Source organism: Pleurodeles waltl, chromosome 8, assembly GCF_031143425.1.
Source record: "Pleurodeles waltl isolate 20211129_DDA chromosome 8, aPleWal1.hap1.20221129, whole genome shotgun sequence".
Lineage (NCBI taxonomy): Eukaryota > Metazoa > Chordata > Amphibia > Caudata > Salamandridae > Pleurodeles > Pleurodeles waltl.
In genome coordinates this window covers 409874595-409946683 of record NC_090447.1, presented here as the reverse complement: position 1 = coordinate 409946683, position 72089 = coordinate 409874595, and positions in this window count along the sequence as shown.

Sequence of the window (72089 nt, the reverse complement as noted above, 5' to 3'; positions counted from 1 at the left end):
CTGCATAAGTTTGTAGTCTGTAATTCAAGTCCTGTGTCCCTACTGGGAAGAGACTTATTGTGTAAGACGAAATGCTCGATTACCTGTTCCAATGATTGAATAGAGGTGCAAACAAACAGTGATGATGAAGAGGATGACAGTCAGTTTTCTGAGTTAGAGACAGAAACCGCGAATGAGGATTACCCTCTGATAACCTTATTCCCGATGCTTACAGTGACTGACTTACAAGCTGAGTTACAGGGAACAGTGACAGAGAAAGTGTGGGATTTGACAGGAAAGGAAGTGGGGTTGATAACACCAGTCAAAGTACAAGTGAAGCCAAATGCAGTGTTTTCCCAGGTGCCGCAGTACCACATGGCACAAGATGTCCTTATTCAGGTGTCGCAAATAATTGCAGATTTTGTAAAGCAAGGTGTTCTGAAAGAGGTGTTGAGCAGCCCATGTAATTCACCAATAATGGGTCTGAAAAAGCCTTGTGGGAAGGTTCGAAATGGGCAGGACTTGAGGAAAATAAACAAGATTGTGGTAAAATGTTGCCCTATAGTGCCAAACCTACCAGTGATTATGTTCCAGGTTCCGTGTGATGCAGAATGGTTCACCGTGGTAGACTTGTCACAAGCTTTCTTTTCGATGCCTCTTCATGAGGACAGCCAGTTATTATTCAGTTTCAAATTCCTGGACAAGGTGTACAGTTGGTGCAGAATTCCTCAAGGGTTTTCTGAGTCACCGTCCATCTTCAATCAGATATTGAAGAAGGATTTGGAGTCACTGGAACTGCCTTTCAGTTTGACTCTGGTGCAGTACATTGACGACTTGCTGATTGCATCCACGACAAAAGATGACTGCAGGTATGACACAATTGCCTTACTGAATCATTTGGGAAAAAACTGAGATAATGTGTCCCGAAAGAAGTTGTAGTACTGTCAAAAAGACGTGAAGTACTTAGGACACTTGATTGAGAGAGGGTCCAGGAGAATATCGAAGGAAAGGGTGACAGCTATTTTGCAAATGAACCCCCCGACAACAAAGAGAGATGTCAGGATGTTTTTGGGAAAGGTGGGTTACTGTCGCCAGTGGATACCCAACTTCTCAATTATCTCAAAACCATTGATAAAGCTGACAGGCAAGGAAACTAAGGATGAACCGTATACCATAACACTGTCCAAGGAAGAGCTTGAGTCATTCATGGAATTGAGAGAGTGCATGTGCAGGGCACCAGCTTTAGGTATGCCTGATTACACAAACCCTTTTCTACTGTTTTGTCATGAACGTGATGCTTGTTCTTTGTCTGTCTTCACACAGGTCCATGGAGGTGCAAACCGCCCTGTATCGTATTTATCAGCTACCTTGGACCCCCTGGCAACAGCCTTACTGGGTTGTTTGCGCGCAGTTGCAGCAGTTGGTCAAAGCCTCACACAGTGTGAAGGCATAGTGATGGGACATCCCTTAACAGTAATGGTTCCACATTCAGTTGAAATTCTGTTGACCCGAACTAAAACTCAGCACATGACAAATGCCCGACTTACGAGATATGAGACAATTATTTTGGGGTCTCTAATGTCTCATTAAAACGGTGTACTGTATTGAACCTGGCAACTCTATTTCCTGTTGAAAGAACCAAGATTAATAATGAAGAGGAAGTGGAGCATGATTGTCTTGAGGTAACAGCACTATGTACCATGCCCCGACCTGACATTCAAGATACACAGTTAAAAGAAAATGACTGCATTATGTTTGTTGATGGATCCTGTTTGAGAGACTCAGTCGGAATACTGAGAGCCGGTTATGCTGTATGTACAATAGCTGGTATCATTGAAGCTTCCTGGCTCGAGAGAGTGTATTCCGCACAAGTGGCAGAGCCCTTTCTAAGGCATGCCATGCAGCTGAAAATCTGAAAGTCACTATCTATACAGACAGCAGATACAGATTCAGATTTGTACATGATTTTGGCCAATTGTGGTCACAGAGAGGTTTCATGACCTCTTCTGGTTCTCCAGTGAAAAATGGCGAACAGATTAAGCATTTCTTACATGCGATTCAGTTACCTCTTGAAATTGCCGTGGTGAAATGCAATGATCATGTTAAATCACAAGACTTTGGGGGTCATTCTGACCCTGGCGGCCGGTGACCGCCAGGGTCACCGACCACGGGAGCACCGCCAACAGGCTGGCGGTGCTCCCTCGAGCATTCTGACCGCGGCGGTTCAGCCGCGGTCAGAAACGGAAAGTCGGCGGTCTCCCGCCGACTTTCCGCTGCTCGGGGGAATCCTCTATGGTGGCGGAGCGCGCTCCGCCGCCATGGGGATTCTGACACCCCCTACCGCCATCCTGTTCCTGGCGGGTCTCCCGCCAGGAACAGGATGGCGGTAGGGGGTGCCGCGGGGCCCCTGGCAAAGCAGACACTGAAATACGCGACGGGTGCAACTGCACCCGTCGCACCTTCCCACTACGCCGGCTCCATTCGGAGCCGGCGTCCTCGTGGGAAGGTAGATTTGCCCTGGGCTGGCGGGCGGCCTTTTGGCGGCCGCCCGCCAGCCCAGGGCAAATCTCAAAATACCCTCAGCGGTCTTGTGACCGCGGAGCGGTATTTTGTCGGGGGAACATTGGCGGGCGGCCTCCGCCGCCCGCCAATGTTAGAATCACCCCCTTTGTGTCAGTGGGAAACGGCCATGCAGATCAAGTCGCAAGGTTTTGCGCTTTGAACTGTACATTGTTCAAGGACCAGTGGGAATTGTTACCGCAAACTGAAAATGAAACATGCCTGAACTTTGCATTGAGGGTGGTTGATACACTAGATGAGCTCAAATCACTACAGGGTCGTGCTAGCAGAGAGGAGAAACGCTCTTGGCAGAGAATGCAATATGTACATGGAGCTGACGACTTATGGGTCTCAGAGGAGGGGAAACTGATTTTGCCCAACAGTCTTTTGTCACAATTTGCAAGGCTTTATCATGGACAGGCACATCTTGGGAGAGATGCAAGGAGCAGGTCATTCAAGATTGACTGGTTTAACCCGAAATTCAGACAAGCCGCAGAGGTGACCTGTCACAGGTGCATCCTCTGTCAACAGAATGCAAATGGATTTTATTGAGATGCCTGTTTGTGGAGGATTGAGGTACGTGTTGGTGATTGTGTGTGTTTTCAGCCATTGGATTGAAGCTTATCCCACACGTAGAAATGACAGTCTCACAGTTGCAAAGCTATTGCTTAGAGAACTAATATCCCAGGTTCGGTTTTCCAGTCTCTTTAGAATCAGATAGGGGCAGACACTTCGACAATGAGGTGATTAAGCTCTTGTGTGCGGCATTAGACATTAAACAGAAGCTGCATTGTAGCTATCGTCCTGAAGCATCAGGACTAGTAGAACAAATGAATGGTACCTTGAAGTCGAGAATGGCAAAGATGTGCGCAGCTACCAATATGAAATGGCCAGATGCATTACCCTTAGTGCTGATGTCAATGAGAAACACCCCTGATAAGAAGACAGGACTATCACCCCATGAGATCCTTATGGGCAGAGCTATGAGGCTACCCGCAGTACCCGCAAATGCTCTTGTGAATATCACGGATGATATGGTGTTGGACTACTGCAAAGGTTTGGCTGATGTGGTTAGCTCTTTTTCCCACCAGGTGGAAGCCAACACATTGCCACTGATCAGTGATCCAGGTCACACCCTGCAAACCAGTGACTGGGAGGTTGTCAAGAAGCACGGGAGAAAGTCGTGTTTGGAGCCGCGCTGGAAGGGGCCATATCAAGTAGTACTGACAACAACCACTGCTGTGAAATGTGCAGGCGTTCCAAACTGGATACATGCTAGTCACACAAAGCAGGTAATGCGTCCAACTGATGAGGAACTTGAAGTTTCCAACTCAACAAATCCAGAGAAGGAAGTCTCAGGGCCAGAAAATAGCCAAGGGGGAACTGAGACTACAGGAGAGCCCACTGAGAACAGCCTAGTCCCTCAAACAGTAAACGAGTTTGAGAGGGGTGACAATGAGCCAATCTCAGTAGAGGCAGCAGGAGAACTAAATCAAGGAGAGGTTCTACCAGAAGTAGATGGATACGGGTTAGAGCTTGAACCTGTTACAGACCCAGAAGAAGAAGAAGAAGGGGAATTAGTAGAGAGAGCACACTGGCATCCCCTGAACCAGTTGCAGGTCCGTCAAGAGAAAACACCATAGCACAAGAGGAGGGTGCTGTTCAGCGTCCTGAAAGGACAAGCAGGAAGAAGACGCATAAAGTTGATAACTGGCCAGAGAAGCAGGCTGCAAAAGAAAAGGTTGTGCCAGGGGAAACAATAGCAGAAGAAATTGATACATCCCGAGTAGAGGATTTAAGTGAAGGAGAATTGCAAAATGAACGCAGGTTGAAAAGAAAGAGAACTGCAAATAGAAGGTACGCAGGTCCTGAATGGGAATATGCAACGACATCTGAATGGCAACAAGAATTCTTAGCGTTCTGTTTTGATCGGGAAGTACCAGGCCAATACTACGGTACCTGAAATCAATCAGAGAAAGAGACTGTGTTAAAACTGAAATTGAAAAGGAAACTAGATAGCTGAAAAGCTGAGAAAGGGACTTATAAATTACAGGATGTGACACTGATAACCTGAATTGACTTTGAAACCCGATTATGACAAGCTGCTAACCTGATTGGAAAAAGGGTCCTGGGGTGAGTGAAACGCTGTAAATACACGCAGAGAGAAAAAGAGAGACATTACATCAAGCAAAAAAAAAAAGAGCTTAAATTGTCCTCAAGTTGATTGTTTTGCTTTGAGTTATTTTGCTATCTGATTCTTTACAGACCATGGCTTATAATAGAGGTAGTAACAAAAAGAGTAAAGTGTGTGGTTGTTTATCCTTATATTAGGTATTGTGTGTGCAATAATAATTGTAGGTGTGATTGTGGGAATGCCGTGGTTGGATGAGAAAGTGACTAACAATGCTTCAAAACCGGAGACTACAACACTAACACCGTGGGAAAAGTTTGAGCAAGATACAAAACACTTGCATGAGGGAACTAACTCAAAAGGGGAACTCTCCACTAATGTCTTCTATCTTGCTGAATGAGTATGTTGAAACCATGGATGCGAGAAACTGTTATGTGTGCACAAAGATTCCTTCATCAGAACAAGAAGGGGTCACCTATCATAGTCTTCCTCTAACATACGGGATAAGCTGCAGTTTGCTACTAACAAGATTCTATAATCAGGAGCATGTGCAATATTTTTACTCAAATTTGGATGTGGTGTTTTCTTTTGTGCCTGTGATTGAATTTCTGAACAAATTAGCTAAGGAGCATAGTATAAAATTAGTTAGAGGTTTCTTTGAGCCGACACATACATTTGGGACACCTTATGCACACCGCAACAATCTGACTTGCTTATTAACACCTGCAGAGAAAAGCTTCTAAGATCACACTGATGAATGACGCAAAGCTTTAAAAGAGCGACTAGAAAAGGGGTTAGAGAAACGCACATATCCAAATGATTATGCTTACACTGCAATAAAGACGCAAGGCAAATTAGCTATAGATGCATTACATGGAGGAAGGCTTTGTATATATAGGCCGAAATCTGAACATGACACTTTATTTGTGGGAATGAGTGGATGCAGACGTGTTTTTGTTTCAGAGTAAGTAGACATTCATGTTAAGTGGACAGGACCCAGCGATCCCTGGGATCTATTATATCTGTGGACTTAATGCTTATTACCATCTCCCTAAGGGATGGTATGGGACAAGCTATTTGGGAATAGTTTTCCCAAAGATTTACCAGATTGATGACTTAAAACAAATACCTAAAGCGTCTGAATTATAACATGCTAGACAAAAACGAGAGACAGCGGTTGCTGTCGTTGCTGACATATTTGGAGCCATAATTCCTTCAGTAGGAGTTATGTTAAACTCCATAACGATTCGAAAGTTGTCTACTATGGTGGATAACATGCTGACAAATTTTACAGGGGCTATACTCCTGATGGATACTGAACTTGCTGCGGAAAGAGCTATGACTCTATAAAATCAGCTTGCTTTAGACATTCTTTTAGCCAAAGAGCGGCGGAGTCTGCAAGATGCTCAACCAGCGGCATTGTTGCTCATATATACCAGATAATAGTAAAATGATTAGAAGTATGCTTACTAATCTAACTAAAGATAGTGCAGATTTAAAGGATTTGAAGGAACCTGGAGTATGGGAGAACGTGGGAAAAGGAATTGCCAGAGTAGGGAGCTGGTTTAGCAACATTTGGAATGGGGTTCTTGCAAAAATACTAGGGAATCTATTAATTGTTCAGGCCTGTTTATTAGGTTTATGGGGAGCATGCAAAATTAATGACAAAATTAGAAGAAATTGGACAAAGAGAAATAAAAAGAATGAAGAAAGCGAAAGGGAGAAAATGTTTAATGAAATTCGGGAGAGCTCACATAAGGGACAAGATGTTGAAATGCGCATTATGCGCAAGGTAAAAAATTAAAAGGGAAAGGTCAAAAAGGAAAGGTTTGTGTGATGACGAACGTCATCAGAGGAGGGTCTGAGAGAGCGTAGCTTATATAATCCATATTAACATGAAATGTTTATGAATTATTGTGTGATAATGCCGCATAGAAACTGTAATACTAAATTTTGCTTAAACGTGCACTTGAAATGTGACCACGGGGAGTGGCCATCAATATGTACGTAGACTAATAATGATGACTAAAATGTTTATAAAATGTTATATTGAATAAGTTCTATACTAATTATTAATCACTATGTTATTGAATTTGTGCTGAAATCCTTGTAGGCCTTAAGTTAGCATGAGCCGAAGCTTAGCTGCTTGGCCCTCATATTAAATATATTTTTCCTATCTTGCAGTGTGCTGACTCGCAAAATGACATGACCCCTTGTTTTCTTCAAACTAGAAGCTGAATGTAACCATAGTAGATCCGTTATCACAAATGTTTCATTGCTTGTAGGGTGATAATAGACAAAATGCAACAGTGTATATTAATGTAATGTACAAGGTCATTTAAACCGGTGAAGACAATGGAGCTACTGACCAAAAGATGTGCAAAGAATCACAGAAAGATTAAATCGTACCGGACGTGCTACCTCTGAAGATGTCAATCATGTGGACCAATGAAGTGTCTGTAAAATAATATGGGGTGAAAGATTAATGACCTAATGCATTTTCTGATAGGTTAAAGATAGTGGGGTAGAACAAATGTCCAATAGAATTTTAGGGGAATATACAACGAAAAAGGGATAAAAACCCATGACACAGGGAGCCATTTAGAATTAGGCAGGGAATGCTATTGATTTTATCCAGAAACTTTGTCACTCTGTTTGGTGACTTATTGGTTTGTTTGATTTGACCATTTTACACTTTATCTCCTTATGAGGGAAGTTCCCATTTTGCCCCGGAGCTGAGTTCTGACTGATGGCGATTTGACTGATGTCCTGGAGACGAAGACTGAGCCTGAGTGCTGACCTAAACCTTGGAGGGTAACTATGACAATACAATTGTGATTTGTCTGTTTGCTTTTCCTTTCTAGGTACCAACTGCTTGCTTTTGACAGAGACCATAGTTAGATGTTTTCCAAATTGGTGTTCTAAATTGTTTTGCATGAAGCCCAACATGCCAATGCTAATTAGCGGTTAGGACAGTTGTTCACTAAACTGACTCAAATAGACAAACGACCGAATCTATGCTTTGTTGAACTGACACATTATTGACACTTTGCTAAATTGATCTATGTTCACGCCGTGTTATGTTTTGATGTTTGTGATTCCCGCCTTAATGAAATCTTATCAAAGTTGCCATATTGTGACTATGCTATTGTGTTTCTTGGTTTTGAGATTAACACATCTGCTCTTAGAATTGTAATTATTAGGGAATAAAACTCATACAATTCTACTAAGCTGGTGTGATTATTCATGGCTGCAAGATCATGGTAGAGTCTTGAATTGATTACTGACTTTAACTAAAGTGAAATGTATTTTTGTGATGAATATTGATGACATTATTGACGTATTGATTGACATATTGATTAACTATCTCGTCCTAAGGTGTCTCTCAACTGGGTCAAAAGATTCATTGGACTAAAACGAGTCCTGATGTGTAATAAATTATTATAAAGGGACGCGTTATCATTGTGTATGTGTCATAATATGGTGAACGGATAGTCGCCACCGTGGTGGTAAGTTGGCGGCCGTCAGTATGGCAGTAAGCGGGATTTACCGCCAGTGTCATAATGACGGCCCATATCTGGTCTTTTTCCTTGGGCAAGAATTCATCTGGGCAAAGGTACTCATAAACCTTCATCATGCATTGGCTGCAGTATCAGTGGAAATCTTAATGCAGGCTTGTAGATCTCCATTGTATTAGATCCACTGCCTGCAGAGGCACCACTGCATTGCCCCCATGTGCCAGCATGCAAAGTGACCAATAGAATGTGGGAGGCTAGCAGACAAAACTGGTGTAAGAGCATCAGAGCCTGTTATTATCGCTTCAGTATGAAACATCAGAATCATAGCTTTAATTACTTGAGTCCTCTGGGATGGAGAATAGTCTAACTCAATGTGATGTCTAGTATTTCCCCTTTGAACAGGATGCACTGAGAGGGCACCAAATGAGATTTGGGCTTGTTGATCAAAAAGCCCATGTTAAACAACAAAGTTGTTGCCTGTAGGCGGCAAGACACTATCTAGGCATAATTGAACTTGATGAACCAATTGACGAGATAAGGGAATATCAATATTCCCGATCTTCTGAGATGAGCTGCAACTATGGCCATCACCTTCGAAAAGACTTGCAGAAGTGAGACCAAATGGAAGGACTGCAAGCTGGCAATGTTTGGACCCAACTGTAAACCTAAGATAATTTTTGTGAGACTGCAGGATAGACATGTAGAAATAGGCATCTTGCAGATCGACAGATACCGCCTAGTCTTCTGCTTTTAGCATCAGCAGAACCTGAGTTAAGGAAAGCATTTTTAACATTTCCTCTTGGGGAAGTACCACTGTTCTGGGAGGAATGGCGGTGAAGATTGTTGGAAGGGTAGGGCATGCCCCCTTTCCATAATTTGCAAAACCCAAAGATCTGAAGTACAAATCCACCATACTTTTGGAAAAGAGGATACCCGTCCCCTAGCTGGTAGTGTTTGTTCCAACAAGGCAAAACTTGCTCTGATTCCCGGTTGTGGCTGGGGAAGAAGAGGATGAGGCGGGAGAAGGGGAAGGATGGGGTCGGACACTTTGCTTTTCTCTGCCATGTCCTCGGTATTTCCTGTAGACATGGTTCATTTGCTGCTGCTGTTGTTGTTGAGCAGAGTATTGCTGATGATCTCAAAAGGAGAAGCCTCTACTATATTCTTAAAAAGTTCTTAAATTGACAGAAATCCCTTCGGTTAAGTTTGTAAACCAAGGGGTCTAGAAATGGCATTGCTGTCCTTGAATCTCTCTAGTGTTGAGTCCACCTTATTACCTAGGAGACAAGATCCATCAAACGGTAAGTCAAAGAGTGTTGTCCGGACATCCTGATAGAAGTCTGAATTGCACAACCAGGCATATGTTCTTTGATAAAGTCCCTATAGTTCTAGTCACTGATTCTGCTGCATTAAGGCCGGGTCATATGATCTGCTTTGAAGCTGCCTACCGGTCATATATGAGCTCTTTGAAATGGTCCTGAAGCTTGTTCAATGGATTGGGAATGGCAGCCTGATACTATAAGCTGCAAACACCTTAATGGTGTATCGTTCCATCTGTTTAGAGTCTTGGTCAGATGGTGTAGATGGAAAAGAGACAGGAGTCATTTTTCTGGAGCAAGAAGCAAGTACAACCAGGATTTCTGTTGAAGGATGTGTCAACAAGAAATCTGAGCCACCAGATGCAGGCTTCTAATGGTGAGCTATTTGTCGCAATACAGTGGTCGATGTTGTACACTTTTCCCAAAGAGCTAACAAAGGCTCAGTGAGGACCTCATTAAAGGAAGAAGTGGTTCTGCAAAGCGAGAGGCGGAGTGCACCACTGCTGTCATTTTTAAAGTAATTATTGTGCTTATTATTGGATGTCTGTTTCAGCAAGGTGTAGTGTAACTCAGTGTTCCGTCTTAGTCCGTCATCCTACGAGTAGCGGAGTTATATTCCTGTTGGTGCATGTCAGGCTCCATAAATGCGCTCTGGTGAACTCAAATGAGATTTGCATTCAGCTTGCATGATTTCCAGTTGCCAGGGTGCCTTTCTGAGTCATTTTGTGATGACAGAGACCATGAGCTTCTGCTGCTGCTTCTTGAGCAGAGAAGAAACTACATCATCTCGAAAATAGCTTTTTGAGTTGATATTCTACTCAAATGGATGATTCAGGTTTTTAAAATGCAAAAAATATTTTTTTAAACTTTTGTTTCACAGGAAGGAAGTGCTCCAAAGAATACAACTTCCTCCTTCTGTCCATAATGCTCCTCCCAGTGCTTTGTCCAACTCCTGACCACTTTTTCATTTGGATTTCAAGGTGAAAGTATCATTCTCTTTGTCTGCAATTGCTGCTGCATATATACTATCGGATTTTAAGGACTTTGTTCTTGTGGCATCACAACAAGTTAAAAAACTTTTGGATAATAGTATTATTTGAAAGAGAGGCAGGCACCAGTATTTTTATTTGCAATTTTATTCAGTTTTAAATTTGATTGTAGTTGTAGTGTGTGGTCTGAAGTTGCAGTAGGGGCCTATTTTTTCTGCATTGAAAATCTTAATTTTTAAAGGGGAAAAAAGTTGCACAAATAAGTACATTTTCTCCATGTTTAATACATTTGCACTATTAATTTATTTTACCATGTGAACTAGTCTACCCATATACCATCCTGACAGAGGGCCTGATTACAACTTTGGAGGAGGTGTTAATCCGTCCCAAAAGTGACGGCTATACCACCAGCCGTATTACGAGTTCCATAGGATATAATGGACTCGTAATACGGCTGGTGGTATATCCGTCACTTTTGGGACGGAGTAACACCTTCCTCCAAAGTTGTAATCAGGCCCAGAGTCATTGGGCATATGAAAAAACTGTTTCTATGACATATGTTGTTTTAAAACATCAATGATTTAGGTCAGTGATGGCATTGGATTAAATGAAAAATCTTTTCACTTGTATTTCAAATTTTGTTTTGCAAAAAGTGTATTTTGGTGGAGTAATATCATGTCTTGGGAGCATGTGTGTTATTAAAACTTTTATAGCTGTCTTAATTTTAATTTTTGTCATTGCCAAATTAATGGTAGTGTTTTCTTCATTGCTTACCATGCCTCCTTTGTCTAGCTAGTGTGTGAGTGTGTTTGTGTGTGTGTGTGTGTGTGGGCACGCATGCTCACATCGCATGTGTTCTCGTTGTCCGTGCCTCCTTGCTTGCTGTTGTTTGACCATGTGGCCTGTGGCTATTTTGAACAGCCAGTCAGTGTGCTCTTGCGATAGGCCTGATGGGTTCTTTCCTGTCCATGGCCCACTAAAGGGTTGTTATTGTTTGACGATGAGGCCGGCAGCCATTTTGTATATTCAGCCAGTGTGTTTTTGCCATAGGCCTACATGTGTTCTTTATTCATCATCCCTTTTTGCTTGTTGTTGTTGTCTGACTATGTGGCCTGAGGCCATTTTGTGTAGCCAGTCAGTATGCTTTTGCCATAGGGCTGCATGTGTTCTTTGTTGTCTCTACCTCCTTGCTTGTTGTTGTTTCACCATTTGTCTGGCAGCCATTTTCAGACAGCTACCTAGTGTATTGATCCTTTTTTCCAAATTTCAGAGTCATTTTCCAAGGACGTTGATAGAAGATGCTATGCCTTTTTTGTTCATTGTTTCCCTTTTTTCTCTAATATCCATTTAATGTGCTTGAGGGTCATTGTACTATATGTATGAACAGTATTTATATAAAATCATTTGCATTTGTTTCCTTTTTTGCGCTGTACCTATTGCAGCAGACTCCAATGCTGATGGTTAGCACACCACCGCTGTCCTAACAGTGACACCTTGCCAAGCCTATTTAGATCACATAGTTGTGCTGGCAGTGTGTCAGCGGCGGGCCCATGTTGTCAGGAGTATGTCGGGGGACCCATGCAGTGTAGTACCATGGCTATGGTCATTGGTTGGATGCTAGTAGCTTACACCCGTTGCAAATTGGACAATTGCAAAACACACTATAAAACACAATCCAGTTCAGACCATCATCCTTTGCCAGTCCACTACAGAAGACCAGACAGACAGCTAAATCCACAACATAGGTGGCAGGTTTTTTTATTCTGTTTACCTCTTCTAATATCTTTTTTGTTCAATCTAATTTTCTTACAGTTCCCTTCATTTTTTAGAGCAATTGTTTTGTTTAGATATATTTCACAATGGCAGGGAAAAGAATTCCCCATTTTACAGGAAGTTCATTGTCTGTCATTGTTGGAAATTGCCCTTTCTGCTGGATTATCTCCAAACATTTTGCCTTTCTGCTCCTATTTTTCTGACCCTCATTCTGTTGGCTTTAGGACTCTGGGTACTTTGCTATTGCCCAGAGTTCTCTCCCCTAAAACTTAATATAATTGGATTACATCTAATTGGCTTATTTGATTTACTTGTAGGTCTCTTTTAAAGTGGTATACCATATACCCAGGGTCTGTAAATTAAATGCTACTAGTGGGCCTGCAGCGCTGATTGCACCACCCACAGAAGTAGCCTTTCAAACCTGTCTCAGGCCTGCCACTGCAGGGCCTGTGTATGCAGTTTACTGCCACACTGACATGACAAGTCAAACTACTTGCCAAGGCCCAATCTCCATTTTTATTACACCTACATCACCCCTAAGGCAAGCCGTTGACAGCCCTGTAAAAGACAGCCCTGTAAAAGGTACTACATATATTTTTATGTGTTACATGTTCTAGCAATGACAAGCAGTCTTTTTCATGTTTCACTGCTGTTAGTGCGGCTCCTCTCATAGGTCTGCATTAGGAATTCCCTTATATATGTGTAAGTGGTAATTTTTGATCTGTATGGAGTAGTGTGAGCATTTTTGGTATATTTTGACTGGTAGTAAGAAATCCTGCTTACTGGTGTGGGTAAATTTTACATCATTATTTTAGAAATGTCACTATTAGAAAGTGGGCATTTCTCTGTGCTTACAACTCTCGTGCTTTGCAGCGTGACTCAAATCCACATCTAGGGCAGGGTGACAGCTCCACTTTGTGCATACTCTCCAGATAGCCATACATCAGGGATGGTTATGTGTGACAGAGTTACATCTGCATACTGATAGTCTTCCTGGGCTCTGAGAGAGGGAGCCTGGCACACTAAATACTTGTATAGGCTGTGCCCTGCACTCACACCAAGTACTCATTTACCCACTACTGATGTCTGGAGCCAGGGTAGAAGAGAAGGGAATTTATTAGAACTGGTCAGATCTGGCTGGAACCTACTCCCACCTTCTGGAAGTTGGGCATTTTGAGTATAAGTAGAGGGGCTGTAACCATATGTTTTAGAGCATTTTTGGACGGGAGACCGAACCTCTGTCAGAAGGACTATTGGAATGCACAAAGGACTCATTTAGACTGCTCTTCTGTTTGTTGCCCTGCTGCCTGGTGACTGCTGGGTAGCACAAAGGACTCATCAGGGTTGCTTTCTTCTCTGTTGCCCTGCTGCCAGCTGCTCCCTGACCCTGTTATAATTAGACCCTTGCACCTTGCCAGGTGGAACTTCTTTTTCTGATATCTACTGAGCTGTATGGGCCTGCTGACTGCTGGGCTGCAGGAGGGTCTACCACTCCGTGCAGTGATCTTGATGACCTGGCCTATCTGTGTTGTGCCCACCTACACGTGTTCTCCCCACTATCCTTAACAGTGCTTGGTGGTGCCCTCTCCCAGTGGTGATGGGAGTGTGGGAGGGGCATTGCCTGTGTCCCAGAGCTGCTAAGCACACCTTTCAAGCAGGGGACCTAGTGATGTCACCCCGTCAGATTCATTTGTGTGTGCCTCCTCCATTCTTTGGATCTACCTAGGGGATATTGATTCTACCATCGCCTTCTGAAGGATTCACCTCCCCAACCAACGCAACCAGCAATTACCGTAATCTTACTGACAATGCTTTGGTGCCCTATATTCTTTCCTAAAGCACGTGTTGATTACTACTATACCAAAACCTGTTCCCTGATATTACCCCAATACCTGTGGTTGGTCAGTTGATATTATTTTGACAGCAAAAGTACTTATTAGGTAGATTATGAACTACTTCGCAACACTTGCCTGGTAACTGTGACAACAGATGGTGATTTATGATGATCATTGGTGATCTATAAAGCTATGTTCCTAACCCAATTACCACATCTCCTATCCTGATATCATAATTTTTATCCCATTGTGCGTTTACATTATCTGGATAACAAGTATTATCTTTCAGTAATTGTATGTTAGGCACAATACTGATGATCTAAGTCATTCTTGACCTATGCCGTATATTTACAATATAGAAAACCTATTTTTATATATAATCATGCGTGGAGTCTCTTGTGTGGTGTATTTATTAATTCATTGTTGTGAGTGTGTTGTGCAAATGCTTTATACATGACCTATGGAGATAAGCCTGCATGTTCTGTGCCACGTTACCAGGGGGTGAGCACAGGCTATCTTTGGTGTTTAACTCACTCACGCTAGACTAGAGTGGTGGGTTCCGCCTGGCTGAGGTGCATACCCTAGCTAACCAGGAACCCCATTTCTAACAGTCATAGAGGATGAAATCATTAGAGTAGAGCCACAATTGTTTGGAGCATAAGTACAAAATACTACCATTTCCTAGAAAAGGCAAATGTGGACCAGAATAGTTAACATGGTGAATGCATTAGCCAACAACATGCATACACAGGAGGAGATTAGGAAGAGGTGGAAAGGTTCGTTCACTGGCCTCCAAGTGTCACCTGGAGGCCCAGCGGAGTTGTGGTGGTTCTTCTCTCTCCCTACTACAACACTTTCCCCGGGAGGAAAAGGCCTTGCAAATCCTCCATCCTGAAGGCTTGACTGGAATCCTTGGTAGACCACATACTGGTAAGTCTGACCTATGTATGTCTCTCCAATCACCAATGGCGTCCTGCTCTTAATGTAGATGTTTAGAATGGTGTAACAACATTAGCAGCACAGATCTATCTAATTTTGACTAAACAAAATCTGTTGGGTGCAGTTCTCCTTCTCACATAATGCTATATGGATAGTCAGATTGTTTGTAGTTCTCCATGGATAATCCCTTGCATGGGATAATCCCCTGCATGGGAACCATTACAGTCTGTCAAAGTATGGTGTTATGCTTACAAAAACAGGTCCAAAAAGACATCCATTTTCTAGGAAAGTATGGTGTTCCTAAGTTGTATTTTCTCCTAGTCACATTATGTCCATATATGCGCACCAGTTGTAAACATGTTTTCATCTCTAAGATAGTCTTTAAAAGTGATATATGTAACTCATTTCTCAAACAAGTATTGCCCATGGTGTCAACAGATGACTACAACTACCATGAGGATAAGTTATTGGATCTGAAAAACAATAGTGGAATGTAATGTTGTTACACTGTTCTTTACTTTCATATGCACACACATTAAAAAAAAAATTGTGTTTGTCAGTCACAATGCCATGTTATGGATTAAAATATCACTTCTTGTGCATCTCAATGATGTTAACACCTTCTCATAGCTGCATTGAATTGATGTAAATTCTTACATTATTCATTGTCTGTTGAATGCAAGATATCCAAAAATGTTTTGTGGCATGCTGAACAGAATTGTGTTTGACTTCAAACTGTATTTGGCTCTACTACTATGTTTCCATCCACCATTATAGACTCTTCTTTGTTTATTTCCTCTTATTTTATTTCACCTCACACTTGTTTTTGTCATCAGAATAAATGCCATGGACACAGAGGACTCTTTTTTTATTATTCGTGGCGTTTCCTTTGTCATGCCCATCTTCCACTACCATATTGGGAAAACTGTAGAACCTCCATTTAGGAAAACAAATGTTGCAATTACAAAGAGGAACATTGTCAAAAAATGTATTGAACATGCAAATGTTACAAACAGGTCCTTGTGGAAATGGAGTCTGGGTTAAAAAAACACTCCCCATTATCTGTGACATTTAGGGTTATATGCTCCACTACCTTAATGAAGGAAAGGGAACATGCAATGGGAACAAATTAAATAAGCAAACTATTAAACTAAATTACTAAAATCGCTATTTCCGAATCGCAAAAGGCCTTCATGATACATCTGGCCCTTGGTTCCTTTTTAGTAATGGTGGTGTTGTGCTTGGAGTTGACAGAATGATGTAGCTAGGACATATATAGATTATTCCATTTCCCCATGCACCCCCTGCCTACCATAGGTGCACACCAGCATTAATCTTTTAGGGAAGATTCAATTTTCCACACACCTGCCTGCCATAGGCACACACCAGCATTCTTTTTTTAATGATTATTCTATTTTCCCCTGCACCCCCTGCCTGTCATAGGAACACAACAGAATTAATTTTCTAAGGATTATTCTATTTCCCCCTGCGCCCCCTGCATGCCACAGGGGCACACCAGGATTCTTTTTAAAGGATCATTCCATTTTCCTCTGCACCTCCTGCCTGCCATAGGTTCACACAAGCATTCATTTTTTAATGATTATTAAATTTCCCTGTGTCCCCTGCCTTTCACATGTGCACACCAGCATTCAGGACAATTCTATTTTCCTCTGCTCCCCCTGCCCGCTATAGGGGTACACCAACATTCATTTTTAAGGATTGTTCCATTTCCCCTGCACCCCCTGCATGCCACAGTTGCATGCCAGCATTAATTTCCTAAGGATTATTCGATTTTCCCTGCACCCCTCTGCCTGCTAAAGGTGTCTCCTGTATGTTGTTATCCTGATTAAAATATTATGTTATGGTGTTCATTGAAACTGACACACTATTCTTGTTAATTGTTTGGGATAACCTCACTCAATTTTATTGTCTGTACTATGAATAATTCAAACTGGAAAAATGCCATGCTTCACTAAATGTTTTTCTTGATTATTTACATTTAGGGGCATGAGACATCACCCACAGTACTGCCAACAGAAAAGCTGGCACAAAGTGACACCACACCACCTCAGTTGTTTTTGTACTGCTTTTTTGCAGCCAAGTGTCAACTGACAGAGCTTGAAGATGGCCTCAAAGAAAAGCATACCTGCCAAGAAAGTGGCAGAGGAGAAAAAGAAGCAGATTGCCACCTCGGGTTTGCTGCCCTCCTCCTTTTTCAGGAAACCTTGTGTGCCTGCCGCACCATCCTTCGGGCAGCAAGCTAGAAGAAGCACTCCCGTATAAATGACAGCATCACCCCAACCAAAGCCTAGGGCCATGTTTGTCAGAGAAGCAGCCACTGCAATCATGGTGATGAGTGGTGGGTCTGATATAGATTTGTCCCAGTCATAAAATAGTACCCAATCATCACAGGAAACTGTGGACATCCAGCAATTGCTCTTCCTGAAGTAGCAGCAAAGCAGGAGGTTGAGCTTCCTGCAGAGAATTATGTACCTCTTCTTGAACCATTGGCTCCTTGACCTCCAGCAAGAAAAAGAAAGGGCACTCCACCATCTTCTCCAATCTCCCCCTTCTGGTGATCTGGACATGGATTGGACCCTGGCTGAGTCTTAGAATCGCCATGAAAGACAAGGGAAAATAACAGTTCCTTAAAGCCTCAGGTGGATGAGGACGAGCAAGTCACTGTTAATATGGAAGCTGTCTCAGAGGACACTAAGGCCCATATTTATACTTTTTTAGAGCCGCATTTGCGCTGCTTTTTAATGCAAAAGCGGTGCAAACTTACAAAATCCAACTGTATTTTAGAAGTTTGTGCCGCTTTTGTGTAAAACAAATTACACAAATGTGACGCTAAAAAAGTATAAATATGGGCCAAAGATCCCCACACCCATTCAGACATCTCAGAGGGATATTGCACTGGTTTCACCACCACCACTGCCAGCTTCAATGTCTGTAAGGCCCTTGCTGAGACTTCTTCCACCACTACTTCTGTATAAGTAGGTAGTGACACACCCACCTACCTCAAGTTCTTTGGCATTAGCAATGGAGCACTGAAAAAGTTCTCTTCCCCAGTTTGGGACTTCTTTATAATTAGCAAGCAGGAGGATAACATTGCAATATGCCCCATTTGCCACAATTATTTTTGTTGCGGTAAGCCTGGTTCATACTGTGGTACTGGAGACCAAACAACCCATATGAAAAAACATCACACAATCCAGTAGGAGGAATCCTTAAAAAATAGCTGCTGGTGGGTGATAGGAGTTGATGAGGAAAAACAGGATGCCAGCTACAGACCAAGCAGGTGTGTCCCCAGCAGTGTGCCAGCATCACCCACATCAGCAACCTCCAAATGGCAAAAAACTCAGATGTAGACATCACCACATACAGTGATGATTTCCCCAACGTGTCCTTTGAGTCTACCACCTTCTAGTTCTCTCCAGGAGCAGGTGCATGAGTGACACCACACAAAAAAATAAAAATCCAAGCTACTATTATGGGCATGCTTAGGCAGGATGGGCCCTGTGAATGTAATCACTCAATGGCACATTTTTACAACAGAAAGCTGGTTAAAATGTTAAAGCTGGACCTCCTCCCATTTCGTTTTGTGAAAGGAGTGGGATTTTTAGAATTTGTGCAGTCATCTGACCAAAATGGAAGGTTCCCAGTCAGACTTATTTTGCCAGAGTTAGGCCCATATTTATACTTTTTGACGCACAACTGTGCCAACGCAGTTGTGCGTCAAATATTTTAACGCCGGCTAACGCCATTCCAAAGCGCCATGCGGGCGCCGTATTTATTGAATGACGTTAGCCGGCGCTGTGGACTGGTGTGCGTCAAAAAAAATGACTCACACCAGGCAGCGCCGGCGTAGGGGAAAATGGAGCTTGGGCGTCAAAAAATGGGGCAAGTCAGGCTGAGGCAAAATCTTGGCCTCAACCCGATTTGCTCCATTTTTTTCGATGCCCAACCCCCATTGAAATGACTCCTGTCTTAGCAAAGACAGGAGTCATGCCCCCTTGCCCAATGACCATGCCCAGGACATATGTCCCCTGGGCATGGTCATTGGGCATAGTGGCATGTAGGGGGGCACAAATCAGGCCCCCCTATGCCACAAAAAAAATACGAAAAAAAATACCTACCTGCACTTACCTTTCTTTCCCTGGGATGGGTCCCTCCATCCTTGGGTGTCCTCCTGGGGTGGGCAAGGGTGGCAGGCGTGTCCCTGGGGGAATGGGAGGGCACCTCTGGGCTCCTTCTGAGCCCACAGGTCCCTTAACGCCTGCCCTGACCCAGGCGTTAAAAAACGGCGCCCATCAGGCTGGGCGCCGTTTTTTAAGGCCTGCCCCCTCCTGTGCGTCAAAATGACGTCACAGTATAAATATGGGGCACAGGCCTTCAAGTCATTTTTTAGAAGGGAACGCCTACCTTGCATATAATTAACGCAAGGCTGGTTCACCCTTCTAAAAAATGGCGCACATGGTGGAACTTTGACGCCCGCTGCGTCAGACGTCAAAGTATAAATATGGGGCAGTGTTTGCGCCGAATGTGCGTCAAAAATTTTATGCACATTCAGCGCAAACAGAGTATAAATATGCCCCTTACTGTTCTAGCACTCCATTATGATGTGCTATAATTGATTGGACGAGCTTCGCAGCAGAGTGCTGTTCACACTATCCACCTCACATCAGGCATATGGACCAGTTGTCAAGCAACTGATTACATAATTACATTTGTATCACTGTACACTGTATCTGTTTAGGGGGGGGTTAGGCAAGAGCTATCTGCAGGTCTCTGTCAGGAGCCTATTTTTATTGCCCCCAACCTCACTGCATTAATATGGTCACTCTTGCAATCATACATGCCATGTACAAAGGCAGAAGTAAAGTTAGGTTTGTGTAAAAATAAGCCTTCAGTCATTGCTCAACCAGAGCTCTTTTGTGCTTGTCAGTATGTATTATGTGTTCAAAGCTATATTCACTGGTGTTCCCATATTCTTTTTGTACACATTATGGTTTTTCACCATTTTATTTCATACTGTTTCATCATAAAGTTATTGTATACACTAGTAAAATGCCTGACTTGTGCATAGGTTTGTGAAACTGCTGTGTAATGCCAGGTGTAAGCTCTGACTCAGACTACAATGAGAGCAGAATACTGAATGCACATGGAAGCCTCCTGCTGAGAAGCTGCAAGCATTCAAGGAACTGTGTGATGAATGCATGTGGAGGCCTGTTAGAGAGCTCTTGGGCGTGGCCGGCAGTTCACTATTTAATCAGCACCCGATGCATGAGACATGCTTTGCATCAAGACTTTTCAATGCCGATAGCGGTTTCCCACCCGCAGCTCAAAAGACATTCCTGAGTTACCGATCCCGCCCACTTCATCACAGCATCTCTTCTTTGGCAGCAACTCATAAAAAGAACACAAAGGCCCATATTTATACTTTTTAACACAAACCAGCGTTAGTGCAGATTTGCGTAAAAAAGTATAGCTCCGGCTAGCGCCATTCCAGGACGCCAGCCGGGCGCCATATTTATGGAATGGCACAAGCCGGTGCTAAGGCTCAGTTAATGTCAAAATACAGGATGCTAACCGGGTAGGGGAGGCATAGGGACAACTAGAGGTTGTGCGTGGAAGAATGGCACTAGTCAGGTTAGAGTCAAAATAATGACTAACCTGACTAGCGCCATTGTTAGATGCACAACCCCCTTGGACATGACTCCTGTGTCAGTATAGACAAGAGTCATGTCCCCCAGCCCAATGGCCATGCCCAGGGGACTTATGGCCATTGGGCACAGTTCCATGTAGGGGGGCCCAAGTTAGGCCCCCCATGACACTTTAGAAAAAAAAAACTTACCTCTACTTACCTGGGATGGGGTCCCCCATCCTTCGCTGTCCCTCTGGTGTGAGTGGGGGTGTCTCTGGGGCCTAGGGACGGCATCTCTGGGCTTATTCCATGGTGTTCCACCATGGAAATAGGCCCACAGGTCCCCTCACGCCTGCCCTGACCTAGGCGTTAAATAATGGCACTAAGCAAGCTTAGCTCCATTATTGAGGCCCGCCATCCTCCCATAAGTGATTTTTGCACGGGAAGATAAATAAGGCGCATGGGCCTTTGAGTCATTTTTGGCCGGGAAACGCCTACCTTGCAACTCATTGACGCAAGGTAGTTTTCTACAGGCAAAAAATTACTTTAACTCCAATATTTTGGCGCTAGACATGTTTAGCGCCAAAATATAAATGTGGAGTTAAGTTCGCGCCAGATTTGCGTAAAAACAAATGACACAAATCCGGCACAAACAAAGTATGAATATGCCCCAAAGTGCTTCAACATTGCAGCAAGCGGCAAAGCACATCCACTCACATTGTGCAATGAAAACTGCAAAAGCACCATTTACCTTGCCACGATCTGTTTCCAGACCACATTATCCTCATAGTTACCTGCAATGAATAAAGAACATGAAAAATAAGGTATATGATAAACGGTCTTTTTTTCTGAGCAAGCAAAGAGAAAAAACTTGTTTGAACATTGTTATTTCGAATGTGCTGTTGTGCAATTTTGAATCCGCAGTAATTCTGGTTTCTAAGAAGAATAAAGGACATAAAACAAAGGACATGATCTGATTTAAAAGCAGAGCTTCATGTTGTGCACTGGACTATCAGGGACCTGGGGTCAGTGGCAGTGGGCACACGGTTCAGGAGACAGAGGCACAGGACAACAGGGATGCTGGGAGGACTGCTGTGCGACAGGGGGAGAACAGGCCCAGGGACCCGACTCTCCAGGAGGCACTCACCGTGATCCTGGGAGCATTCCACCATTCCCAGGAGACGATGGGCCAGAAATTGGACAAGTTGCAGGAGAACATGAGGCTGCAGGAGGGACAGTATCTGGGGATCAGGGAGGACTTGAAGGACATAAAAACCACCCTGGTCTCCATTGCAGGGGTGCTGGCAGACATGGCCAACATTATGAGGGAGGCAGTGGCACCCCACCGGGCCTCTGCCACTAGGCAAACATATGAACAGCCCTCCACCTCTGCTGCCGCTAGTGGACAGGAGACCCCGCAACAGGACCAACAGGTCATCAGCAGCCCTCCCCCTGCAGAAGGTGAACTACCCCGCAAACATTCCCTGTGATCCAGGCAGAAGCCAGAGACTATTGCCAAGACCCCTGCCAGGAAATAAGACTCTACTGATTGTCACCCTTGTGTCCCATTCTGTCACCCTGTCCACCTTGAACTGCTATTGCTGTCCTTCCTGTGCCACCTTGGACAATGCACCTGTGATACAAATAGACTGGACTCCAACCTGGACTTTCCTCCATCATCCCCCCAGCCCATTGAACATCCCCGCTACCTCTTAGCACTGAAATAAACACCCTTTGGAGTATGTCAAATGATTTAAGTATGTATTTGTTTAACAAGGTTGAAACATTGAAAATCAACTGTACAGAAATGTATACATAGGAATGACCTGTAGATGGCTGCTGTCAACACAACAGGAGCGATAGTAGGGCACAATTATCTGCAAATAGATATGCCAAAGGCTACAGTGAGTGGCCATAGAAGTGGGAAAATCAGCCTGCCTGTGACAATGTCAGACCCAAAACTGTCAATTAAATGTGAAGTTACACTGTCTTACCTGTGTGTCATTGGAAGTATTGACGAATTATTGCACTTCTGTTGTCCTCATCCTCATCTTCTGCTTCCTCATCTTCACTGTCCACAGGGTCCACTGCTGCCACACGGCCATCTCCATCCTCATTATCCTGCAGAAAAGGCACCTGGCGATGTAAGGCACGGTTGTGCAACATACAGCATGCTACGATGATCTGGCAGACCTTCTTGGGTGAGTTGCACAGAGAACCACCTGTCAGATGGAGGCAACGAAACCTAGCCTTCAGGAGGCCGAATGTCCTCTCTATGATTCTTCTTGTTCACCCATGTGCCTCATTGTAACAGTCCTCTGCCTTTGTCCTGGGATTCCTCACAGGGGTCAACACCCATGAGAGTTTGGGGTAACCAGAGTCACCTGCAAATATGGAGGGACAACTGTTAGCCACACACTCACCTTTAGGGCCCACACTATACCCATACACCAACATCCACTGGGTGGGAACCAGGGCTCACCTATTAGCCATACCCTGTGCCTCTGGAGTTGAGCCATCACATATGGGATGCTGCTATTCCTCAGGATAAAGGCATCATGCACAGACCCAGTATACTTTGCATTGACGTGTGAGATGTACTGGTCTGCCAGGCGTACTATCAGCACATTCATAGAGTGAAAGCTCTTTGGCCCGTATTTATACTCCATTTGCGCCGAATTAGCGTCGTTTTTTTCGACGCAAATTCGGCGCAAAACTAACGCCATATTTATACTTTGGCGTTAGACGCGTCTAGCGCCAAAGTATGGGCAAATAGCGTCATTTTTTTGCGTGAACGCCTTCCTTGCGTTAATGAGATGCAAGGAAGGCGTTCCCGTCTAAAAAAATGACGGCGACGCAAATGCGTCGTATTTATACTCCCGGGCAAAAATCACGCCCGGGAGTGGGCGGGTCAAAAAACCCCGCTTTTGCACCACTTTTTAACGCCTGGGTCAGGGTAGGCGTTAAGGGGCCTGTGGGCTCAAAATGAGCCCACGGGTGCCCTCCCCTGCCCCCAGGGACCCCCCTGCCACCCTTGCCCACCCCAGGAGGACACCCAAGGATGGAGGGACCCATCCCAGGGACATTCAGGTAAGTTCATGTAAGTATAATTTTTTATATTTTTTAATTTTTTTGGGTGGCATAGGGGGGCCTTATTTGTGCCCCCCTACATGCCACTATGCCCAATGACCATGCCCAGGGGACATAAGTCCCCTGGGCATGGCCATTGGGCAAGGGGGCATGACTCCTGTCTTTACTAAGACAGGAGTCATTTAAATGGCGTCTGGGCGTCAAAAAAAATGGCGCAAATCGGGTTGAGGCGATTTTTTTGCCTCAACCTGACTTGCCCCATTTTAAGACGCCCTAACGCCATTTTCCCCCTACGCCGGCGCTGCCTGGTCTACGTGGTTTTTTTCCACGCACACCAGGCAGCGCCGGTCTGCTAGCGCCGGCTAACGCAATTCCATAAATACGGCGCCCGCATGGCGCTTCAGAATGGCGTTAGACGGCGCTAAAATTTTTGACGCTAAACTGCGTTAGCGCAGTTTAGCGTCAAAAAGTATAAATATGGGCCTTTGTTTTCTGAACACCTGTTCATTTCTCCGGGGGGGGGAACAAATGCAATATGTGCACCATCAGTAGCCCCAATAATGTTAGGGATATATCCCATTGCAAAGAAATCAGCTTTCACTGGGGCCAAATCCTCCACCTGGGGGAAGACGATGTAGATGCACATGTGTTTGATCAGGGCAGACAACACTCTGGTCAACACTATTGAAAACATTGGCTGTGACATTCCTGCTGCCAGGCCCACTGTCACTTGGAAGAACCAGTTACCAAGAAATGGAGCACTGATAGCACTTACACAAGAGGGGGAATCTCGGTGGGGTGATGGATAGCAGATATCAGGTCAGGCTCTAATTAGGCACACAGCTCTGTGACTGTGGCCCTTTCCAGTCTATAGGTGAGGATAATGTGCCTGTCCTCCATTGTTGCCAAGTCCACCAGGGGCCTGTACACGGGAGATGTCTCCATCTCCTATTCATCCGCAGCGGTTGCAATCTAGGGGGCAAAACGGTGAGCAGCTGGTCAGTATCCCATATTTCCAAACACTACACTTCATTTCATGTTGTGACTGCAACAGTATATTGTTGGATAGGCCCAAACGGTGCTTATGTGTACTGTGATGCAGTTAGGTGCCATGGCCTGCCCCCCTCCTGAAATGACGTCCGCCTGTCCTGTTAGGAGGGACATGTGGAAATGAGGTAATTCTGAAGACGTTGTGCGCTGTTGAGGGAGGCTGTCGAAACCACTGTGCAACTCCTCATTGTTTAACTTTGGGCCCTATGGGTTACAGTGGCCAATGGTGATGTACGCCAGCGGTGACGGTACGCACCACCGTGGACTTGACTGCAATTTTCTATCGGTTCACTCACTTACTCCCTGACCTTCAACAGGATAGGACCTACACTGCATGTACTGCTGTGAGCTGTTTCTGGAACCTACCATGGCTCGTGTCACTGAGGAAAGGGCCTCTGTCTTCACCACGGCAGAGTTGGAGATACTGGTGGATGGGGTCCTACCCCAGTACCGAATGCTGTATGGGCGTCCGGACCAACAGGTGAGTACACTGTGAGCACCATGCATGGGGCATGAATGCATGGAGTGGTGTGTGTGAAGGCCTCTTTTAGGGGGGGGTTGGTGGAAGGACAATGGGCAGCGTGCTGCATATATAGTGGGCCATGTCTGTGCGTAAGGGGATGTGAGGGCTATGGTGGGCCATGAGTGTAACAGGCAGGATGGTCTGACTGATACCTTTTCCTATGTGTATTTCTCTGCAGGTCAGAGCCCATCAAAAGAAGGATATATGGCGTGTCATCGCCAAGGACGTGAGGCCCTGGGGGTTTACGGCAGGCGGAGCACCCACTGTCAGAAATGGTGGGAGGACCTGAGATGCTGGGCACGGAAGACCGTGGAGGCCCAGTAGGGGATGGCCTCCCAGCGACGAAGGGGTGCCTGTTGAACCCTGACCCCCCTGATGGCCCACATACTGGCGGTAGCCTATCCGGAGCTGGATGGGCACTTGGGGGCATCACAGCAGCCACAAGGGGGTGAGTACAGTGCTCCAATTACTTCTTGTGCATGGTGGGGTGGCATCCGGGTGGCGGATGTGGGCCTGTGGGTGCCCCTAGGCCAGACTGAACATAGCAGGGTAGTTCCCAATTTGGGCAGGGTTATGATGTAAATTACCTCCAACCAAACTAGTATGCATCCACTACTGGGCAGGGGTCTGTGGGTCTCAGGTATGCTGCAATTGGCGTTAGATGTTTCTGTCCATGGGCTGGTGACTAGCATTGTGACTGTTAGTGCATTGCCTAGTGAGTAGGGCTGTTCCCTGTGTGAGTGTGCTGTGTATGCCGCCGGGTGGTGTTGTTGCCGCCATTGATCAAGTGTATCCTTTGTCTCTCCCCCCTTTTTGTTTTGTCACCCTGTCCTTATGTGCATTAGCATCTTCTGGTGGAGGAGCAGAGGCACCGGCAACGTCGAGAGCTGCATCCCCCATGGCCCAAGAGGCCAATCACCCAATGGTTAGGGTACCAGTGGGACGGAGGGCGAGGGGAGCACCACGGCGGAGACTGGAGGGTATTATTCGGATAGTGATACCTCCTCCGATGGAAGTTCCCTGGTGGTGGCGGACAGCTCTGTGCCCACCCCAACTACAGGTACAGCCGCCACCCCGTACCAGCACCGCCCTCCCAGCAGCCCCTCAGCATGTATCCTGTACCCGCTCACCCAAGAGGGTGGGCATCTCCTTCACCCCAGGGACCTCAGGCCCTGCTCCAGTTAGCCCTGCTGCCCCGAGTGAGGAGGCTATTGACCTCCTGCGATCCAACTCTGTTGGGCAGTCGACCATTGTGAATGCCATCCAGGGGCTGGCAGCCCAGTTACAACAGACTAATGCATTCCTGGAGGGCATTCACTCTGGCATGGCGGCCCAACAGAGAGCAATCCAGGCTCTGGCCTCCTCCCTCATGGTAGCCATGGTCCCAGTTTCTAGCCTCCCCCCTCCAACTTCCTCTACCCAATCCCATTCCCCTCAAACCCAAACTATTTTAAGCACACAGGCAGACCAGCATGCACATAGGACAACACACAGGAGTGGTTCAGGCAAACACGAGCACCACACATCATCCCACAGGCACTCAAACAAACACCATCCAGAATCAAACATACCAACATCCACTGCCTCCACTGTGTCCCCCTCCTCCTCCTCGTCCACCTCCCTCCCAGTAGCGTCTACACTCACACCTGCATGCACTACTTCCTCATCCACTACCACCATCACGCCTATCACTACACGCCCCTCACTGGCAGTCACCACCCCCACATCCATGCACACGTCCCCTGTGTCCTCTCCCACTGTGTCTGTGCCCCCTCCTCCCAAAGTACACAAACGCAAGCACTCAGACACCCAACAGTCATCCACCTCACAATAGCATCCATCCCATGCACCTGCACCCAAACTCAGCAGACAGACACCTCCTACAACCACTTTCTCTTCCTCCACTCCCAAACCTTCACCCTCTTGCCGCCCCAATGTCCCTAAGAAGCTTTTCCTCTCCACTGTTGACCTCTTCCCTACCACTCCTCCCCGTTCTTCATGTCGGGCCAGAGTGATCAGAACCCAGGCGAGCACCTCAGCCACCAAGTCCACGGCCCAGTATTGTCAACAGCTACTGCAGGTGGACAGGATCCCGGGCACCAGGCAGCCACACTGAAAGGGTGCCTGCACCAGCAGCATCTAGGAAGGGGAAGGAGGCACCACCAGCTGCGTTTAGGAAGGGCAAGGAGGCACCACCAGCTGCTACAGGGAAGGGCAAGGGGCAATCCTGGCTGCTGACAGGAAGGGCAAGGGGCCTGCACCAGCAGGCAAAAAGGACAAGAGGCCTGGTGTTGGGACTCAGTCAAAGCCCCCACCAACAACCATGGTGGTTCAGAAGTCCAAGGCTGCAGGGGAAGGGCTGGAGCCTTCCCCCAACACTGCCAGCACCGCCACCAGCACTGCCGCTAACACCGCCGCCAGCAGCAGCAGCCCCATTGGGCAGCCTACCGAGGCTGTAGGTGAAGGGCTGGAGACTCCCCCCACCACTGTCAGCACGGACACTTGCACCGCCACTGCCCCCACTGTGCAGCCATCACCGCTGGCGGGCAGTGTGTAGTCCTGCATCCATGGGCTGTTGTGCTGCCTGGGCCCTGCAAATCCTGTGAGCCTGACACCCAGCTGAGAGACTGTGACCTCGCACTCCCCAATATCTGCATCACTGGCACAATGCCCCCTCCAGACCCTGTGGAGAAGCCATCCACTCATCCCATCCTTTCCAGGATGCAGCATACCAGGCCAATGCTCCCTCCAGAACCAGTGGAAGAAGCCATCCAGTCACCCCATCCTTCCCAGGATGCAGGTCACTGGGCACAATGCCCCCTCCAGAACCAGTGGAAGAAGCCATCCACTCACCCCATCCTTCCCGGGATGAAGCACACTGGGCACAATGCCCCCTCCAGAACCAGTGGAAGAAGCCATCCACTCACCCCATCCTTCCCAGGATGAAGCCCACTGGGCACAATGCCCCACACCCCATCCTTCCAAGGATGAAGCCCACTGGGCACAATGCTCCCTCCAGAATCAGTGGATGAAGACATCCACTCACTCCATCCTTCCCAGGATGCAGCACACTGGGCACAATGCCCCCTCCAGAACCAATGGAAAAAGACATCCACTCACCCCATCCTTCCCAGGATGAAGCACACTGGACACAATGCCCCACCAGAACCAGAGGAAGTGGGCACCCACTAGAGAGATTGTGGCCTTGCACTTCCCAGGACCAAGCAGTGGGCAAATCACCCACTTGAGAGATTGTGGCGTTGCACTCCCCAGGACCAAGCAGTGGGCAAATCACACACTTGAGAGACTGTGGCCTTGCACTCCCCAGGACCAAGCACAGGGAATGTTGCCCCCTCCAGGGCATATGGGGAAACCACCCACTTGAGAGAATGTGGCCTTGCATTCCCCAGAACCAAGCAGTGGGGGCAAACCACCCACTTGAGAGACTGTGGCCTTGCACTCCCCAGGACCAAGCAGTGGGCAAACCAACCACTTGTAAGACTGTGACCTTGGCATTGTACCATCTTCTGGCTTAGGTGCCCCCCATTCACCGTCCCCCTGAGGTGCCTGTGTATTTTCGACCTGATGCCCCTACAGTGTTCTCTCCGTGTTGTTGCAGGAGGGAGGTGGGGCCTTTGCCTATGTAATGTGGCCCTGTGGCCCACAGACATTGATGACTGGGCAGTGACCTTACATTTGTAAATATGTATATACGTTTGGATTTTGATGCACTTATTCCTAGTATTTTTTCGTATTACACTCACTTTTTTTTCAAATCATTTTGTCCTTGCATTATTTCTGAGGGGTACAGGGAGAAAATGTAATGTTACTGCATCTGTTTGTGTGTATGTGTTGGGGGTGGGGGTGTTGTGTGAAGCATGTGTGTGTCACTCTCTTTTTCCTCCCCACTCCCTTGTGTGCTAGGCGGCAGTACTCACCATGGTCGTCTTCGCCAGTGTTGATGTTCATAATGCAGCAGAAGGTAGACGAGCATGGGGAATATGTGCAACTTGGGCTCCATGGTGTTGTGGTTGATCCCTGAATCTTCACAGGTGAGTCCTTTTACTTCTGAGATCTGTTTCCGCCAAGCTTTTGATGTCCTTGGTACCACCCTGGAAAAGGTGGCAGATAGGCCGGTCATAATAGTGTGGGCGGTACATTGTCTTCCGCCTAGCTGTTGGCAGTTACCGCTGTGGTGCTCGTTTATTCCGCCGTGGCGGTCGGTGTGTTAAAGTGGCTGTTTGTCTTAGCGGTTTCCGATGTGGTCATAATTCCATTTTTGTTACCGCCGGCCTATTGGCGGTATTACCGCTGCTTTATCACTGACCGCCAGGGCCTATATCTCCTTAGAAAGCAATGGGAAATATATTGAAAATGTTTAATAAATGTAAAAAAAATAGAAAACATTATGGTGTAAAAAATGCAGGAAAATTTGTATAAATTAAATATTTGTATGAAATAAATACACTTATTTAATAAATACCAATTAAAATATTTGTATTCATATTTAACAAATGTATTAAAAATATTTTGCAATATGTAATAATTATTCTTAATGTAACTTTACATGTGAAAATATACATCATACCTATCAGTATAAAATATGATTTATTTGTATTGTTTTCAAATAAAAAAGAAATTATGTTATTTATTGAATTTTATCTTTACGATTATTTTTAATAAAGAATATATTAACTGAGGGCCGGATTTTGAGGCTGGTAGTGTAGGCACCTGTGGCGGTCCAACCGCCACATTGCAAGGTTGTCAGGCAGACCTGCCAACCTACCGCCATCCCAGCCAAGGTCAGTGATCCGCAAGGGCTGACGGCGGTCCTGGTTGTTATCAGCCAGTGTGGCGCTGAACTCAGTGTCACCCTGCTAATTATAACCTTATTCTCCGCCAGCCTTTTCATGACAGTCTGACCACCATGGAAAGGCTGGTGGAGAACAAGTGCATGGGGTGAAAGAGGGCATGGGCAGTGCAGGGGTCACCCTGTTCAGCACCCTTGAAATGTGCACTGTCTGCTAACAGTGCGCATTTCAAGGTTGCTGGTGCACCCTCCGTATAGCAGCATTGCCATCGGCTCAATTATGAGCCGGAAACAAGACTGCTGCACCTTTCCCACTTGGCTGACGTTAGACCAGTGGAAAAGTTGTAATAGGGCCAGTGGTGAGACCGCCACCTTGACGGCGGTCTCCTCACCATGGGTCTGGTGGTTGGGTTTTACGACCGCCAAACTCCCAATAAGGCCATAAATGTTAAACTGCATAAAAAATAGAAATTATGAAAAAATACAAATTGAAAAATATGTGACATCTTTTTACTATAGTAAATGGTTTGATAATTTTAAACATTAAAACATTGACAGTTACTATTCATACGGTAACCTAAACCAACTTTGAGGAGGTGTTAGACACTAAAAGTGTAACATTAGCAATTCCCATTCCAATCTACACCAACCTTGGGAAAGTGTTGAAACTGTTTGACACTTAATGGGTGACATTTACTATTCCCACTCGAATCTACACAAACTTGCTATAAACTAATTTAACATTAAATATTGACATTTATTTAGAATTTAATTATGAATGTCATGAAATTGTAGAAATAACGTTATTTACCATTCAAAAATGTTTAAATACATTACAATGAAAAATATAACAATTTAATAACTTTGATTAATAATTTAAAATACATTAATTATTTAAGATATTTAAAAACATTTTAAAATATTTTCATAATTAAATTTAATTTCTAAAAAATTTAAAATGGCATTACTATATTAACATATTTTTACTAAACTATCTATAATATTCCAAACATAAAAACTAATTTATCATACATTTTTTATAAAAAAAGAAATATATCACAGAAAATTATAAATATACATTCAGAATTGAATACAATATTTTTTAAATTGCATATTAAAAAATCAGGGGGTCATTCCTACCCTGGCGGTCATAGACCGCCAGGGTAGGTGACGGAGGAAGCACCGCCAACAGGCTGGCGGTGCTTCCGGGGGCATTCTGACCGCGGCGGTAAAGCCGCGGTCAGAAAAGGGAAGCCAGCGGTTTCCCGCCGGCTTCCCGCCGGCTTCCCGCTGCCCCAGGGAATCCTCCACGGCGGCGCTGCAAGCAGCGCCGCCATGGGGATTCCAACCCCCTTCCCGCCAGCCTGAACCTGGCTGGCGGGAACGGGTGTTGTGGGGCCCCTGGGGGCCCCTGCAGTGCCCATGCCACTGGCATGGGCACTGCAGGGGCCCCCTAACAGGGCCCCACATTGATTTTCAGTGTCTGCGTGGCAGACACTGAAAATCGCGACAGGTGCAACTGCACCCGTCGCACACCAGCAACTCCGCCGGCTCCATTCGGAGCCGGCATCCTTGTTGCTGGTGCTTTCCCGCTGGGCGGGCGGGCGGCCTTTTGGCGGTCGCCCGCCCGCCCAGCGGGAAAGCCAGAATTACCGGGGCGGTCATTTGACCGCGCAGCGGTATTCTGCCGGGGGAACTTTGGCGGGCGGCCTCCGCCGCACGCAGAAGTTAGAATGACCCCCTCAATATCTTAAACATAAAAATAGAAAAATGATTTTTCGAACTATCTCCCCAATGATAATCCCCTAGTAACCCAACATCCCACTACTAAAAATATTTTTCCATAGTTAATTAAAATTCATTAAAACAATCAAACATTACAATTTCAACAATACCATATACCAAACAAAAACTCATCAAAAGATTATTAAATTACAATTAAAAACATGTAACTAACATTTCATACATTACATACAATTTTAAACCAGAAAACAATATTATATACAAAGATATTTCATACATTGATACATTTAACATTGATGTTATAAACACTAAAAACAATATTTTTAACTTGTATATTACTTACCTGGATATATGTGAAGTGCCAATATTCTTAACAGGGTGAGAATACCTACTATTTCACCTTTGTTAAGATACACATTAGCAGACAAGGTATAGGACAATACTAGGCCCATTGAGTGTTCATGTCCTCTCTAATTATATAAGTCCCACTTGTATTAGCCGAGGATATTTTTTTTGTATTGAATTCACAGTTACTTGCTTTTTAGTGGCCTTCTGGAGAGGCCTACATGTTCATATCCAAAATTGGACCTTGGCTGATAGTTCTCTTGTTTTTGCCTCTCTAGGGACGAATATACCGATATTCGATCATCTTGAGAAGGAGCCTGTGTTGGGAATCCTGTGTCTCTACTTTGTCCCATGTAAAGTGTATAAATGACCCTTATATGTTTGCCTGAATATAGAAGTGGAAGGCATTTCATACAGCCCAGGATTACCAAAATGTAGAATAGCTGATTCTTTTGGTATTGGGTTACATGTTGGTGTGGTTCTCTCTGGTTGTGTTTTGGTGGTGCATGGGTGTTTTTTTATGTTGATCTTTGCTTAGAGTTGGACGCTGTGAAGGTGGTTGGTTGTGTGTTTTCAGGATATGGTATATGTGTGTAGACTGGGTGTTATCTATTTTTTTTTTTTAATTTCGGTGTTTGTAAGATGTATTCACATATCTGGTGCATGTACACACTTTTTGATGATGGTGGTTGCCGGAAATATCTACTTCTGAAATCCGTTGGTTTTTAATTCCTTAGTTTTAATTTGAGTGCTGTATTTTATTGCTTAAAGAGAGGTTTTTAAAAAGACCCCCCACTCTTTCCCAGAATGTGTTTCATCCAGATGCGCCCTGATAAAGGTGGTTCCCCATGTTGTAGAGACACCGAAACGCACGTCGGCGCTACTATTTTTTGTAAATAAAGGATCTGTATCAAAAAGAATACAATAGCAGTAAACATAAAATATGATTACATATATGTTTAATTCGGTAGATGGTAATATTCTACTTTAGATATGGAAGAGACAATTTAATACACTGTTGATATAGAAGGGAATTGATTCAAAGTGGATGAACAGTGTGCTTGATTTAGTGTAAGAATGGTTGAATGTGCGTGAATGATAGCTGAGTCCAATTATTGATGTGAGGTGTGATTGATTGATGTAGGAGGTAACTTGTTTTTTCTTTTGTATTTGGTTTGATGGGCTTCATTGTTTGTATACTACTGTAATTCTGAGAAAGGAATATCTTTCTGTTATTATTATTTATATGTAAATCAATATATAATAAAGATAAGTAGTCACATTTCTGTATGGGCTCCAAGTATATTGTGTATATATTTTGTAATGGTATATATGTAACAGTAGGTTGGCCTTATTGCCTGTGGGGAGGCCACCAGCACTGTTGGAGGATGGATGCTTCCATCTGCCAAACTCCTAATGACCCCAAAGTACTGGCTCATAAAAGGAGCAATTTAGATACAGATCTGCCTTCTCTATGTTCATACCTGGTGCAGCCCTCTCACATTCCTTGCACAAAGACAAGCTTTTAATTCTACAAGCTGCAGCCAAATTCTACAGTGAGACATGTTAAATTGTCTCCTTCCTTTTTAGGTTGAATCCTACCAGACAGCACAGTTTGCTTATGGCTTCTTTTGAGCATTCTGAAAGATTTCCTGGGAATGCGTTCCATCCATTGCTGACTATTGGCTTTGTGGTCTGTAACTCACATTTTGTGGCTTTCTGTTTGCTGGCTTTATTTGTTTTAGGATATTCAGCTTTAGTTCATGCCTCCTGTTGCCCGAACCTTATTAACTGTATTCTTCAGCTAACTCACTTTTATATACAGGCCTTTTAATCTTGTTCTTACCTTGTCACATTTCCTGTGCATTCAAAGACAGAGGTCAAATGTCAGCAGGCTCAGTCTTCTGAGAAAGTTTGGTGTTTACTTTTCTTTCTGTATGTTAAGAGTGAGTGAATTTATGTGACAATCCTGCTGGGTACCCATGTGAGATGAAAGGGTGTAGGATGTTTTTATTTTCATAGGACACAACAAAAAAATGAACTGTGTGATGTTTCAGAATATATCAGAATTAGTACTTATGAAACACATTTTTGTAATTCTGAAGTGTAGTGGAAACAAATATGTGAATCCGATCAAAACACATCAATACACTAGGTGATGACATTTGCACACATTATTGTTTGTGCACAGTAAAACCATATTTCGGTGCAAATGTAATGATTGTTTCAATTGAAATTGTGTTGTCTGTGATCACAGTGCGCTACCACTCTGTACATTCTCCACGCTATGTCACTCTATGGCACCCCACTTCATTATCCAACACACAACTTCACCCTATGCCACTCACTCCAGGACACAACACACCCCTCCACCTTGCACCTCTCACTCTACACCCCTCCAATGTATGTCCCTCCACACCACTTACCCAACTCCACTCTAGATTCTCCCCTTTCAAATGAGGCCTTCCTGAACTGGTTTCCTGGCCTGCGATTGCAGGGCTCGATTTCACTTGGGGGGGTCAGCCCCCTCTGAAAATGGGCCAGCCCACCCCACCCCCAGGGGACAATATTTTTTTTAAAAGGTGGGTTTATCCCTGGGGGGGCGCAATCGTGCCCCCTGAGGTTTGAAAAAAAAAAATTAACTTAACAGGGGGTTGCCCGTGGGTTGGTAACCCCCTGTGGGGGCAATCATTTTTTTAATAGTTGTAAGGTTTCCCTCGGGCCACTATGGCCCCCAAGGAACATCTAGTAAAAAAAATATAGATCTGTATATATAGATCTCTCTCTATATATATCTCTGCAGATATATATCTATATTTATACATATTTATGTAGATATATCTAGAGTTAGATATGTATATATATATATATATATATATATTGTTAGAAATGGGGTTTCTGGTTGGCTAGGGTATGCACCTCAGCCAGGCAGAACTTACCCACTCTAGTCAGGGCAAGGGAGTTACACGTCCAAGATAACCCCTGCTCACCCCCTTGGTAGCTTGGCACGAGCAGTCAGGCTTAACCCGGAGGCAATGCGTAAAGCGTTTGCACAACACACACATATATGTGACGCAATATCCCCACCACAAAGGAAACACAACACCAGATTATATGAAAATATACTGTATTGTACACAACGTAATTATCAGACCAACATCACATAACAGTACTATCCTGCTACCTTAGCAGTTGTCAGAACGTTACACATTAGTTACTCTGCAAACTAGCAGTAGTCACACATAACACACAGGTTACTCAGTATTCTGCAACATAAGCAGTAGTCAGGAAACACGTTATCACATTAGAACACTTCTCATAAGAATATCATAAAACGCCCATAGTAGGAACATTAGAAAACCTATGGCAAGTTAGGGAAACATATTAGCAAGTCATGCCCATAAAAGGAACATGTGCACACATATGTAAAAGCATCATAGAACAGGTAGGCAATATATCACAATTAGTAAAGTCTGTAGCAAGAACTTAAATTATGATTCTATTGGTCCGTTTAACAAGTACCTGTCTTGATGGGGAGGCACTTCCAGTGCCTAAAACAACCAATGGGGCCCCCGGCGCTCTTCTGCGCAAAACGGGGGCCTCCCTGGTCTCCTGGGGTTAGGGGAGGGCGGCACGCACCTCCTCTGTGACAAAAATGGGCCCCTCCGGGGACCGTGAACACTGGGGGCCCCCCTAAGCCTCCACCGGCCCTCTCGAGGGGGGGCCCAGGTCTGGGAAACCTTTAAAGGGGGAGGGGGGTGCCTCGCACCCCCTCCTAATTGAAACACGGGCCCCTCCGGGGACCCGCTAACTCCTGGGGTCTCCCTGGGCCTCCGGGGGCCCTGCCACTATGGGAGACCCCGAAATGACATACTCCTGGCCCGCGAGGGGGCCAACAAGAGAGCTGGGGGCCAGGGCGAGCCTCCGGTGAGGCTGCCGCCCGGCCTGGGATAGCAGGAGAGTCCTCCGGGACTCCTGCACGTGAGGGAGAGGCGTCCTCCTCTCCCTCTACTTCCAGATGACGTCACAGCCCAAGGTGGGGCCTGCTGGTGCCCCGGGGGCGCTCTGAAAAGCACGCGTCCCCCGGGAGCACGCTAGGAGCGTGCTAGCTCCTTCCTTGACTTCTGAAAGTGCCCCGGGGGCACTAGAGACAGCGCGGACCTCGCGCTGGAATGCAAATGCTCTGCCCGGGCTGCGGCGGTGATTCCAGCAAAGAAAAGGCGCTGTAGAGAGCGCGAGGGCACATTTATGCGCCCGGGTTGCGGCGGTGATCTCCTTTAGTAGAAACGCGCTCCAGGAAGCGCGAGGGCACAATTAAAAGCCCGGGCTGCGGCGGTGATTTCCTTTTTAGTCAAAGAAAAGCGCTTTCAAAGCGCGAGGGCACATCAGCAGCCTCAGCAATTTAAAAGAATGCCTTGTTCCTGGTGGACGCATTCTGTGCAAAGGTCTAAAGGATCGTTACAGGGGTCAGGGGCCACAGCACCCTGCCCCTGGGAACAACTCAACAAGAAGGAGCACAGGGCTGGTGGGCCCAGCTACAGGCCAGCACAAGGGGTGCAGTTGGTGGCAGTTCCTCCTAGTGACCAGGCAGGTCACAGGTCAGCACAGCAGCAGCAGTCCAAGGCGGTTTCCTGGTGAGTCCATTCATCAGCGTTCTGTGTCCAGTTTCAAGTTCCAAGAATGTTCAAATTGTGGGGAAAATTCCCCTGTACTTATAGTCAGTTCTTACAGTGTTTTACAGTGGTAGGGAGAGGAGGTTCCAGCCAGTTACAACTGGTTCTGGGAGTGCCCCCTCTCTCCTTTCAGCACAGGCTCCAAACATCAGTGGGGGGTTAACGACCCTATTGTGTGAGGCCAGGGCACAGCCTTTACAAATGTAGGTGTGCCCCGCCTCTCCCTTCTCTCAGCCCAGGAAGACTATTCAGTATGTAGATGCACCTCAGTGACACCTCCACCCTCCCTGTGTACAGGCTGTCTGAAAAGTATGCACAAAGCCCCAACTGTCACTCTGCCCAGACGTGGATTGGAGTCAAGCTGCAAAACACCAGAATCATAAGCACAGATAAATGCGCACTTTCTAGAAGTGGCATTTCTGTGATAGTAATAAAAAATACACCCACACCAGTAAGCAGTATTTATTATCACCATCACAACCATACCAAACACGCCTACGCTAGCCCTCATAAATCAGACAATACCCCTACACATAAGGCAGGGCATTTCTAATGCAATCCTATGAGAAGGCAGCACTCACAGCAGTGAGACACCAAGTTAGGCTGTTTGTCACTACCAGGACAGGCCATGCAATATGGCACATGTCCTGCCTTTCTACATACATGGCACCCTGCCCACAGGGCGTACTTTAGGGGTGACTTACATGTAGTAAAAGGGGAGTCCTGGGCCTGGCAAGTAAATTTAGATGCCAGGTCCCTGTGGCAGAAAACTGCGCACACAGGCCCTGCGCTAGCAGGCCTGAGACAGGTTTGAAAGTCTACTTCAGTGGGTGGCGCAAGCAGCGCTGCAGGCCCACTAGTAGTATTTAATTTACAGGCCCTGGGTATAGAGATACCACTGTACAAGGGACTTATAGGTAAATTAAATATGCCAATCAGGTATAAGCCAATCATACCAACTTTAGATGGGAGAGCACCTGCACTTTAACACTGGTCAGCAGTGATAAAGTGCTCAGAGTCCTAGAGCCAACAGCGAAAGGTCAGAAAAACCAGGAGGAAGGAGGCAAAAAGACTAGGGATGACCATGCGTATGGCCAAAAGTCCAACACAACCCCCTACCAGCCAAAATCCAGGGGAGAACAATCAATACCTTGATGTACTTTCCTGATTGGGGCGATAGAACAAGGACCCAGGCCCACAACAGCAGGGGCATGTTCCAGTTCTACGCCTTCCTGACTCCACTGGGATCTCTCTGTCAATGCGTCCCAGGCAGCCTAGACCAACCCACGGGGATTCTCTAGCTGCCAATGGCCAGAACCAGGCCCCAGGCCATCTAGGAGCCTCTGGTCTCTGAAACCATAATGAGTGGGGGGCGGTAGCCCCAGGTGCAAAGCAACCTGTCTCCACTCCATTTCTGATCAGTTCAGGGGCTCTACCCTGCCACTGATCCACCAACCTAGGGTCCGCACCCATAGGTTCTACAGGGGCTAGAGGCGAGGCTCTCCTCCCTCTACCCCTCCTTCTAGGATCCCGCCCTCCTCTCCTAGGAGGGGTATCACCAGAATCCACACTTGCCAGGGTGCTGGGTACAGCAGCCCTGCACAACTTTCTTGCCAGCCCAGGATCACTACCTGGCGACTGACCACCCAACCCAGGGACGACACCCTTGGGTTGCACCGGGGTCCGGGGCGGGCTTCCCCCTCCCTGAACCCCACTTCCAGAGTCCTGCGTCTCCCCACCTCGGGAGAAGCCACCAGAAGTTTCACACAGGGGGGTGAGCACACTAACCGCCCCCCCAACCAGGTCAGAGTTTACCCCCTGAACCTGTCTATCTAGTCCAGGGACGACACCCTTAGACTGGACCATTGCCCAGCGAACCAGGACTTCCTTGGGAGCACACCTACCCCCTACCAGATCAGAGCTTACCCCCTGAATCTGGCAATCCAACCCAGAGTCACTACCCTGCGGTTGAACCACTGCCTGGCGCACCAGGACTTCCTTGGGAGCACACGTACTCCCCATCAGGTCAGAGTTTACCCCCTGAACCTGATCATCCAACCCAGAGTCACCACCCTGCGGTTGAATCATTGCCTGGCGCACCAGGACTTCCTGGGGGGCACACCTACCCCCCACAAGGGAAACACTTTCCCCAAGGGCCATACAAGAGTCTGGCTGGCGCAGGTCTCCTGACCTCTGCCCATCTGACAGAGTCTGGATTCCCCCCAGCCCAGAAATGGTCTCACCAAGGTCATTCCTGGGGGGCTCTGCACTCAGAGCTGACCCCTGACCCTCCAGGTTCTCCACTGGGGCCCGCAGCCCCCTCTCAACCCTATGCCTGGATTTCCGCCTCCTCCGCTGTAGAGCTAGACTACCAGACACCAGGACCGGCGGAACGCTATCACCAGCCACCCGCCCAAGTCCTAATGACAAAATGGGATCCTTCTGAACAGCTGGCCCTACGGCACAGGCTAGGCTCACCTCCTGGCGTTCACTCATGGAACCCCCCAGGACCTGGGACTGGAGCTCGGGTACCCTGGGCCTCAGCCCAACCCCATTCCCTCTCCTCTGAGACTGGACATGGGGTGCCTTACCCGCCCCAATACACTGGGACCTACCTGGGACACAAGCCTTTCCCACCACACCTGGTTGGGAAACACCTAGACCACTCTCATTAGGAACACCCCCTAATGTCACACCAGACCCTCTGGTACGCAACCAGAAGTCTGCCTCCTTTGCAAGCTCCCAGGGGTCAGAGAGCTCACACACTGACAAGTGTTGGCGTAACTCTGAAAAACAACAACGAAACAGGTGCTCTCTGAGAATCAGATTAAACAGCCCTTCAAAATTGTTTACTGTGCTACCCTTCACCCATCCATCTAGTGCAATGCAGCAAGCCTCCACAAACTCCTCCCAAGACTGGTGGGACAGTTTCTTACCACCCCTAAACCTTTTTCTGTATTCCTCAGGGGAGAAACCATACTTCACAATCAGTGCGTTCTTCACAGCGGAGTACCCCTCCCTGTCACTCTCTTCTAGAGTCAGTAGGGCATCCCTCCCCTCCTCAGGAATAAAACTCCCTAGGCCAGTTCCCCAATCCTTCTCAGGGATCCTGCGCTCTACCAGAGCCTTCTCATATTCCTTTAACCACTGACGTATGTCACCCCCCTCTTGGAACCTAGGTACCAGATCTATGGGTATGTGAGGAACCTCTTTGCTACAGCACTGTACATTGCTGCCACCACTGGACTCCACCTGCAACGCTGGTGAGTCCAGAACCTTCAGACTGCGCTCTAGAGCGAGTCTTTCTCTGGCAAAGGCCCTCTCTGCCTCTGCCATTCTCTCCTGTACTAAGGCCTTCTCTACCTCAGCCCTTCTCTCCTCAACAGCTAGGCGCGCTAACTGCAACTTCAGGTCCCTCTCTTCCCGCCTATCTCTTAGCTCATCAGGCGTCATGGAATGAGAGGTAGCCCTGCTTCTTACACTGGACCCAGCAAGGGACTCCCTATCACTGGGGCCTTCCCTGTCAACTGGCGTCCCCAACCGGTCATTCTCACCCTCCTGATCAGTCTCTCTACCACTCTCTAGGGATGAGGTCTGGGAGCCCTCCCATTGGGAACCCTCGCTACACTCAGGATCCTCTGGGTACCCCCTAAGCACACTCCCTCCCTGGGTAAATGTCACAAACCTTTCAAAGAAATTCAGAGATCTCCTGAGGTCCCCTTCTACAGGCAGCCCTCTCTCTCTACAGAACCCCTCTAATTCCTCCTGCGTGTAAAACGGCAGGTCCTCTAAATCAAAGGTAAGCCCCATCTTGAAAAGGTACAAATAACTCAACTGTGACAACCACAATACCCAAGCGTGAGAACTGAAAACAGGAAAAATGACCAAAGAGAGAAAGTTAAGAGAAGCCAAACATGTGATGGTCTAAACGCAATCCTTATAGTGAAATAATGAGTCACAATGGTATTGTGCAAGCGCAAGTCCTATCCTCACCGCTGACTTCCAATGTTAGAAATGGGGTTTCTGGTTGGCTAGGGTATGCACCTCAGCCAGGCAGAACTTACCCACTCTAGTCAGGGCAAGGGAGTTACACGTCCAAGATAACCCCTGCTCACCCCCTTGGTAGCTTGGCACGAGCAGTCAGGCTTAACCCGGAGGCAATGCGTAAAGCGTTTGCACAACACACACATATATGTGACGCAATATCCCCACCACAAAGGAAACACAACACCAGATTATATGAAAATATACTGTATTGTACACAACGTAATTATCAGACCAACATCACATAACAGTACTATCCTGCTACCTTAGCAGTTGTCAGAACGTTACACATTAGTTACTCTGCAAACTAGCAGTAGTCACACATAACACACAGGTTACTCAGTATTCTGCAACATAAGCAGTAGTCAGGAAACACGTTATCACATTAGAACACTTCTCATAAGAATATCATAAAACGCCCATAGTAGGAACATTAGAAAACCTATGGCAAGTTAGGGAAACATATTAGCAAGTCATGCCCATAAAAGGAACATGTGCACACATATGTAAAAGCATCATAGAACAGGTAGGCAATATATCACAATTAGTAAAGTCTGTAGCAAGAACTTAAATTATGATTCTATTGGTCCGTTTAACAAGTACCTGTCTTGATGGGGAGGCACTTCCAGTGCCTAAAACAACCAATGGGGCCCCCGGCGCTCTTCTGCGCAAAACGGGGGCCTCCCTGGTCTCCTGGGGTTAGGGGAGGGCGGCACGCACCTCCTCTGTGACAAAAATGGGCCCCTCCGGGGACCGTGAACACTGGGGGCCCCCCTAAGCCTCCACCGGCCCTCTCGAGGGGGGGCCCAGGTCTGGGAAACCTTTAAAGGGGGAGGGGGGTGCCTCGCACCCCCTCCTAATTGAAACACGGGCCCCTCCGGGGACCCGCTAACTCCTGGGGTCTCCCTGGGCCTCCGGGGGCCCTGCCACTATGGGAGACCCCGAAATGACATACTCCTGGCCCGCGAGGGGGCCAACAAGAGAGCTGGGGGCCAGGGCGAGCCTCCGGTGAGGCTGCCGCCCGGCCTGGGATAGCAGGAGAGTCCTCCGGGACTCCTGCACGTGAGGGAGAGGCGTCCTCCTCTCCCTCTACTTCCAGATGACGTCACGGCCCAAGGTGGGGCCTGCTGGTGCCCCGGGGGCGCTCTGAAAAGCACGCGTCCCCCGGGAGCACGCTAGGAGCGTGCTAGCTCCTTCCTTGACTTCTGAAAGTGCCCCGGGGGCACTAGAGACAGCGCGGACCTCGCGCTGGAATGCAAATGCTCTGCCCGGGCTGCGGCGGTGATTCCAGCAAAGAAAAGGCGCTGTAGAGAGCGCGAGGGCACATTTATGCGCCCGGGTTGCGGCGGTGATCTCCTTTAGTAGAAACGCGCTCCAGGAAGCGCGAGGGCACAATTAAAAGCCCGGGCTGCGGCGGTGATTTCCTTTTTAGTCAAAGAAAAGCGCTTTCAAAGCGCGAGGGCACATCAGCAGCCTCAGCAATTTAAAAGAATGCCTTGTTCCTGGTGGACGCATTCTGTGCAAAGGTCTAAAGGATCGTTACAGGGGTCAGGGGCCACAGCACCCTGCCCCTGGGAACAACTCAACAAGAAGGAGCACAGGGCTGGTGGGCCCAGCTACAGGCCAGCACAAGGGGTGCAGTTGGTGGCAGTTCCTCCTAGTGACCAGGCAGGTCACAGGTCAGCACAGCAGCAGCAGTCCAAGGCGGTTTCCTGGTGAGTCCATTCATCAGCGTTCTGTGTCCAGTTTCAAGTTCCAAGAATGTTCAAATTGTGGGGAAAATTCCCCTGTACTTATAGTCAGTTCTTACAGTGTTTTACAGTGGTAGGGAGAGGAGGTTCCAGCCAGTTACAACTGGTTCTGGGAGTGCCCCCTCTCTCCTTTCAGCACAGGCTCCAAACATCAGTGGGGGGTTAACAACCCTATTGTGTGAGGCCAGGGCACAGCCTTTACAAATGTAGGTGTGCCCCGCCTCTCCCTTCTCTCAGCCCAGGAAGACTATTCAGTATGTAGATGCACCTCAGTGACACCTCCACCCTCCCTGTGTACAGGCTGTCTGAAAAGTATGCACAAAGCCCCAACTGTCACTCTGCCCAGACGTGGATTGGAGTCAAGCTGCAAAACACCAGAATCATAAGCACAGATAAATGCGCACTTTCTAGAAGTGGCATTTCTGTGATAGTAATAAAAAATACACCCACACCAGTAAGCAGTATTTATTATCACCATCACAACCATACCAAACACGCCTACGCTAGCCCTCATAAATCAGACAATACCCCTACACATAAGGCAGGGCATTTCTAATGCAATCCTATGAGAAGGCAGCACTCACAGCAGTGAGACACCAAGTTAGGCTGTTTGTCACTACCAGGACAGGCCATGCAATATGGCACATGTCCTGCCTTTCTACATACATGGCACCCTGCCCACAGGGCGTACTTTAGGGGTGACTTACATGTAGTAAAAGGGGAGTCCTGGGCCTGGCAAGTAAATTTAGATGCCAGGTCCCTGTGGCAGAAAACTGCGCACACAGGCCCTGCGCTAGCAGGCCTGAGACAGGTTTGAAAGTCTACTTCAGTGGGTGGCGCAAGCAGCGCTGCAGGCCCACTAGTAGTATTTAATTTACAGGCCCTGGGTATAGAGATACCACTGTACAAGGGACTTATAGGTAAATTAAATATGCCAATCAGGTATAAGCCAATCATACCAACTTTAGATGGGAGAGCACCTGCACTTTAACACTGGTCAGCAGTGATAAAGTGCTCAGAGTCCTAGAGCCAACAGCGAAAGGTCAGAAAAACCAGGAGGAAGGAGGCAAAAAGACTAGGGATGACCATGCGTATGGCCAAAAGTCCAACACAACCCCCTACCAGCCAAAATCCAGGGGAGAACAATCAATACCTTGATGTACTTTCCTGATTGGGGCGATAGAACAAGGACCCAGGCCCACAACAGCAGGGGCATGTTCCAGTTCTACGCCTTCCTGACTCCACTGGGATCTCTCTGTCAATGCGTCCCAGGCAGCCTAGACCAACCCACGGGGATTCTCTAGCTGCCAATGGCCAGAACCAGGCCCCAGGCCATCTAGGAGCCTCTGGTCTCTGAAACCATAATGAGTGGGGGGCGGTAGCCCCAGGTGCAAAGCAACCTGTCTCCACTCCATTTCTGATCAGTTCAGGGGCTCTACCCTGCCACTGATCCACCAACCTAGGGTCCGCACCCATAGGTTCTACAGGGGCTAGAGGCGAGGCTCTCCTCCCTCTACCCCTCCTTCTAGGATCCCGCCCTCCTCTCCTAGGAGGGGTATCACCAGAATCCACACTTGCCAGGGTGCTGGGTACAGCAGCCCTGCACAACTTTCTTGCCAGCCCAGGATCACTACCTGGCGACTGACCACCCAACCCAGGGACGACACCCTTGGGTTGCACCGGGGTCCGGGGCGGGCTTCCCCCTCCCTGAACCCCACTTCCAGAGTCCTGCGTCTCCCCACCTCGGGAGAAGCCACCAGAAGTTTCACACAGGGGGGTGAGCACACTAACCGCCCCCCCAACCAGGTCAGAGTTTACCCCCTGAACCTGTCTATCTAGTCCAGGGACGACACCCTTAGACTGGACCATTGCCCAGCGAACCAGGACTTCCTTGGGAGCACACCTACCCCCTACCAGATCAGAGCTTACCCCCTGAATCTGGCAATCCAACCCAGAGTCACTACCCTGCGGTTGAACCACTGCCTGGCGCACCAGGACTTCCTTGGGAGCACACGTACTCCCCATCAGGTCAGAGTTTACCCCCTGAACCTGATCATCCAACCCAGAGTCACCACCCTGCGGTTGAATCATTGCCTGGCGCACCAGGACTTCCTGGGGGGCACACCTACCCCCCACAAGGGAAACACTTTCCCCAAGGGCCATACAAGAGTCTGGCTGGCGCAGGTCTCCTGACCTCTGCCCATCTGACAGAGTCTGGATTCCCCCCAGCCCAGAAATGGTCTCACCAAGGTCATTCCTGGGGGGCTCTGCACTCAGAGCTGACCCCTGACCCTCCAGGTTCTCCACTGGGGCCCGCAGCCCCCTCTCAACCCTATGCCTGGATTTCCGCCTCCTCCGCTGTAGAGCTAGACTACCAGACACCAGGACCGGCGGAACGCTATCACCAGCCACCCGCCCAAGTCCTAATGACAAAATGGGATCCTTCTGAACAGCTGGCCCTACGGCACAGGCTAGGCTCACCTCCTGGCGTTCACTCATGGAACCCCCCAGGACCTGGGACTGGAGCTCGGGTACCCTGGGCCTCAGCCCAACCCCATTCCCTCTCCTCTGAGACTGGACATGGGGTGCCTTACCCGCCCCAATACACTGGGACCTACCTGGGACACAAGCCTTTCCCACCACACCTGGTTGGGAAACACCTAGACCACTCTCATTAGGAACACCCCCTAATGTCACACCAGACCCTCTGGTACGCAACCAGAAGTCTGCCTCCTTTGCAAGCTCCCTGGGGTCAGAGAGCTCACACACTGACAAGTGTTGGCGTAACTCTGAAAAACAACAACGAAACAGGTGCTCTCTGAGAATCAGATTAAACAGCCCTTCAAAATTGTTTACTGTGCTACCCTTCACCCATCCATCTAGTGCAATGCAGCAAGCCTCCACAAACTCCTCCCAAGACTGGTGGGACAGTTTCTTACCACCCCTAAACCTTTTTCTGTATTCCTCAGGGGAGAAACCATACTTCACAATCAGTGCGTTCTTCACAGCGGAGTACCCCTCCCTGTCACTCTCTTCTAGAGTCAGTAGGGCATCCCTCCCCTCCTCAGGAATAAAACTCCCTAGGCCAGTTCCCCAATCCTTCTCAGGGATCCTGCGCTCTACCAGAGCCTTCTCATATTCCTTTAACCACTGACGTATGTCACCCCCCTCTTGGAACCTAGGTACCAGATCTATGGGTATGTGAGGAACCTCTTTGCTACAGCACTGTACATTGCTGCCACCACTGGACTCCACCTGCAACGCTGGTGAGTCCAGAACCTTCAGACTGCGCTCTAGAGCGAGTCTTTCTCTGGCAAAGGCCCTCTCTGCCTCTGCCATTCTCTCCTGTACTAAGGCCTTCTCTACCTCAGCCCTTCTCTCCTCAACAGCTAGGCGCGCTAACTGCAACTTCAGGTCCCTCTCTTCCCGCCTATCTCTTAGCTCATCAGGCGTCATGGAATGAGAGGTAGCCCTGCTTCTTACACTGGACCCAGCAAGGGACTCCCTATCACTGGGGCCTTCCCTGTCAACTGGCGTCCCCAACCGGTCATTCTCACCCTCCTGATCAGTCTCTCTACCACTCTCTAGGGATGAGGTCTGGGAGCCCTCCCATTGGGAACCCTCGCTACACTCAGGATCCTCTGGGTACCCCCTAAGCACACTCCCTCCCTGGGTAAATGTCACAAACCTTTCAAAGAAATTCAGAGATCTCCTGAGGTCCCCTTCTACAGGCAGCCCTCTCTCTCTACAGAACCCCTCTAATTCCTCCTGCGTGTAAAACGGCAGGTCCTCTAAATCAAAGGTAAGCCCCATCTTGAAAAGGTACAAATAACTCAACTGTGACAACCACAATACCCAAGCGTGAGAACTGAAAACAGGAAAAATGACCAAAGAGAGAAAGTTAAGAGAAGCCAAACATGTGATGGTCTAAACGCAATCCTTATAGTGAAATAATGAGTCACAATGGTATTGTGCAAGCGCAAGTCCTATCCTCACCGCTGACTTCCAATGTTAGAAATGGGGTTTCTGGTTGGCTAGGGTATGCACCTCAGCCAGGCAGAACTTACCCACTCTAGTCAGGGCAAGGGAGTTACACGTCCAAGATAACCCCTGCTCACCCCCTTGGTAGCTTGGCACGAGCAGTCAGGCTTAACCCGGAGGCAATGCGTAAAGCGTTTGCACAACACACACATATATGTGACGCAATATCCCCACCACAAAGGAAACACAACACCAGATTATATGAAAATATACTGTATTGTACACAACGTAATTATCAGACCAACATCACATAACAGTACTATCCTGCTACCTTAGCAGTTGTCAGAACGTTACACATTAGTTACTCTGCAAACTAGCAGTAGTCACACATAACACACAGGTTACTCAGTATTCTGCAACATAAGCAGTAGTCAGGAAACACGTTATCACATTAGAACACTTCTCATAAGAATATCATAAAACGCCCATAGTAGGAACATTAGAAAACCTATGGCAAGTTAGGGAAACATATTAGCAAGTCATGCCCATAAAAGGAACATGTGCACACATATGTAAAAGCATCATAGAACAGGTAGGCAATATATCACAATTAGTAAAGTCTGTAGCAAGAACTTAAATTATGATTCTATTGGTCCGTTTAACAAGTACCTGTCTTGATGGGGAGGCACTTCCAGTGCCTAAAACAACCAATGGGGCCCCCGGCGCTCTTCTGCGCAAAACGGGGGCCTCCCTGGTCTCCTGGGGTTAGGGGAGGGCGGCACGCACCTCCTCTGTGACAAAAATGGGCCCCTCCGGGGACCGTGAACACTGGGGGCCCCCCTAAGCCTCCACCGGCCCTCTCGAGGGGGGGCCCAGGTCTGGGAAACCTTTAAAGGGGGAGGGGGGTGCCTCGCACCCCCTCCTAATTGAAACACGGGCCCCTCCGGGGACCCGCTAACTCCTGGGGTCTCCCTGGGCCTCCGGGGGCCCTGCCACTATGGGAGACCCCGAAATGACATACTCCTGGCCCGCGAGGGGGCCAACAAGAGAGCTGGGGGCCAGGGCGAGCCTCCGGTGAGGCTGCCGCCCGGCCTGGGATAGCAGGAGAGTCCTCCGGGACTCCTGCACGTGAGGGAGAGGCGTCCTCCTCTCCCTCTACTTCCAGATGACGTCACGGCCCAAGGTGGGGCCTGCTGGTGCCCCGGGGGCGCTCTGAAAAGCACGCGTCCCCCGGGAGCACGCTAGGAGCGTGCTAGCTCCTTCCTTGACTTCTGAAAGTGCCCCGGGGGCACTAGAGACAGCGCGGACCTCGCGCTGGAATGCAAATGCTCTGCCCGGGCTGCGGCGGTGATTCCAGCAAAGAAAAGGCGCTGTAGAGAGCGCGAGGGCACATTTATGCGCCCGGGTTGCGGCGGTGATCTCCTTTAGTAGAAACGCGCTCCAGGATGCGCGAGGGCACAATTAAAAGCCCGGGCTGCGGCGGTGATTTCCTTTTTAGTCAAAGAAAAGCGCTTTCAAAGCGCGAGGGCACATCAGCAGCCTCAGCAATTTAAAAGAATGCCTTGTTCCTGGTGGACGCATTCTGTGCAAAGGTCTAAAGGATCGTTACAGGGGTCAGGGGCCACAGCACCCTGCCCCTGGGAACAACTCAACAAGAAGGAGCACAGGGCTGGTGGGCCCAGCTACAGGCCAGCACAAGGGGTGCAGTTGGTGGCAGTTCCTCCTAGTGACCAGGCAGGTCACAGGTCAGCACAGCAGCAGCAGTCCAAGGCGGTTTCCTGGTGAGTCCATTCATCAGCGTTCTGTGTCCAGTTTCAAGTTCCAAGAATGTTCAAATTGTGGGGAAAATTCCCCTGTACTTATAGTCAGTTCTTACAGTGTTTTACAGTGGTAGGGAGAGGAGGTTCCAGCCAGTTACAACTGGTTCTGGGAGTGCCCCCTCTCTCCTTTCAGCACAGGCTCCAAACATCAGTGGGGGGTTAACGACCCTATTGTGTGAGGCCAGGGCACAGCCTTTACAAATGTAGGTGTGCCCCGCCTCTCCCTTCTCTCAGCCCAGGAAGACTATTCAGTATGTAGATGCACCTCAGTGACACCTCCACCCTCCCTGTGTACAGGCTGTCTGAAAAGTATGCACAAAGCCCCAACTGTCACTCTGCCCAGACGTGGATTGGAGTCAAGCTGCACAACACCAGAATCATAAGCACAGATAAATGCGCACTTTCTAGAAGTGGCATTTCTGTGATAGTAATAAAAAATACACCCACACCAGTAAGCAGTATTTATTATCACCATCACAACCATACCAAACACGCCTACGCTAGCCCTCATAAATCAGACAATACCCCTACACATAAGGCAGGGCATTTCTAATGCAATCCTATGAGAAGGCAGCACTCACAGCAGTGAGACACCAAGTTAGGCTGTTTGTCACTACCAGGACAGGCCATGCAATATGGCACATGTCCTGCCTTTCTACATACATGGCACCCTGCCCACAGGGCGTACTTTAGGGGTGACTTACATGTAGTAAAAGGGGAGTCCTGGGCCTGGCAAGTAAATTTAGATGCCAGGTCCCTGTGGCAGAAAACTGCGCACACAGGCCCTGCGCTAGCAGGCCTGAGACAGGTTTGAAAGTCTACTTCAGTGGGTGGCGCAAGCAGCGCTGCAGGCCCACTAGTAGTATTTAATTTACAGGCCCTGGGTATAGAGATACCACTGTACAAGGGACTTATAGGTAAATTAAATATGCCAATCAGGTATAAGCCAATCATACCAACTTTAGATGGGAGAGCACCTGCACTTTAACACTGGTCAGCAGTGATAAAGTGCTCAGAGTCCTAGAGCCAACAGCGAAAGGTCAGAAAAACCAGGAGGAAGGAGGCAAAAAGACTAGGGATGACCATGCGTATGGCCAAAAGTCCAACATATATATATATATATATATATATATATATATATATATATATATATATAGACAGAGAGAGATCACTTTTGTCAACACGTGTTTGGTTTCCCTGGGGCTGCGATCAGCCGCCAGGAAAACCACACTCACATTTAAAAGTCATCTCTCTATATATATATATATATATTCGCCACCAGTTCTCTTGCAGTTGCAGCTTGAGTCTTCAAAGCAATGCACATACTTTAACTGACGTGTTTCAACTGCAGCTTTTAGGCAGTAATAAAAAAGTCAAATAAGTCTTGTGATTATGTTTCTGCTACAAAAGGATCTCTCTTATGTCTAGTGGCAGATTTGATGCTATAAAGTAGCGCAGAAGGTTTATATGCCTACTGCAAAGATAAAATCTGTACGTTATGTAAATAGCTGAGTAGATTAGTAAAGCCAGTCATAACCTTGTTATAATACAAATGAAATGTATTTGAGAGGGGGGGCTATGGAAAGATGAAGGGCATTTTTGCTGGGTGGTAGTGAGGGAATTGGAGGAGGAGGTAATGGGAGTGGGAGCGCCAATAATGATTGTTGGACTGGGCGCTAGAGGCGCTAATGACTGTGACAATTGGTATGTGACAAGGTTAAGTAATAGTCTTTTTTTGAGTGTCTTGAGAGAACATGCTAATTGAGGGATGAAGCGAAGGTAAGGTGACTTCTACTGTTGCACGTATCACACACACACACCAGCAATTTTGTGACTCTCTACATAGGCTAGTGTCTTAGGGCAACAGTTTAGCCAGTAGCAGAGATGGCATCTCGTTGGATGACTGCTGCTCAAGCCCTCACTCGGGTTATAGAGGACAGCTCTGACGTAAGATCAAAGACTAAGACAGCCGATACTGAGACAGCATCTGAAGGATAGGATAATGGCACAGACTCTGGGAGTGATTTTTCAGTCGGAGGAGTCACATTCTATAACTCCTTTTCCAGTGATTATGAGGGGGGTGATGAGTACAGTCCTGCTATCCCTTTGCAAGCACAGTCTGTATAGCAGGACAGTATCGGGTTAGCCCAACCCAGAGAGCAGGTGCATGTGGCTGCAAGCACAGAGAGAGTGCTCTCTTAGGAGCTCCCCAATTCAGTTCAGCCCCAAATTCCACTGCCCAAATCGTATTGTGGAGACATAAAAATTATCTATCACAAAACAACCTGGTTTTGTAAGGCAGACTCCTGCATTTTTGGTCCTGGGCTCAGCGGCCATATAGTGAAACCTACCAAACCTAGTCATTTCTGGAAACTAGACATCCAGGGGAGTCCACAGAAGTCTGACTTGTGTTGATTCCCCAAAGATTTCTTACCCAGAATACCCTGCAAAGGTGAAATGTTGAATAAAAACTAAAACATTTCTTGAATTTCTGTCTCACAAACTACAGGAATATGCTGGGATCCATAAAATTCCTACCCCACAGTGTTTCCGTACCTGTCCTGATAAAAACGCTACCCCACTTGAGTGCCTGTACCTAGTGCCTATGAATCACCCCAGGGTCATGCAAGTGAGGTACCATGTTTATCAGGAGACTTGGGGAGACACAGAATAGCAGAACAAGTGTTATTGCCCCTTGTCTTTCTCTACATTTTCTCCTTCCAAATATAAGACAGTGTGTAAAAAAGACGTCTATTTGAGAAATTCCCTGTAATCACATGCTAATATGGGCACCCCAGAATTCACAGATTTGCAAATAACCACTGCTTATCAACATCATATCTTGTGCCAATTTTGGACATAAAAAGGTTTCCTTGATACCTATGTTTCACTCTTTATATTTCACCAACTGAATTGCTTTACACCCGGTATACAATGAAAACCCATCACAAGGTGCAGCTCATTTATTGGCTCTGGGTACGTAGGGTTCTTGATGAACCTACAAGCCCTATATATCCAGAAACCAGAAGAGTCCAGCAGACGTAACGGTATATTACTTTTGAAAATATGACATTGCAGGAAAAAGTAACAAAGTAAATCATGGAGATAAATGGCTGTTTTATTTTCATCGCAATTTCACTATTCTTTTATTTCAGTTGTTATTTTCTGTAAGATAACCTTGTAGGATCTACACAATTGACCCCTTGTTGAATTCAGAATTTTGTCTACTTTTCAGAAATGTTTAGCTGTCCGGGATCGAGCATTGGTTTCACACCCATTTCTGTCACTAACTGGAAGGAGGCTGAAAGCACAAAAACAAGTAAAAAGGGGGAATGTCCCAGTAAAATGCCAAAATTCTGTTGAAAAATGTGGTTTTATGATTCAAGTCTGCCTGTTCCTGAAAACTGGAAAGATGGTGATTTTATCACTGTAAGCCCTTTGTTGATGACATTTTCAGGGGGAAAAACACATGCTTTCTTCTGTAGCCCTTTTTCCCATTTTTTCTGAAAAAAACAACATGTTAGCTGTATTTTGGCTAATTTCTTGGTCTCCTTCAGGGGAACCCACAAACTCTGGGTACCTTTAGAATTCCTAGGATGTTGGAAAAAAAAGGACGCAAATTTGGCATGGATAGCTTATGTGGACAAAAAGTTATGAAGGTCTAAGTGCAAACTACCCCAAACAGCCAAAAAAGGGCTCAGCATGGGGGAAGGGAGGCCCAGCAGCTAAGGGGTTAAAGAATTAAGAGGTAATCATTGAAGGTACCATAAGGTGACCCTTGTAAGTGACAGCTGAAGAAGATGCTTCAAATAAACGTTTTTTAAGGTGAAGTTGTGGTTTCTAAATATAACATATTTTCCTGCCTTTGTGGGGCCGTGAGGTAGCTAATCACATTTCATTCAGCTCTCAAGGCATGCTGACACGTGGATTTTGAGGGAAAACCCTCACAATCAGCTGGCACTGGGATTGCTTGTGCAGAGCATCATTTTCACAGCTTAATAAGGCTAAAGAGAAAGTTTATTTTTATTTGGTAGAAACTGAGGGGCATATTTATACTCTGTTTGCGCCGAATGTGCGTCAAAAATTTTGACGCACATTCGGCGCAAACCATGCACCATATTTAAACTTTGACGCCCGAGCCCGCGAACGTCAAAATCCCGCCATGTGCGTCATTTTCTGGATGCGGGAAACCGCCTTGCATTAATGATATGCAAGGTAGGCGTTCCCGTCCAAAAAATGACTTAAACTCCCATGCGCCTTATTTATGCTACCGTGCAAAAATGACACCCGGCCGGGAGGTGGAGGCGGAAAATGATGCACCACCCGATTTGCGTAAAAAAATACCGCCTGGGTCACGGCAGGCGTTAAAATGGGGCAAACACACCTGTATTTAATGAAACCACACAGAAGCAACAGCAGAGCTCCAAAAGGAAGACATGGAGGTGCTTTTCATCCAGCATGCATGCAGATGCAGAGCACAGGAACAACAACAGCAGCTTCCACAACACCAGCAGGGACTCCAAAGGCAACGCAGAAGGCAGGAGAGAATATTACGCACAAGGACAACCCTTATGGGACTCCGCCAACAAGACATCATTCAGAGGTACAGGTTAAACTGGCAAGCCATTCAGCAGCTGCTGCGCAACATTGAGCCACAGTTGGCACCCAGCTTGCAGACACCCCGCACCATTCCACCAGAAACCAAGCTGCTAGCTGTACTACACATGTTGGCAAGTGGCTCCTTTCAAACCACTGGTGCCCTGGTTGCTGGGATCTCACAGCCATCATTCTCCGCCTTCCTCCCCAAGGTACTGGATGCCATCATCTCACTCACACCCTGCCACATCTACTTCCCCAACACACAGCAGAAGCAGCAGGAGACAATACAGGGGTTTTACCTAATTAATGGCTTCCCACACGTCCTTGGTGCCATTGACTGCACACATGTATGCATTGTGCCCCCTGCTGCAACCGAACATCTATACCGCAACAGGAAGCACACCCACTCCATCAATGTGCAGGCCATTGTCGGTCACCAGGGATTGATCACCAACATCGTGGCAAAGTATCCTGGGAGTGTACATGATTCATTCATCTTCCATCACTGCACCATCAATCAACACTTCCAGGATGGACGATATAGGAATGGACTACTTGTTGGTAAGTACAGAAACCTACTTATTTACACACTGCACAGCAACTTTCCAGGACACACAACACATACACCACGACATCAACATGTGGACAGGAACACACTGAGGTTGTGACACCGCTAGGCATGTTTCATATCTTCACCCAATGGGAGACAACCTAGGGACAAATAACCGTTCCAAATAACAACTGATGCCACTCTACAGACACAAGGGAACAATTAAAAAACAACACAATGGCAAACACATGGCCCCAACTGGCAGTACATCTGGGAAGAAGAAACTTTCAATATCACATCAATAACACCCAATCCAACACCCTTCAAATCAATACGTACTGTGTAAAGGGTGTGTAATGTTTTTAGCTGCAGGTCAAACACCATGACACAGATAGCATGATGAGGAGTACAATGAAGGTCACGTGCAATCATTGAGGCCGTTCCAATATCTCACATCACTCCTGCTCTCACATTGCCCAGTACCAAGAAGCAAGTGGACTGTGCGAAGAACACATCTTGATGGGACAATATTGAAAGTGCACATTCCTACACATACGCATAGCGACAAATTAACACACACACAACAGTTGTACTGCCATACGGACCTTTTGAAACTCTGAATGCCAATCTCACAACCAAGTTAGCCATCGGAACCTGCACATGTTCAGTAGTATAGGAACAAGTAACAACCTGAGTCGACTTGGCAAGGGCAGAGAAATTGGTCTTGAGTGAACTTGTCACACATGTGAAACCAGTGTATAGTCAATTGTTAACACGTCAGTGCCCACAACGTATGGAGATATTTTGCACAATGTCAACTTGCCAAATCAAAGGGTCTCACAGATGCTTAAATTAATCTATTGCATATGTCAAATTGTATGGGATGTCCAGGGTACATAGATGCAACCGTGTTACCGCCACTGTCGAATTGATTCTGTGTATGCAACTATCATCTCACCCCCAGTTAAGACACAGGGACACCTGTATCACAAGTCACAATGCAAGGGAGTACACACTGTACTGCAACTCTACAAAAATACTGCTGACATCCGGTCAACAGCCAAACACCCGTTCAGATAAGGAAATAACCCAATGCTGATGGTACATCCTAGAAGCCTAGGAATACACACAATAACACAAACACCAATGAGTCACAGACAACACAAGAGAACTACTGCCATGCAAAGTGATATTTATGGGGCAAGCTATATTAACATGTTCTCACTCATTTTCTCTTTCAGCTGATCAGGGGTATGGGATCCAGCCATGGATTATGACACCATTTGGGAACCCAAGCACTGCATCAGAGCGTGCCTATAATGAGGCACATAGGAGGACACGCACCATAGTCGAGAGGACCTTTGGCATCCTGAAGTCAAGATTCAGGTGCCTCGACATCACCGGAGGCAGCCTCCTATACTCACCAGAAATAGTCTGCAAAATGCTTTTGACCTGTGCCATCCTGCTCAACATATGTGTAAGAAGGAACATTCCCCTATATGAACCCGACCCACAAATGCAACATGAGGGGGACCATCCAAACACAATAGCAGGATTGCGTCGGAAGCAACAGATTGCGCAAAATTTATTTTGACCCTACTCACCCATCACCACTGTCTAACCATACGTAAATAAACACCTTTACTAATCACCATATCATGGTCTGGAAATTCATTTTTGCATAACATTATCTCTAACTATCAGCTTCAGAGTGTAGCCTAATGGAGCATTGCTGAAATACCGATTAGGACACAGAACTTTGCTAAACTAGTTAGATGCATATGAATGTACAGCCACATTCACTCACACTGTGAATGACAAATATCCTGTACATGTCACATTTGAAGGGCAATAGCAGAGGACCACACCTATTTCACACATACATGTTGGCAACAAGGTTCATTTCAGGATATGGCACACAACAAAGACACCATCAGTCAATAATGGAAAAATAAACATCATACATGAGGCAGCGGATGTGCTATTACATTAGTAACAGGAATGTATGACCAGATCCTTGACAGCAGTAACTGTTACATTACCTATCTTTGCAAGGACAATGTGTGACTAGATTTCCATATAAGCAGCAAAGTCATAGAACAAGTGCCCCAGGTATGACAAGCATTGCTCACATGACATCCCCTGCACATGTCAGCCCATGTCCTACGTCCTGACACACCCATGTTCCCGGTCTCACCCCGCCCTCAGAGGTCCCTAGAATGGTAATATGTGTACCCATATAATACCTCCTCTACACACTCCCAGACTCACAATATAAATCCAGTGTGCTTCACCCTTTAGTATGGTATGCCATAGTCATTGTACTTCTGTCTGCATGGACGTCACGTTAAATAATGCAGAGGCTTGTAGCTTCTAAGACCTGTTATCACTTGTACAGTGATTCCCATGTGAAAGGTACTGTTGGCCCTTTGAATCTGAATCTCACATACAGGACTTGTGAGAGACTGATGCTGCACACACCTGTGAGCACATCCATGGAGACCATCCATTTGAACATGCACTTTCCTTGCCGATGCTTGGAACAGCATAGAAGCTGCTGTTTTATCTATAACACTGTTATGCCTTGCTGTATAAATCAGCTGTGTAACACAGCCCTTGGGTTAATGTCTTACCTACCAAAACATACGACAAACACAGTTTTCCATTTCAACTGTCTTGTTCCTCCTTTGACCAGTCTCAGTCTGACCATTGTGTATTTACCTTGTGAACTGTCTGGATCCTGATTGAGCCTGCATCCTGTTAGCCTGACTGGCTCCTGTCTTTGCGTTACCCTAAAGGTTCCTTGTGGCTACATTTGTATCATAGTTGCTTTCCCAAACCTCATATTCCTCCTGGGGTATTTTGTCAGGTGGGTCTACAATGCATACTCAAACAAATGTATAGCATAATCAGTTTATTTATCGTACCATGGGTGGGAACTTGTCTCCAAATACCCGAATCATGGACTATCCCTTGTCTGGGTCTCATGTATGCATGAGTGATAAATTGTGACAGTCTACCATGGCTGTATGCAGGGAATGGGAATGGTGCCTCCAGCACAACAAACAACGTCAGATAATGTGTATGAAATGTCTACACATGTTAGGACCCTGACAGTCCACACACTGATTCACATTGCTCCCAGCATATTGATGGGGCGTGCGTGGCGAATGGCTGTGAAATTAATCAGCACAGAGGCAATGATGTTCCCAGATGCAGTGGGAATTTTAGAGGCCAACCTGTGTACAAATGTTGTGATGACAGCTGCTGGTACATTAATCCTGAGATATTAACTGTAACAGCACACCAAGGTCGCCCTGTTGACAGTCTGATTACATGTCTGCAGTGACAGGGTTGGACCATCCCCATGTGTGTTCTCAAATCCTCATTGGCTTTACTTCTATAGATTTGCAAAGGATACTTTGTAGATACAGGAAATGGCGCCACAGGCTCATGACTAGACCTGCACGAAACTGTGACAACATAGATCCCAATAATTATACAAGCGAAACATTGGCCCACACACATGAACCAGACACCTCTGTGCATTTGACCACTGGAAATATGTGAACACGTGCTGCTTGGTCTGCTGGTCCTCTACTGCCACAGGAGAGACATGGCTCACTTATATGACCTCAACGGTGGCGTAGCAATACAAATGTGGCTTATCTTTGGGTCTCCGTGTCACAAACACGGTACCCACATAGTATGTACCTGTGCCTGACTCATGGTGGCTCAACAAACAAGTGCCTAGGAAGTAGTATCCAACATTCCAAGACATGTGATGACCAGGTTTTGGACCATTGACATGAACAACCGTCTCCTATCTATTCAGTGCATGCTTTGTCATTTGTGGTGTTCCAAAAAAACTATGAAGTGCACACAGGAATTGTTGCTACATGTATGACTAACACATGTCCTCTCTCATTTCCACACTGACTTGCATCTGAGGGTTGGACACAATGACTCCACATGCATACAAGCATATTTGCTACAATGCATCTTGTGATGGTCACACAGTGGGTCAATAACAATAGTAGTAGCCAAATCACACATTGACCCATAGGCATTGACTTATTGTACTTATGTGCGTCACCTTGCTATCCTCTCTTGACACCAAACATGCACAAATTGGGTAAGACATATTTGTAGGGCACACGTTTGGCCATCTTTTGCGTCAGTGAAGAGTGAAAATCCTGTACACCAAGTAGCGGATCATGGTCCGCAGTAGCATGATCTGTCAAATGTGCCCATACACCGTAATGCCCAAAGTGGCTGCAATCAGCCTATCTCTGTATTGTCACAAGTGTCATGTACCATTTAAATGGGAAAATGACCCAAACCCAGTTTATGTCTGAAATGTTTACGCATACACATAAAAAAATGACGCACATGCATCTAAAAATGACGCTTATGCTTAGAAATATGACGCACAATGCCCTGAAATATCCATTGGCCCTGAGCGGTATTTTCCACACTGTACCCCCGGAAATTGGTTAAGTTGGAAACATTTTTGAACCATATGGATGAGGGGTTAAATCTACTCGTGCGTCAAAAAAAATGACGCACAGACTGTAAGCGCCATAATATTTTGACGCATAACAATAAAAACGCACCGCATTTGAGGCAGGAAGTGATGTAATAGGATATCCTGTTTACAGAATTGGTACAGTGGGTGTACTTTCACTTTCACTTTGCAGTCTGTGATATTTCCTGACTGTGTGGCTGTGTCTAGAATTGTCTCTTTGTGCATTTTGTGATTTTGTCTCCAGTGTGGTATATAAAGTGTCTTTTTGAGTTTCATAACTGTCGGTGGTATCCCGTCTGAGTGTTTTTGTGGTAATTTGTGTTGTCAACATTTGTCTTTGTTGTATTGGGAGTCTGTTGTGGGTAGTGGTAGTTTGGGTATAGTTGGGCTGTGTTAGTTGTTTTTTTTGCCTTTTTCCTGTCCTACTTTCTCTCTATTCTCCTTTTTTCCCATTTATCCCCTGTTTATATTTCTCACATTATGTTGGGTAGGCCTCGTCTGGGCAGGATGGGAGAGGAGGAGCTGGGTGGGTTTATTTGGCTGGTGTGCCATTTCCTACCCCTGATAATTGAGGCAGGTGGTCGTGTGATCCAAGGTTATCACACAGAGGCACAGAGGCTCCGGTGGGCAAAGGTGTTGCACCATCTGCAGAGGATATATAACACACCACGAAATGACCACCGGCTGAAGCACCACTGGGATGACCTTGTATCCAGGGAGCAAGATATGCTGGACCACCTGGGCATTGTGATTGGTGGCCCTGTTGGTGAGTACAAATCAGGGTAAAGTGCACGGTTAAATGCTCTGTAGTGACAGTAGCTGATTTTTTCATATTCTGCCGGCAATGTTTTTGAACATGTGGAATGCTAGTGAAACATACAGGGCCGTATTTCTACTTTGTTAGCACCGCAATTGTGAGCTGTTTTCAAGGAAGAGCGGCGCAAACTTCAAAAATACAATTGTATGTAGTAAGTTTGCGCCGCATTTGTGTCAAACAGCAACACAAATGTGGTGCAAAATATGTTTAGATATGGGCCACAGTTGCCTGTGAGATGTAGAAATTTCAACACATTACCGTCATTTGTTGACGCAACAGCTACACTAACTTTATAAACACAACAGTAGCCAGACTATTAGTGCAGCCTTCACGTCAAATGATGATGGCAACGTGGCATAAACATATGTTTCATGTGTGGTCGTGAGTGTGTCAGGAAACAGATCATGGAAATCCCGAAAATTTTCATAAATATTGTGTCCCTCCATTTTTTTCGGATACATGTCTGAACTGGATTTGTATACATACGGAACAAGTTAGAGCTGCGCTCAGCTAACATCTTGGACTGATATTTGGAGTTTGTAGTGCCACATTTCAGTTTGGGTGGCTGGCAAAAGATATGCACATGGGTTCATATCTCTATGGTTGGTGCAACTCACCATAGCTGTGGCACATCAATGGAAGAAAATTATACAAATTGAGGGGTAACAACTGTCCCTGGCCCTCTGTACATTGTACCTGTGTGTCTAAAATTGGTCTTAGTCACAATGTCTGGGTGACTGGTATTGCAGTCCTCACGGAAACTGGCTTTGGATGTCTCTCATGTATACACATGATGAGAGGAATACACTCCATGATTTTGTCTGCTTACTAATGAAGGAGCATGTTTGCCACAACATGTTAGTTAGGGCCACTGCATGTGTGCAGATATGTGTGTATCACTCACTGGAGTCCCCGGATCTGTACATGTTTGCAGTGGTATGTAGGATGCAGTATCATGTCTGAGAGGCTTTACTTTCTGAGTTCACATTACACATAGTATTTGTTTTTTGAATTGTTGTACAGTGCACAGACATTGAGCACATTTCTCCCTTTCATGCCTTACAGGTGGACCGGCACCCTACACTATTGGAGAGGTGGCTCGATTTGCGGACCCAGACTTCTCGTGTAAGTGTTGATATTTATGTTCTGTGTTGTGTTAGCTGATGATGTGTGTTTGACTCCTGTGTGTTGGACCCCTAGCAAGGAGTGATGCACTGGTCAATCATTTGTTTTGTTCCATGAGTGGAAGATCACATTATCAGCATGTTTGAGTTGGCCGATCCTTATCGTATTGTCATAATTAGGGACTCTAAGTCAGTCCTGAAGGCACGGCAATGTGAATAGGGAGGAGTCATGTGGATAAAACTTTAATCTGAAAAAATAGCATTGGACAATATTAGTGATTAAGTCAGCCAGTCAGACCCTGATTCTCCCAGAATAGGGATGCCAGAGTGTTAGCCACAGACTTCAGCTTCCCTATTCACTAATGGACATGTTTGACTGTATGTTAAACTTCCTAGCTGCATGTAGCTCCACAGGTAGTGCTACGAGTATGATGCACTTGAGTACAATGGGCTAGGGGTGCATGCAGCTCATGGACAGAGGTGTGCTTGCATCTATCTGTTTGTTGTAAGTCATGGCTTAATGGTAGTAACTGTTGTGGACAAAGGTATGCATTTCCAAAGATAAGTGTTGATGGGATTGTCCAAGGTTTGGGTATATCCTGTTTGGAGTTCCTCCTTGCCTGTGGTGTGCTGCCCAAACCCATGTACAGCTTTCCAAAGATTCCTGGGTGTCCTTGTTGTTAGAAATTATTAGTTGATTGTCCACCCCCCCAACTCAGACACAGGCGTAGGGTTGGCAATAGTGTACCTATGACTGATAATCCAAGTTTGGTACACAGACATGTAAATCAGTAAATCACTTGTCCAAACCTAGGGTACCCACTCATGATTAGCACATGCTTTCTATACTGGCAAGTCCATTTACAACTCACAGATCTTGTGGCCCTAGATTGCCATCCAGTACATAGAAATTTGTTGGCCTGGCAGTGGTGGAGGATATGCAGCATGATTTGTACCTGACAACTGTCAGAACTATGATGACACATTCATTCCAGTTGTTACCCATCTTGTAGGGTTTGGATGTGCTATTTGATGATATGACATTTGTAGACTGGCTTGCCATGTACTTCCTCAGGGACTGTCAGTGATCTGTATGATGATGTGGGCTGTTACAGATACATTAGATGTAATGTCTGATTTACTTCTTGAGCCATTTCACACAATACAGTACCTAATGTTTGGTTTTCTATTTGTCCTTACAGCTGCAAATATGACTCCCATCCAGATTCAGGAGTTTCAACGCAGGGCAATGCGATACTACCACATTCTTGATGTTGAGTCTGGGTACTGCAGCATGGCAACAAGATATCACCATGAAAGAGCCTCCGTAGCGTGGAGGGCATTTGCACAAGGGGGACCCTCCATGTCTACCACAGCCACCACCACCAGCACCACCATTACCAGCCAGGTAGCACCAACAGCAGCTGGGACCTTTGCGGGACCATCAACTGCAACAGCTCCAGGAGCAGTCACAACACCACCTGCCCCGCAGCCTACAGACATTGCCCCGACAAGGGCCCATACTTCCTCGGCTGGCACCCAGACCACCCCTGCTGCATTCATAGACCCTGCAGCTTTTGCAGAGATGCAAAGGAAATTGGACTGTGTCCTAAGAAAGATGACCAGACTGCAGCAGGAGGTGGCACAGGTCAACCGGCGGATGCGTGCCATTAAAAAGACCCTGAGGAGGGCCAACCTGTAGGCATGAACGCGGACATGATTCCCTCCCCTCCCTCCTCTTTCCTGGTTCTTACACTTAGTGGGTTTAGGGGGCTTTAGTGTTAGGTTAATATAGGCTGTTAGTTTAATTAGTAGTAGTGGATGGGGGTGGGGGTTTCAGGATCTTTCTACAGGTTTTTATTATGTGTGTGTGTGTGTGGGTGGGTGTTTAAAAAAAGAAAATTACAAAAAATAATTTACAAAAAATATATATTTGTTTAGTATAGGATAGTATGTGTTTAGGTTAGTATCTGTTGTCCTCCCTGTGTCCCTTCTTATAAGGAGGGTGGGGGGTTGATGTTTAGATCGTTTCGTTAAATGTGATAAGTAAGTTTAGCTTAGGTTAGTTAGGGACAGTTGTGGGTAATGTGTAGTTAGAGTCGATTAGGTTAGGTAAGGTGTTTTCCCTAGTTTTAACTTCTGTTTTTACTCTTTAATAAATATGTAGGTAACCCTTTACAGTATGTGTCAAATGCTTGTAGATCAGGGCCTTGACATGCGTGAACAGTGTCTCATTTGTATTAGCTTTTGTGTCCCATGCTGCAACCATATCCCAACTGAGCTGATACATTGGCAGCCACCCCAAAGCTACTTAGCTAAGATTCAGCCATTCATTGCACCCACCACTCACGGTTACTATGGATCGCAAAGTGTGGTTATTTTGTGATGTATGTTTTCAATGTCACATACTGTGCTACCAGAATTGGTATTGTGGACACTGTGTTAAGTCTGCAGTCAGATATCCAAGCAATTCCTTATAAGGTGAGTGGTAGTATGCTCTCTTGTAGTGTAGTGTACATAACTCACACATATCAATTGTTACAATGTGCAGCATGGTTACACATCCCTTCATGCAGTTTGGTGTGTGTTAGTTTTAAATTGGGGCGAATGTCAAATATGAATGTTTTCACTTTCAGCAACAATTGAAGGCAGTATTTTCTGGCTTAGACATCCCTTGAGGAAGCGTTATTCTGTCCAACACAGCATTATACTGTATAGATTCTATTTCCCTCAGATTTAACCCTCAGGAAGAGCAGATGATGGTACAATCCAGGCCACTGTGTATAGTTATCAGCCCACATTATTTCAGGGCAGTTGTATTGACAATCTACAATCATTGACAGGAGGCAAACATCACTGATCTACCGCACGGTTGATGTGTCACATTACACAGAGACAAAGTGGTTGTGTAAGTGCTATTTATTTTTAAAAGTGCTGTAGTGCCATATGTATATTGTCCATGATTGTGAGTCCATTATTGTGACATCTTCCATTGTGATCAGACACATGTGCAAACGGACATGTCATTGGACATGCTGGGGTGAAGTGTCAGACAGTGCAGAGGGACAGGATTTGCCAATGAGTTAGTGAGACAATCACCAGGCAGGGTGACAAGATAAACAGTGGGTTGCAGAACAGTGCTTGAGTACAGTTGTTGCAAGACTGGCATGTTACAAAGCACAGGACCTTGGTAATATGTGGCCATGTGGCAGAGACTAGTGCTACCGGGTACTCTTAGGTGTGAAGGTGATCTGTTCCACGTCTTCATCTTCTGATGTGTGTGTAGTCTCCTCTGCCCTTGGTGGTGGTGGTTGTGAAGGGGCAATAAACACCTCAGTGTTTGAAGACGTGGAGTCAGATATCCCAGTAGCTGCTACCTGTGGGGGTCTTAAGGGCAGTACTGCAGCAAGGAGTATCTGCTGGTTCTTAAGAATAGGTGGTAGGCAGCCAGGTCGGCCCTGAGGGGTTCAATGTTGCATTTGTGCATGCATTGACAGGATTGCTGTTGTAGGTGTTCGGTCAACTGTATTACGGCTGTGCTGATTTCCTTCAACCTTTTTTTCTACTTCCTGCAAGATAGTTGTTCGCCCTTGCATAGCTGCTGCCTGTTCTTCAGTTGACATCAGCACAAAAACACCCCCTCTGCCATATTTTCCATCCCCACCTGCACCTCCTTGACCAGCTCCCGCTGTACTCCAACTACAGTTCCCTCAAAGCTGGTGCCAGTGTCGTCAGAGTCCTCAGCTGTGTTGAAGCTGGCAGGTCGTACAATTGGTGTTGTGGGCGGGTCTTCTGTGATGGCTGCTAGTTCTGTGCTCCTCCTTGTGACTGAAGGTGGGGTCTGGAGGGTTCCAAGGACCTCTTGGAGGGTCTGCTGGCTGATGTTTGTCAGATCGTCATCCATGTCATCAGGGTAGTCTTGGACAGGCATATCCGCAGGAGATTCATCGTCCTCTGCAATGAGATATGGTACAATTAGTGTGTCAGTGTTGTGGGCTTTGTAATGTGATATGCCTGCCTTCCGAATATTTTCACATTGTGATCTTGGTTCCTGTTCATTGTTCCTGTCTTTCAGATTAGCATTCTCCCAGGCCTATGCCCCACCTGCATGTCACATGTATTGTGGTCAGTTAGTGGACTTGTCAGCATCATATACTCTAGGTGTTGGTTCAGGCCAAATAGTGAATTGCCACCTTCTTGTCCAACTCAATCCTCCGTCTACTTCTATTCTTATGGTGAGGCCTTGCACTGGCTGTGGGTGCTCTGATGGCATTAGCACCACACATAACAATCTGGACCTGCCCCAGTCTCTGATCTTTCACATCCACCTGTATGTAGTTGAGATGTAGCATATACTATGTATAGCATTGTTATGGCACGAAATGGATGTCAGCATTGGTAATGTGTACTGCTGATGTTGGGGAATGTGTAGTACATTGGATAGCACTGATAGTCGTAGCAGTGTCCTATTTCCTCCTCTGACTGTGCTGGTGTATTTCTAAGAACAGTTACATGTGTCCTCCCCCTGAATGCTGAATGTCTGAGCAGTATGACATTTGGGATGTTGCATGGTGTCATTGGAGCTATAGTGACCCAGGCACAGGGTGGACCCTGACATATGCAGCATGGGTATGACATTAGTGCTGTGTACCTCCTAATGTTCATGACAATGGGTGAAGTTTGTGGCAACTTTTGGCACTCACATTTGACAGGATTGCAACATATGTATTGATTTCAGAGGATTGATAACGTTGTCATCCTGAACCCTCTAATTTGGGTGTTTTTGATCCATAGGGACGTTAATGCCATTAGCTACTTGACCTGCACACACAGCAGAGGTGGTATTTGCAACTGTTGTCAATGTTACATTCCACTTGCAGGTATGGCCAGAGGTTGTTAATTGGGCCCTAGTTAATGTAGGGAGTATACTGGCTGACGTGTGACGGGCTGCCAGTTTTATGTTGTACCCTGCCCTCCTGGCCTGGTTTAACCTTTGCAACATCCTTGGCATGACAGCATACCCCATGCAAAGGTTGTTGGTGTTGTGGAGTGGTGTGCCCCAGGTTTCCTCAGTACGGGCCATGCCCCTGTGCCATGCCACTTTACCCATTCCACTCCCTGAATATCATGACTGACATGTATTGTGTAGTAGGTATGTCCACCCCACCGGTTGCAGTTAACATTAGTGCATTTTAATTCCCCATGCAACTTACCCTGAATGTGTGTTGTCTCCTGGTAGTCTGCGCTGTCCTGTCCTTGAATCCCTGTGACGATCTCCCCAGGGATGATGGCTGCGACCATCTCCTCCATGTGGTCCAGGGCCTCCTGTGGTGCTGGACTCCTACCTCCAGTCTGCAGTGCTGCCTTCCTGTTTCTGGCCATCTTTTCCTTGGTCCTGCGCTTGCAGTCATGCCAGCGTTTCTTGCACTCGATGACTCTTCTGCGTACGTCTGCCACACTGTTGATCTTGTCAATAATTTTTTGCCATATTGCCTCTCTCCTACTGATTGGCAACTATGAGGTGACAAACAGTTGGTGCTGGTGTTCCGTCACCTCTTTCACCAAAATTTCCTGTTCCTCTGCACTGAGCAACATTTTCTTTTCTTCTTCTCCCTGTCCTGGGTCTTGTGTGTGTCCTCCTGGCTGGTTCCTGGTCTGTTGTCATCTTCCTGGGGTCTGTGAAAGCATCTTGGATCCATTTTGGCTCTCCTCTGCACAAATTGCTGTGTTTGCGGCAGATTTTGACGCTATTGCGTCAAAAAACGCTGCATATCCGGTTTGCGGTGTCGTAAACCAGCCCACAGTCATTTCAGCCGCGTTAACTTCGTTTTCCTTTACGACCTGATGCAGCGGTTTGAGTAAAATAAAATGACTCACACTTGTGCTTTGCGCCGCCGTGCATCAAAGTATAAATTTGACGCCTGCACAGCGCAAAGAAATGGCGTTAGCCGGCGGGAATATTTTTTACGCAAAACTGCATCTGCGCAGTTTTGCGTCAAAAAGTATAAATATGTGCATAGGGGGCCATTTACGACTTGGGTGGTCTGACCACCATACCGCCCATATGGCGATGGAGAGGATGCTGCCAAGCAGCCGGCTTCTCCATGGCCATATTATGACTTACCGGCAGGGCTGGTGGGACTGTCAGTGAAGCAGGCATTGGCTTTGGCTCTGAAAGAGAGCAGAGGCCGATGCCTGTTCCACTGACTGTGCCATGACAGGCAGTGCGTATTCCGACTGTGCTGATGGGAGGGACCTCTGCAATGCCCATGGCATGGACATGTGCAGTGCAGGATCCCCCCTGTCACCCTATCTCTGCCTTTATTTTGGCCTTTTCATGGCAGGGTCCCCGCTATGGAAAGGTCGGTGGAAAGGCAAATCGTAATCAGCACAGCAGTGCCAACATTCGCACTGCTGTGCTTGACCATGACTTGAACTGCAGCCAACGCATCAGGGTCCAGGATCCTGGCAGTAGTGCATTCCTGTGGCGATCTGACTGCCAGCATCATAATATGGTGGTTGGATCTCCAAGGATGAGGCGGTCGGGCCTCCACAATGGGTATGGAGATCTTATAGACAGCTAAACTCACATGAAGGCCCTAAGCTTGTTACATGAACAGTGGTATTCATTATGTGTGTCATCTATGGAGGATGAGTGGGTCAATTCTTAACCTCTGGTGAGGTGAGGTTTGTAGCAGGAATTGGTAAATAATGAGAAGAGGTAAAGGCTTTCCCTTAGTTGAAATTCCAATGTGAATAGATGAGGAGATGGCTGATCTTCCCAGTGACACATTTGTTCCAATGATTGCAGTTGTGGGCTCCTGCACTCAGTTTTGAGGAATAGTACTAGTTTTTGTTAACAAAAGATGACCCTCAGCTAAAGGGACAGGAAGTGTAGCTTAGTGGAGGAAATATGAATTAGGTGGAATCAAGAGAAAGGCAGCTTGTTATTCAGCAACCCCATGCAAAAAAATGGGGTAATTGGTTGAGGGGAGTGAATCTTCAGTGGGCAAAAGCTACTGGCTGTAGCCAAAGGGGGCCCCAAAAGGCCAGACAGCTTCCTTTGGAGGTACTGCTGAACTGTATCTGCTGCTGTTTAGAAGAAGGTAGTGGGAGCTGCTGAGGAGTCAGGCCAACCTCTGATGCACCTTAGGTGGATCGTCTGGCAGGTAAGTTTCAGTCTTCTGTCAGTTCTACTGGAAGTTTTTCTTCAAAACATTTCTAACTCCCAGCTTTTAGGGTTGAGCAGGAGCAATACCATTAACCAATTGCCTATGTTCCAGACCCTGGAGGAACCACTTGGGGGCTTGGGACTCACACCAGCAGAGACCAGGTGCAAGGTGTAGCATCTCAGGAGCTTGTTATCTCCCTGTAGCTCATTGGGACTAGCCCTTGAAGTCACTTCTGAGGGTCCTAGGTTCACAGACATGGTTTAGTTCCCCTTAAGCAGTAAAGCAGTCCTTAAAGCAGCAAGACACTCCTGTGGTAGCAGCAGAGCAGTCTTTTTGTGACAAGGAAGTCTTTCAGAGGTCTTCCACAGGTCCAGCAGTTTTCTGTAGAGGTGTTCTGTGGGTCCAAGTCCAATATTTATATGGTTCCATCCTTGGAAGTGGAGGGATTCCCTATACTATCCCCACATCTGGTTTTGGAAAGTTTTTCCTGTCACCTGTCAAGGCTCAAATGAGTCTGGGTAGACAAAAGTCTAGAATCAGGTTCCTTTGTACGAGCAGGGGCAAGCACTTTGAAATATAAGTGGGACACAGAACAGTTCGACCAGCCCTCTTGGCAGAACGGCCCATCTTTCCAACACCTAGTCCCGTTTTGCATCACTGTATGGGAGAAATACACAAAGTCCCACAGTAGAGGCATTAGCAGTCATGTGATTTAAGACGTTGGCAGAAGGCAAAAATGGTTGACTTTCTCAAAGTGGCATTTTCAGAATGTGACTTCAAATCTGAATTTACAATTAAGGAGTTTTTTAAATTAAAATTAATTTGATTCTAAACATAATACTGCTACCCTCTCCCAATCCAAAGTTAGCACTGATTAAGTAAAATGGGGTAACCTAGGTTTAGCCAATTTGAAAGGCCTTACAGCAGTGAAAATTTACTTTAAGCCTTTTTGACTACCAGGACATGTAAAACTTAGGAACATATGTCCTAGCCTTTTAAATACAAGGCACCTTGGCCTGTGGACTCGAGGGCCCAACTTAAGGGTGCCTTATATGTACTAAAAGTAAAGATTTAGCACTGGCAAAAGCTTTGTTTTGCCAGGGCAAAATAGCAGTTTAAACTGCACTACAGGCTTCAATGGCATGCCTGAGACATGTTATAAAGTTTTACTATAGTGGGTGGCACAGTGATCACTGTGGATCCACTAGTAGCATTTAATTTACAGGACCTGGGTACATGTAGTACCATACACAAAGGACTGGAGTGGATTAAATGTGCCAATCAGGTGTAGTCTGATTTTAGCATGTTTTAGGGAGGGAGTGCAAACACTTTTGCACTGGTAAGCAGTGGTAAAGCACACAGGTCCAACACCCCAGCATTAGGCAGCACTGATGGTGTGCTCCTAGCAAAACCTCTGGGCCTCTATTTTATTTGATGTTTTTGGGTCTGACTTCTTTATAGATACCGTTTAACTAATGCAGTCTGTTCAGCAAATGGCCATACATCTAGTCTCCGTGTCACTGGGGTCACTTCTTTAATGAAGTGAAATTATTAAGTCAAGTTTGTTTTGCAATATGATATTATGACCGTAATTGTTAATGGAATGTCAGTCACAATCTCTTTTCTTTTCCTGCACTGCTGATCATACATTTCTCACCATGTTACATTGGGATGTTGAATTACCAAAGCGTTTTCACATTAGTGTCAGTATTTTGGAGTAATAAATTATAGTGCACTGGGTTTTGGGTATTAAGGATGTGTTTTCAGTCTGATGCCAATTTCCTACTGAGATGTTTGTCTGGTGTCATTTTGTAGTCCGATCATCTAATGCATTACAGTGAAACACGTGTGATCTGTACACTATAATTTTGATGTACATGGCCGTCCCCCTCCACTAATGCTCTAATTGAGAGTGTTCAGTTAAATTTCAATATGAATCAACTTTGTGAATCCTGTTGTTTACATGGGGTGTACATGCTACTTGATGGTTCATGTCAGAGAGGTATGTCTCTACACCACAGAATTGCTTTTAGAATGAATTACATGGATTAATATTTGAAAATAATACTCACTTTTGTGCGTTGATAGAAAAAACTAAATTTTGGAGGTGGCAAACACAAGTGATTTTGGTGGCTGTGCTCACACGCATAATCAGTTTCTTGGTGCACTTACCCTTGGCTGCAGCATACAGAGGCCCTTACACTGCCGCCCACAGATGAAAACATTAAAGAGAACACTGACGGGCAATAGTGTGTTTTTCGATAACATGGGAAAAATAAATGTGTACTAAAATCAACTTTCCTGATTAAGAATTGTTAACCTTTGTATGATGTCATAGAGATAGGGCCTGATTTAGAGTTTCACAGATGGTGGGTACTCTGTGTACTCATCCCCAAACTCTAAATCAGGACAATAGTTTCCTTGGAGGATGTTAAAGTTGATTTCCCCAGATATGTCATCAGCGCTACTATCAAAGATGGCATTCACCAAGGTAGCTACGATATAATTGGAGATAGCACTTCAATGCAATTTGGCGACAGAAGAATCTGATCTCAAACTGGATAGTTTAGTGACGTTTACTGTTCTGCTCAAAACGAGAAAAGGGAGAAATGGCACGCATTCAAATAAATAAAATTGAAGGAATAGATTTCGAAAGTGCATGTTATTGTTGGGATGTAAGGAAGTAAATATGAAATATACCAAAACTAAAATCTGTATACTTTATGTAAATGTTATGCATTGGCATGTATTTTTTAAAATCTCATGAAAGATAACATTTGCACAAAGAAGGTCTTTCTCTTTTTAATAAAACACTCTGCTTGCACTGCCCTTTAGCCGCGGACACATCTAATCTGCTAGGGTCATTCACCCCATACTTAAACATTCTAAAATAAATGACGAATATTAAGAGAGACCACCAAGATAACACAGTGACTATTCCATATTTCTAAAATAATATTTTGTACTGTTTTACATAAAGAAGGAGACACCGGAGACAGGAGTTAAAAAGATAAAAGAGGATAAACCTCACAAATGATCACCGTTTCTGCCTTAAGTACCCAAACACCTCTCCCTTCTGCATTCCCATATTAATAAAACTTGTATCATGGACACTTACCTATGCAACTCACCTCTGACCACAAACCACCCCTGACTGCACCCTCAAAATACTATTCTCACTATTGTATAAGCATGACATTTGTTGGCCAATGTTTACTTTAAATAACGTCTTTGGGGGTCATTCTGACCTTGTCGGTAAAAGGCCCATACCGCCGGTCAGAACTCCGCCATACTACCGCCGCGGCCGCGGTAAACCGCCACGGTCATTCTGACCACCAACTGTGAATCCGCCAAAAACCCGACATCCAAGGAAGGCCGCCTCATCAGCGGGCCGCGGAAAACTGGAGATGACCAAACCTCCACTGCCACGCCAACACAAACACGCCCATGCCATTCTGACCCACCAATCCACGCGGCGGTCTTTCAACCGCGGTATTCCATTGGCGGTACACACCGCCGCGCTCAAAATACACACACACATACAAAACACTGCCACATTGGGCAATTTGAAATACACACACCTGACACACATACCAACAACACTCCCACACATCCATACAACTATAAAACACACACCCACATCACCCACAAACCCCTACGACCGAAGATCAGAGACGAAGGAGAGAGAGACACATCACAGAATAGAGAGCTACATCACACAGAGGCACACTACACCATCGCACACACCACATAGAAGCACAAAGCACCACACACCAACACACTCATCACCATATACACCACCCCACACCTCATCCACACCACCCCATGGCACCCCAAAGGCACCCACGCTTTTCGGACCAAGAACTCCGGGTCATGGTGGAGGAAATCATAAGAGTTGAACCCCAGCTCTTCGGATCACAGGTGCAGCACACCACTATAGCCAGGAAGGCGGAGCTATGGCAGCGGATCGTGGACAGGGTCAACGCGGTGGGACAGCATCCCAGAAATCGAGACGACATCCGCAAACGCTGGAACGACTTAAGGGGAAAGGTGCGCTCGATGGTCTCGGGACACAACATCGCAGTGCAGAAGACTGGCGGGGGACCCCCACCCACTCCACCCGAATTCACAGCATGGGAGCAAGAGGTACTAAACATCCTGCATCCTGATGGCCTCGCTGGAGTACACGGAGGAATGGACTCTGGTAAGTACAATCTCAACTACTTCACCCCCCCCCCCCCCAGCATGCTAACCCCCACCACCACCCTCACCCCCAACCCCCCATCACACATCCTCCCTGAGAATGTCTCTCCAGCACAACCCACCCAACACCAACCCCTGCATGCCACCACAAACTATGGACACCCATCACCCAAGCATGACCACTGCACATACCCCCCCCCCCAAAACACCCCCACAACACCTCCCCCAAGGGAATGGCAGCACTGGGGGACAAGGGCACCAATCAATGGGACGCAATAGCACACACAGAAACAATAACCATACTCTCTTACCCCATGCAGGGCCCGAACGCCAACACACTGGCCAGGAGGGTCCAGAAATGTCCATCCCCCCCCGGAAGAGGCCCCCAGTGATGACAGCAGCTCTGTCGACCTGGAACCTGATGACCAGCCCGGACCATCGGGGACCTCTGGACAGTCGGTTCCCCACACACAGGCCACAGCAGACCCAACCCCCTCTGGGACCAACAGCACAGCTCCCACCCAGCGGGCCCATGCCTCTGTCTCTAGGACAGGTCAATCAGCGGTGTGTCTGCCAC